General features: G+C 49.1%; 3 protein-coding genes across 6 annotated transcripts; 2 read left to right on the top strand and 1 right to left on the bottom strand.

The window, feature by feature from the left end:
• Positions 1-731: 731 nt before the first annotated feature.
• LOC146258136 (aldo-keto reductase family 1 member D1-like) lies at positions 732-3887 on the bottom strand. The gene is made up of 9 exons (XM_084672301.1): positions 3722-3887; positions 3342-3509; positions 3133-3249; positions 2926-3003; positions 2491-2613; positions 2239-2348; positions 1343-1508; positions 1012-1094; positions 732-874 (listed from the first exon to the last, which is right to left on the bottom strand). Exons 1-9 carry the CDS (start codon positions 3812-3814, stop codon positions 832-834), a joined length of 981 nt encoding a protein of 326 aa, XP_084528427.1. The 5' UTR covers positions 3815-3887; the 3' UTR covers positions 732-831.
• A 2294-nt stretch (positions 3888-6181) lies between these two features.
• LOC146258137 (transcription intermediary factor 1-alpha-like) lies at positions 6182-14895 on the top strand. Of its 2 annotated transcripts, none has more exons than XM_084672298.1 (18): positions 6182-6544; positions 6979-7094; positions 7485-7632; positions 7743-7875; positions 7963-8079; positions 8198-8312; positions 8471-8617; positions 8751-8865; positions 9219-9616; positions 10829-10966; positions 11103-11208; positions 11303-11360; positions 11709-11838; positions 12238-12692; positions 12826-12955; positions 13060-13128; positions 13401-13556; positions 13672-14895. In XM_084672298.1, exons 1-18 carry the CDS (start codon positions 6259-6261, stop codon positions 13918-13920), a joined length of 3066 nt encoding a protein of 1021 aa, XP_084528424.1. In that variant the 5' UTR covers positions 6182-6258; the 3' UTR covers positions 13921-14895. The 2 variants fall into 2 exon arrangements, with proteins under 2 accessions (XP_084528424.1, XP_084528425.1); XM_084672299.1 differs by having other exon boundaries at positions 11306-11360.
• Positions 14896-16949: 2054 nt separating this feature from the next.
• fbln1 (fibulin 1) lies at positions 16950-44844 on the top strand. Of its 3 annotated transcripts, none has more exons than XM_084672686.1 (17): positions 16971-17322; positions 21380-21497; positions 23467-23599; positions 25266-25410; positions 26091-26156; positions 26742-26834; positions 26924-27061; positions 27272-27409; positions 27667-27810; positions 27925-28050; positions 28608-28733; positions 28841-28960; positions 29561-29692; positions 30126-30249; positions 34951-35093; positions 36221-36361; positions 44121-44844. In XM_084672686.1, exons 1-17 carry the CDS (start codon positions 17268-17270, stop codon positions 44258-44260), a joined length of 2082 nt encoding a protein of 693 aa, XP_084528812.1. In that variant the 5' UTR covers positions 16971-17267; the 3' UTR covers positions 44261-44844. The 3 variants fall into 3 exon arrangements, with proteins under 3 accessions (XP_084528813.1, XP_084528812.1, XP_084528811.1); XM_084672685.1 differs by having other exon boundaries at positions 16974-17322; positions 34948-35093; XM_084672687.1 differs by lacking the exons at positions 34951-35093; positions 36221-36361; positions 44121-44844 and adding an exon at positions 30775-31751 and having other exon boundaries at positions 16950-17322.
• The last annotated feature ends 25268 nt before the right edge of the window (positions 44845-70112 follow it).

Here is a 70112-nt window from a genome sequence, read left to right on the forward strand (position 1 = left end):
GTCCCTGTACTTACTGTAAGTCGCTCTGGATAAGAGCGTCTGCTAAATGACTAAATGTAAAATGTAAATGTGACTCAAATTATCTGAGGGAGTCTGGGAGTCGCATAATTGTGGCGCGACTAGTTACCACAGGCACCTCAGTTTCCTTGCAAAGTTTCTCTCAGTGATTTTTTTCCCCCAAACGTTGTTTTACATTCAATCATGATTCACATTCCAAAATGTCTTGATGCAGCTTGCCAACCGGCCTCTTGCATTGAGAGCAGTTGATGTTGAAACATTTCTGTTACAACAATTGCTGTTTGGTTGTTTCTGTGACAGTTTAGTTTAACCTGTCGAGTTGCACTGTACTGGGTGCTTACCTTTCTCACTCTGCACACACACTGAACTCCTTGACGGAGCTAAAATGAGGAAATGATTGGTCATGTTTTGAAAGGATCTTTTATGCTTTCACAGCAATGTAATAGCCTCCTCTGGAAGTGGTGGTATCTAATTGGATCAGGCGTGTATCTGCACAGAGACCACTTAAGCTTAGACTGTTTCCCACTACAGGATAAAGAGCATGTGTGATGTTACTTTCGATCACAGCCCCCGAACATGAGTCAAGCCTGATCAATGTCTATTCAGTATGGTACAGAGCCCCCTGGTGGAGATTTTATGCCACTGTCACATTGTTTGCAAAAAGGGATCCAAAAGGTCTATGTAAACAAAGGATTTCACGCTCGGTGACACTATTGAAATTTGAAGAAACAAGAGCAACCATTTTATTGGAATGTTTGGTCTGTGAATCTAGAAACTGTAAATACGTTTTTATTTTGTGAGTATTTTAAAATGTCAGTAGTCGTCATGGAATGGATACTCGGGGTGATTACTCCACCTGTGGACAGGAAAACATCGAACCAATCAAAAGAAAGAAACAATGTACATTATGACGTTTCATATGATGCATCATATCACATGATATTAACATCAACAGTATCTGATATGAACAGAGCTGCAGAACGCAGGACTCACATAAGCAACTCCACGAAGCGAATGTTCTTGTTCAGCCCTTCTATGGCCGTCATCTCCTCCTCAGTCAGAGAAAAGTCAAATATCTGCAAAGAAGTTCAAGGACGGTTAAGATCAACTGAACGCTGAAGTACAAAACGTTTCAGAGTGAAACATTACTAGTGTGTCACACTTGAACCATGCCCGCTATCTACGTCTGTACAGCAGGCATGCATGTGTTTCTAATGACCGTATGTTTCGTGATTCACTGTGATGTGTTTTTAAGCATCCTGTGAAGCCACAGGCATATTTGACACATTTGTGGACAAGAAAGATTGAAGCCATTCAAAGCAACCTGGAAGTTGCTGGTGATCCTGTGTTGGCTGAAGCTCTTTGGGATGACCACCACTCCTCTCTGGACGTTGAAGCGCAGAGCCACCTGGGCGCTGCTCTTGGCATACTTCCTCCCGATGGAGACCAGTAGCTCGTCCTCCAGGAGAGGAGGGCATTTCAAGTTCACCCTGGGTCGCAGACGAGACACTTATTACTGAAAGCTCTGTCAAGGGGCGCCCCCGGTAGCTAACCGGATTAGAGTGTGTGTGTACGGTGTGGGCGGAGGCCCCACTGCAGGGCCTGGGTCTGAATCTGGCCTGGGCCCCTTGCTGCCTGTCTTCCCCTCTCTCCCCCCGCTCTTTCAATCACACTTCACTTAATTCTGTCCAGTAAAGCATGAATAATGCCAAATATATCTATTTATATATATATATATGTATATATATATACATAGATATATAGATATATATATATATACATATATATATATACAGATATAGATATAGATATATAGATATATATATATGGCCCCCCCTGTGGCCCCCCTGAGCTGTCTTTTTTATTTTTTACACGTTTTTCTTCTTCTATTAGTCATCATGAACCGAGGAGGGGACATTTCAGCCTTTTTTGCCCCAGTAAATACAAAAGTGAGAGAAACATATCAAGTTACTGAGAGAGCTGAGGAGCTGGAAGAGGGAGAGCCAGAGCCGTTTGTATGACTTAAAATGTAAAGCAAAATTAAAGTATTTAATGTTTACATATCATTTGTGCCCGTTTTTTTTATGTGCCCCTCTGATTAAACACTGGTTTAATCAGTGACATTTGTCTAGAACCGCCACTGCTGCATGTGGACATGCTGCCAGACACGCAAAGTTAGTCAGAAAGAAAATGCAAATTGTGAGTTTTTCTAGTCCTTACCAGGAAGCATCCCGGGAGGTTCCTATTGGGCTGTAGCCCACAATCACGATGTCATTCTGACGGCAAAACTCTAGTAACTTTGGCTGTGTGAAATACGGATGACATTCAACCTGTAAAGAAAAACATACATAAATGGGCATACAACACACTGGTTAGGAGAAGAGGTTAACGACAAGTCTGCACTGCCATTGGAAGTGGACGCATGTACAGTTTCTCAGGAACAGAGACAAAGGTCATTAAGAGGGACGGTACCTGATTGGACACAGGCTTGTGCTTGAGGCCCGGTTTGTTGAGAAGCAGCTCCAGTTGTCTGCGGTTGAAGTTAGACACTCCCAGAGATTTGCAGAGCCCCGCGTCTTTGCAAGCTTCTAAAGCCTAGTTAGAGATCAGACATCTTTAACATGTACGTTCCTTCAGAGACAGATCTGATTTACTAAGGTGAGATAGACCTAAACTCCTTAGACAGAAACATAAAACAAACTCTTGGCGTTTCAGAGGACTTTGAACACAAAGTTGATTACTGCTATCACAAAGGTTGCACTGGTACCTACATCTGTGCAGGGAGGGTCTTATCTTGGTAATGTGTACACACACACACACACACACACTAACACAAGCAGCTCTGACTCAGTTGTAAACGCACAGCTGCTCTTTGCTCTCGAACACTAAAGAGGAAACCAAACTCACCTCCCATGTTGCACAGAGGTCTGTCTCATGGTAAATGTATTTCCCATCCTCATCTTTGGGATAGAACTCATCGCCAGGCTAAAGAAAACACATTTCACAAACGATGGACAATTCTGTTTTGTGGTTGCATTGGGTTCATCATGCTGGCTACAACTTGTGTTTGAAAGTGTTGCCATTATAACAAATGTAAAGTGATCTGAAGCTAACCTTAAAGGCAGTTGGAAGCTCAATGATGTAAAGATCCACATAGTCTAGTTGTAAGGTCTTCAGGGTCCTCTCAAGCGCAGGCCTCACCAGCTCCCGGCAATGAAAAGTGTTCCAAAGCTGAGTGAAAGTTAACATTAAAGAAGTTCAATTATTTTCAACGACAGGTTGAAGTGAACATCATGAAACAGCAAACGCGGACTGGGCTTCACCTTTCCGCAATAAAAAATGTCTTCTCTTTTGACGGTTCCATCTGCGATTTTCTCTCGTATGGCTTGACCTACTTCGTGCTCGTTAAAGTACACCAGAGCGCCGTCAAAATGTCTGTATCCTACATCAATGGCATGTTTTACGCACTCCAGTGCAGTCCCTTTGGGTGTCTGTCGGGAAACAAGGCCAGGCCACACAGATGAGCCTCACTGAACATAATACAAATACAGCTGTAGGAACATTGTGTTCGATGTTCCATGTCCAATGAATCAATACATGTATATTCAGTTACAGCAATTTTTCTCAAAACACTTATGCTCAAGCCCGTTGCCGAATAACGTGATTGAATCCCGGGCAGGGAACTACAGCTGTGGAGTCTTACCGTCCTAGGATCTCCGTATGTTCCCAATCCCAACAGGGGAATTAGGTTCCCATCGCTCAGGGGAACGCGGTGGTTCTCTGCCGTCAGATCCATGCTTGTGTGGATCTGTTTACCGTGGTTACACAGATTACTAAAGTACAGAGGTTAATCTGGAGCTGCTTTATCACAGGTTTGCATGGTAATGGCTGTAGGCGATTTTACCGCGGGTGCAGGGGGTTCGTTTGCATTTACACCCCCTACTGTTGGGATGAACCATTGGGATAAAAAAAACGATGAGGTGTGCTTAGAAAATTTTTGAGTGATGTCAGAGTTGTATGTTCTATCATGGTTTTTTGTACTCTAATGATTAATTTAAAATTCTAAGATCTAGTATTAATTTTGTTTGTAAGCAAAAAACTACCCTTTGCACCCCCAGTTTTAAAACCTAGAATCACCAATGGTAATGGCTGATGTATTGGGTAACCTTTGATCTTAAACATCATGCCTTTTCTGTGTTTCAGTGTCACTCAAGCAATATCATGGATGAGTTAACGATTTAATGTTTTTGAGTGTGCACAACCTATGTTCTCTCTAGTTTATATTTATTATTATTGTTTTCCCACCCTAACTAGTCCCTCCATGTTTGCAGTACAGATGGCACCCTGTGTCAAAATGTGCGTTTTGTTCCCGAAAGCTGGAAGGCTGGAAGGTTCCGTTGCACAGTGTAGGCATAATTAGATTAAGTGCAGAATTTATAGGTTCAAAGGCATGCACTTTTAATGCCTGGTAGGGTAGGCTACTCACACAGGTCGAACACAACAGCCTTCTGATCCAGAATATCAGCTATCCTGAAAACGGACCAAAGGCTCACATGCCTATCGCCTTCAAAAGGCAAGTACTAAAACCTCTATGTATGATCATCAAAGTAAATGTTCTCACAGGTTAGCAGAGGGTGCATTTCAGGGCAGGGCTGTATTGTGTCTTGCCAAGAATTGCACCCCCTGTTAACTCTGACTAGGAAAGTGCCACATGCATGAACCTTACTCTGGTTCCTCACACTAGTCCTCTCAATATACAGTGAAAATCATTTGATGCTGGGATATACAGAACAGACATTTCAGGGCAGTGCTGTATTGTGTCTTACCAAGAAATGAAGCAAAACCAAAAAATCTTTGCACTCGATCAAATTCCAGAACCCTGTCTCTTGACGTTTTGTAGATCTGTGTGTTTTGTCACCCAGTATTTAAAAAATCTTGTTCTGGTTTAAAGCTATTTTGCTCCTGTTTCTGTAAAATTGCTAAACTAGTGAAATGACGTCCTGATATACTGAAATGCCTTCCAAATATACTGAAACGACTTTCGGATACTGAAATGCCTTATGGATACTGACATGCCTTATGGATACTGACATGCCTTATGGATACTGACATGCCTTTATGGATATCGTGTAAACGATTTTACACTCTTACGTTCTCAAAGCTTCTTACTCATCCTTATAGGATTTGAGCATTTCACAGGGGTGTTGTAACAGTTGTGGTCACATAAAGCAGCTATGGGGTTATCAGAGGTGTCAAGTAACAAAGTACAAATACTTCGTTACCTTACTTAAGTAGAAATTTGAGGTATCTATACTTTACTGAAGTAATTATTTTTCAGACGACTTTCTACTTCTACTCCTTACATTTTCACGCAATTATCTGTACTTTCTACTTCTTACATTTTAAAAATAGCCTTTTTACTCCAATTTCAGTTCGGCTTGTTTTCATTCCGGCTTGTCCTTAAAAACACACACAGAGAAAAATTATCCAGAAAAATGGTGCCATCCGGATAGAGTGACTTTGATTGTGGTTGGATGAGAAGTATAGTATCTAGTATAGATACTATACTAGATACTATAGTATCTAGTATCTATACTTCTACTTGAGTAATAAATGTGAATACTTTTGACACCTCTGGGGGTTTTGCAGCATGTCATGTGGTATGTTTACAGACCACTTCAGCTCTGACAACTATCTTGCTATCATCATCATACTGTATGAATGTTTAAATAATTATGTACGCTGTGTATTTCACCCATTTCATAAAATAATAATGATTTAATTTCAAGCGGGCTTCATAGAATGGATCATTTCCTCCTATCACAGCGCTTACTGTGGGTGACCCCACCCATCTCGGATACTGCAGCTTGCGCGGAGCAGACTGGGAAATATCCCAATGTGGACATTCTGCATCCATTCACGCGCGCCTACAACCGCTCAGCTGTAGCATCATTGTAACTAACGCATGCACGGACGCAGCGAAACATATATGTATTATTGTCATAATAGCCTTTGCAACTCTGTAATCAACAGTAGACTGTAGAATAGAAAGCAGAGCGCACAAATGAATGTATGAAGATAGCGCGACAAGGGTTTTTTAGAGCGCGATGCTGACAGCTCGAGGCACCTGGAGAAAATCATCTAGGTGAAGTCTACTGTGTAAACGATGGTTAAGTAACGTTAATACCTACTGCGATATTATAGCTGGATTATTTGCCTCTTGATGTCATAAAGAAAGCGATGGAGGAAAGTACGGAGATACCAGACTTGGATGATGCGGCGGTGATCTTTGTAGAAAACGAGGCTAAATGTCTGTCCGTCCGGGGGGAGGCACTGAAGATGCATCCGCGCACCTCGAACGTATTGGACACCTGTCCCGTTTGTCATTCTCATTTTCACAGTAGAGAACCGAAGCTGCTGCCTTGTCTACACTCCTTCTGTATGACATGTTTGCCCTCGCCCTCAAGAAATCTGGCCATGCCCGACCCAACGGCGAACTCCCAGTTTGACAGAGCAACGAAACCACGTGAGTTGCTCTTGTTTACAAACATTTGACAAATGGGCGTTATGAAGATTGCATTTCGAGTGTAAAAACACTCTCTCTCCTTCTCCCAGATATATCCGTTTTTTTTATTTATTATAACCTTTATTTAACCAGGAGAGACCCATTGAGATTAAGAATCTATTTTTCAGTGGAGACCTGGCCAAGATAGCCAGCAGCTTAATACAAAAATAGTTACACAAATACAAAATCAGACAAAATATAGGAGTTAGTGTGGTAGCAAGGTACATTAAAACATTTACATTTTAAGGAATCTGTCTCTAGCTCTTTCATTTTTAATTTAAAAGCATTAAGCGAGATTATTCCTTTAGTTTCAAGACATCCGTTACTTATAAACGTTGTTATAAATGAAAAAAAGAAGTATGTAGGCTAACCTTATTTCTTCTTCCTGATTGTAGTCAACGTAATTCGATGTCCAGTATGCAGGCAGGAGTGTATGGAGGTGGACGTCATGGAGAACTACTTTGTCAAGGACTCTGGGGAGATTCCTAGCACTGTTCAGAGGACTGTCCAGGTTGGTGATGCATGCAGCAGTAATGAGGTTGACTGAAAACATTGAGGATAGGATAGGCAGGGAGAACCGTAGTTTCTGACATATGACCTTGTTCCTGACCTTAGTATACATATTGTCATACATTGTTGTATTTCGATAGAAAAACTGTAGATACTGAAAAATGCGACGCTTTTATCCATTGATATGTACTGGGGGGATTTGAACTTGTGAGGATGCACACACCCACCTATGGAGTGAGTAGTTTGTGGGTTTCCATTGATCAGATGTATCTGTATAGCCCTTTTTCCAAGCAATGTCACAGAGGGCTTCACACACGCCCGTAGAACTGCACCTAAACCAACCTAAAGCCTCTTGGATCTGTCCTGTGCTACCTGGGCTCTCTGTCCACAGATCTGCATGAGCTGTGAGGACAACTCTGTGGCCTCAGCCTTCTGTGTGGACTGTGTGGAGTTCCTGTGTTTCACCTGTGTGGAGGCGCACCAGAGAGTCAAGTTCACCAAGGACCATACCATCCGGCAGAAGGAGGAAGTGGCTGAAGGTACTGCTTTCTGTCTCGCTACGGCAACAGCAAACAGCAATGATCTGGGTTGACAAGGGGAGTTATGAGCTGTTTTGTTTTGCGTTGTTTCGCGTGCGTTCGTGTTCCAGAAGCCCGTGGCGTGTCCAATCAGAGGCCAGCTTTCTGCGACGTCCACAAACAGGAGCCCCTGAAGTTGTTCTGTGAGACGTGCGACCTGTTGACCTGCCGGGACTGTCAGCTGCTCAAGCACAAGGACCACAAGTACGGTCAGCCTGCCTGCGTGTGTACATCTCCCAGACGCCGGCGCACAATCTGTGTTTAGAAACCATGTGGTCTGTCTCCTCACAGTTATCAGTTTCTCGAAGACGCCTACAAGAATCTCAAACGACACATGGAGACCGTGACGAACCAGCTCCAGGAGAAGAAGAAGGTTGTGGATGAGATGTCCAGTTCAATAGACAAGGGGTACGGTACCGTTTGAGCGGCCGCACGGTACAAAAACGGTTTGATTCTTTTCTTATGTTATGAAGGATGTCATTGGGTATGCTTCCAATGTGTGTTTCTTTGCATAACTGTGTTTCAGACTCTCTCAAGTGGATGAAAACCGCACGCTGGTTCACAATGAAATCAAGAAGGCCATCTGCAGTTTGATATTAGAAATCAACAGAAAGGGAAAGATTCTGGTGAATCAGCTGGAGGTGTGAGCCTTCTTGAAAGTTCCTTGTGTGAATGTTGAGAGCTGCAATAGAACCCACGTGAACCTGTTATTATTTGGAGTTATAAAAACATGATGTTTTCAGTGGTTAGGTTGAGTGACACATTTATGAGAAATCTGTCATTTCCTTGTTTCCCTAAGGCGCTGACGAAGGACAGTGAGACCGTTCTGAAGAAACAGAAGGAGGACATTGGCTACTTGTCCAGGCACCTTGATCATGTGATTAATTTCACCCAATGGGCAACAGCCAGAAACAGTAGCACTGCCCTCCTGCATTGTAAACGCTTGGTATGATGTGCTTACAGCCAATCACTAGCCAGTTTTATAATGGTATGGGGGAGGAAATGCAGAACACATGTCTTGTGCCTCTCTAACCCAATGTCTTCCATGGGAATTATTAATAACATCCCTTCTGTTGCAGATTCTGTTTCAGATTGGGAACCTGCTGCGGGCTAAATGCAATACCTCGTTTGCACCGCAGAGCACTTTGCGCTTCCAGTGTCGCTCTGGGTTCTGGGCCTCCAATGTCGACCTGGGTAAGACTAGGAGACAGTGAGGGATATTTAAATGATTGAGGAATTGTAGTGGTCGTGCAAGTGAATAATAACATTGATTGTTTTGGTGGAGTTAAGTATTGGTGGTTTAGTGCTTTTCAACAGGTACCATTTTTATGTTTTAGTACTGTTTTCTTTTTTGGGGGGTGGGTGGGTGGGTGGGGGGGGGTAGATATAACCAAGGTGTAAGGAACTGTGGTAGTGGTAGAATATTTTGGTATATTGTGGTCTAAAGGGTGCAGAGGTTCGTAAATTAAAGATGGCGTTTGTGAGGAGCAGCTTTCCCACCCTGCTTGTTATGCAGAAACAAGCTCTCTGTGTTCCTGTCCCCTCAGGCTCCTTAGTGGTGGAGAACCTCCCCAGCCCCTCTCTGGGGGGAGGCTACCAGGGCCTCCATCAGCAGCTCCCCCTTCCCAGACAGGGCCCTCAAGGCTCCCCCTCTGGCCCTCCCCCAGGGCCTCCACAGACCCACCCAGCCCCCCACAGCACCTTGGCCCAGCTCCAGCTGCAAGTGGAGAAGCTGGCCCAGCAGCCGCACTGGCAGCCTCCTCCCCCACCCTGGTCCTGGTACCAGAGTCTGGGGCTCCAGAAGCCCGCTCAAGGACCCCTCCATGTGGGCTCCCCATCCCAGACTGGCCTCCCGGTGCCCCAACCAGGCCGGAGGTTCATGCCTCCACCTTCCAACCACCTCAGCCCCACAGGCAGTCTGCCCAGCCCTGGGTTTGCGCCCCAGGTGAGAGTGCCTGTGAGTGTGTGCGTCTGTGGTCGAGTTTGATTGACAGAGAATCCTAACAGGCCAAGACAGTGGACGTTGTTGTCCTAAATCGAGCGGACAGCCTTCACATTTCAGGCAGTGTACACCTAGACATGTCAAGATAGGTTTGAATCATCACTTGGCACGTGAATCAAATTCATGGACGGGGAAAAGGCTCAAATCTACATTAGCAGCAGCTAACGTGATAAAGACCAGACTCGCGTCCCCTCGGAGGGGTGATAGATATGTCTGGTCCCCAGGGTTATTTAGTCTAGCTTCCTGCTTGTTAGAGTAGGAGGATCAGGAGGACAGTGCTTTTGGCCTTCAGGTTGGTCGCAGCAGTTGCATCATGCTGATATGAACAAGCTGTTGGGGTTGCGTCAGCAGTAGTGGGATCGTTAAGTACCACTGGTTGCAAGCCTTCGAGTGGACTTGGGGCGTTTTCACAGTTTTAACTGCGCAGTCGGGAGAGAAAAGCTGTACTGAAAGCACTTCCTGTTTTCTCAAAGGACTTCAATGTGCTTGAGATACATCACTCTTTGTGCTCTGTCACACACAAAGCAGAAATGGTACATGTTCTTCTTTTTGTGTTTAAAGAATCCAAAAGAGGTTGTCCTCTCCTGGGAACTGTAAGCCACTGCTTGCACCTGTAAGGCTGGCGGCAGACCAAACAAAGAGGCTGTTTTGCAACTAAGTACTTAAAGCATAGCAGTCTGGAACACTGAAGCACAGTGTTTATTATGAGGGTGTTCTGCTCTTTGTTATGGAAGCACAAGGCCCCGGCCCAGACCAGACCAATGACAGGGCTTTGGGGAAGCAGGATGCCATGCTGTTAGATCTCTCCGTCAACACAGACTCACAGGAGATGACCTGACATCGTCCGTCTGCCTGTCCGTCTGCCTGTCCGTCTGCCTGTCTGTCTGCCTGTTTGCCTGCCTGCCTGCCTACCTGCCTGTCTGTCTGCCTGTCTGTCTGTCTACCTGTCTGTCTGTCTGCCTGCCTGCCTGCCTGCCTGCCTGCCTGCCTGCCTGCCTGCCTGCCTGCCTGCCTGCCTGTCTGTCTGTCTGTCTGTCTGTCTGTCTGTCTGTCTGTCTGCCTGTCTGCCTGTCTGCCTGTCTGCCTGTCTGCCTGTCTGTCCTCAGACCCCTGTCATTCTTAGCCCTGTGTGGGTGTGTTTACCCCGGCTCCTAGGCGGTCCTGCCCCTGAGAGGAATGGCTGGCAGCTCTGGTTTCCAACCCCCGGATCCCTTCCAGCTAGCCCCTCTCCATTCCCACAGCGCCCCCCTCCTCAGCAACAGCAGCTTCAGCTCCCCTCACTCTCATCTACAGGTACTCTCATCACTTCCTGGAAATCTATTCAATCTTTCTGACACGCAACTGTCAGTGGCTCTCGTTGAAACAAATTCATTCATTTGCCATTGTTTCATGTTTTTTGTTGTTGTGTTATTCTGTCTGTAATGTCTAGACAGAGTCTCTGTATCTAAGCCAGAGGAGCGATGGTGTTGGTCCTGTACAGATACGAAGACCCAGCTTCTCCCAAACCTTACCACCCTTCCTACCACACAGGAACGGTTTGTACTCACATCGCTGATATCAGTTTGACAAACCGTGCTTGCACATTTCTTGTTGTTGTTGAAGAATGGCGGTTTGCTGTTTCTCTCCCAGCAGAGGGACCGCAGAGTTCCCAGGGGCTGCCAGCTGTGTCCCGGGAGGAAAAACCAGGGTGAGGTGACACACTTTCTCTCTTTCTCTCCCAATCAGGCAATCGCAATCCAGGCTGTCGGTCGATCGCAGTGTGCTCATTGATCGTGAGAAGATTAAATATAAAAATGACAAAATTAAGACACAAAAATCTGTTCCTGTAATCCCTTTTTATTTTAACGTTCAACAGCCTTTTATCCACAGCAATGTCTGAGATGTCTGATTTACAGAAGTCCCCATCTAGAGACTGTGCCCGTGTATTGTGGACAGAAGTAGCGAGTCGAGATGTGAGGCTGGTAGCTAGCGCTAGCTACGTAACGTTGTAAGAGATGTAACCTCTCCCCTCTCTTCCCTCTCTGGCGGTCTGAAGGATTGTGTCCTGGAGGCAGGCAGAGACGCAGGCCAGCGCAGCTCAGACCTCAGCTGCCAAGAGGAGAAGAAGATTGTCCCCTGGACCCGTCATCGTCATTAAAGACGAGCCAGAGGAGGACATGAGCTACGTAAGGCCTTGAAGTTCACACTGCCCAAACAAACAACAACAAACTACACCAGCAGCCACCAGTTTTTGGGTTGTGTCGGTTTGGTGTGATGTGCCTGTTGGTGTTTGTCGGGGCAGTGTGAAAATGTCAGTTATCTCTCCAAATGTTCTAAACCCACCAGCCAACAGGAGAATGTTTGGTGTTTGTTGGACATTGTTGGTGAACCGTGTAAACTTTTAAGAGGAGAGACTGGAAAATAAGAATCATCCAAATGCTTAAAAATGTGCAGTAGGCTAGAAGTTCTTCACGATGGTGACATCTTTGTCAAGATTTGCAAAAACTCACTGATAAATACCTCAGATCTGCGAGTTTTCGAGAGGGGTTCCGTGTATGAAATGTGTTTGTGCTGGTGTCTTTCAGATGCAGGCCTACCAGAAAGCCAACCTCCCAGACAGCACAGGGGTCCAGGCCCCTCCTCTCCACACTGGAGAACACATCCAGACTCACCCTAACCCTCCTCTCCACGCTGGAGAACACATCCAGACTCACCCTAACCCTCCTCTCCACGCTGGAGAACACATCCAGACTCACCCTAACCCTCCTCTCCACGCTGGAGAACACATCCAGACTCACCCTAACCCTCCTCTGGACAATCAGGCTAAGACCCCTCCACAACCTCCAGAGATCGGAGGGGGCCCTGCCCAGCCCGAAGGCCCCCAGCAGACAGCCGTGGCCCCAGCCGTGGCACCAGAGAAGGACCCTAACAGAGACCGCTGTGCTGTGTGCCAGACTGAAGGCAAGCTTCGGAGTTGTGACAAATGTCCCAAAGTCTTCCACCTCACTTGTCACATCCCAACCCTTCCCAGATCTCCCAGGTTTGTATATGTATACATACTGTACATTTGCGGAGTACGAACCATTCAATAACTGAATTATTTTTTGCTTTACTTCCTGTTTGTTGTTATTTCCTGTCCGCGGCTCATTGGTTCTGTGGTGTTGTCCTTCTAGTGCGGAGTGGCTTTGCACCTTCTGCAGAGAACCGTCACTACTGGAGAGGGAGGATGGCCGCGTCAGACAACCAGAGCCCGTGAAGGAGGAACCCCTCTCTGAGCCCAGACTGTCCCCGGTGAACAGGAGGGTTGGTTATTCCACCAGTTCACTCTCTTCTCTTCTTCTCAAGGCTGGTGTCGTCGTTTCTGTGAAGCATCTGAAAGCAAACTGTGTCTTTCTCTCCCTCCTCAGAAGTGCGAGCGTCTGCTGCTGTGTCTGTACTGTAGCGAGCTGAGCGCAGGCTTCCAGGAGACTCCCCTGGTGAGTGGAGAGACTGGGAGGAACCAACACAGATGTGTATTGGCTGCACGAGGCCTCGCTCTGACCAATCACACACAGTCATACTGTTGGAGTACAGTCCAGTTTACTCACTAGTAACCTACCTTGTAAAGAACCTTCAGTATGTCTACAGATCTCCAAAGACGGATGACTTAGTAGGCCCTGTTTCTTAAATATCCCATCGATTTCTTAAAAAAACGATGATGTTTATTACTCATTATCAACCATTATGATTGTTCTGTTGTTGTTGCTAGGTAATGCCAGAAGACACAGGGGCCGTGAAGGCACATATGAATCTGGCTACGGTGAAGAACAAGTTAGAAAGCCCCTCGAACCCAGACTACCACAGCCCTGCCCAGTTTGTATCAGACATCAGACTCATCTTCAGAAACCCTGCGGCCCATCAAGAGGTAGGAAGCCCTGCAGACCACAGGACACACCTCCACGTTACCTTCACTCGACGCATCACTCGACGCTCACCCTCATAATAACCTATAAACGGTGTTGTTTCCGTCTGCGTGACAGCCTGGCTCTGAGGCGGCCACAGCTGCCAGAAAATTGGAGCGGCTGTTTGAGGAGCAGCTGAAGGTCGTCTTCCCCGACCGAACCTTCCAGGAAGTGAAGACTGAGGTCACAGGTCCCGTGACCCCTCCGGTCTCTCCTCCGTCGACGCCCGGCCTCACCCCGGCCTCTGAGCCCCTCAGCAGGTGCTCTGAGCCCCGGGGCGCGGCCTCTCCAATCAGCACCCCGAGAGAGGAGAGGGAAGCCGCATAAAAGGCGCAATTCATCTCGACGAATCTTATCTTTCGTCACTCCCTGATGTACTGTCACCTTTCACGTCAGTCAAGTCCTGACCCAAAAGCGGTCCATCTCTTGAGAGGGACAGAGTAATTGTACTTAGCCGCAGTTTTCTAATTTGGGGGGGGGGGGGGTATGAAGGAACTATTTTGCACAATAAATGTGAAACAGGGTATCAAACCGTTGACTCTCCTGCATAACAACGCATTGTTAGGGATGATGCAGTTTACAGTAATTGTGTTGTAATACTGTGACTACCCTGACAATTACACGGAGATCGAGAAAAAGGAATTCTCTCCCACTGGTTTGGTGTTGCGCCATCCTGCCTGGCAGAATCTGGTTCTTGTAAAGACTTTGTGAATCTTACATGGAACTGAAGACTGTGACAGGGTCAAGCCCTCTTAGACCAGCAAACTAAAAACATGTTGTAGGAATCAAACCAGCCTGATAAAGCCTAAGACGATGTTTTTATTGTGAAACTGCATGCATTACATCATGAAGATGTTAGTTCTGTGGTCTAGTTGCTCACTGTTCTTGGACTGTTCTTGGTTACCTTATTTTTGTTGTGAAAGTGCCATAACGTACATGATTTATGTATTTATTTGAAAGTTTTCATACTATGTTTATGTTGCACATGCACTTTATTATTATTTTTAGATCCCTTATGTTGTAAAAACATATCACCTTAATGGAACATCTTTTTATTGTTTGCCAGTACGTGTGACTTTAAAATAGAACTTTTGTGAGTCAAACTGCTGTTGGCTGTAACCTTAAATATGATGATCAACATTTGATTGGATGCGGTTCATTCATCTATGATAGTATGGTTAGTATGTTTCTACAGACAATACATCTGTTGGCGTGGGTCATTTATTAATCTACTTTTTTAATAACGACTAATACCTTGAAAACCAAAACATTTGGTCAAATATAATGTGCGTACAAGTTAACTTGCAGTTGTTCACATGTTGGAATTAAATAATAATGAAAAATATAAACCCTAATCTAAAATGTCCTGTTTGTTCTCACATAACTGGTCCTGAATGACTTTGTTAACAGAGTTCAATGAACCAGCCCATGGCGAAAATCTGGTATCAACTTTGGGGGGGACAATTTTATAAAATGTTCTCATGAGCAATACCTGAGCGAGACACCAAAATGACTGCCGTAACACAGCACATTAAAAAAGATATAAAAAAATATTGAAATAACAAATTTAAGTTAACAGTGATTTATTGTGGGGGACAAATCATATTTTTCCCAGAATGGGGGGGGGGGTTGTGTGTCCCCCAGGATTTCCGCCTATGGAACCAGCCCCCCCCCCCTTAGTGTGTTCAGGACATGTTGTACAGTAACAGTAAATGATGTCCTTGAGCCATTAAGCACAGGCCTCATACTGCCTGTGTTCGGGTCCCACTGTCGGGTCACAACAACATGACTTCCAACAGCATGTTCTGCCCTCCAGAAGATTAGCACCATTCAACGTTGACCTCTGAGGCTCTGATGTCCTTCTCTGAGCCAGGAGCCAGTCCTGGCTGCTGTTTCTAGTTAAAATCCTGACGGGGGTGAGGAGGGGGGAAATGGGGAGGGGGAAAGAGGCAGTAGAATAGATAGAATGGAATAGAAGAAGATGAAAGCAGTGATTTGGGAGGTTAGGGGAAGAAGCACATTACATGTGCTCCTTGGATCCCCTCTCTGCTGTGGTGAACCACGATCCAGTCTGGGTCTAGGTCAGGGTGTGTCCTGAGCAGCCTTACATGGTCAAAAAAGCCCTCTCCCTGTGGCTCACTTGATTCCTCACCAGAAGACAGATAAGATTAATAAAACAGGACAGCTGTGAAAGTAAGGTCTGTTGTTTCTTGGCAAATTCAGTATGTTTGTTCAGAAGATGCCACATCGCGCTGTTTGTGGTGATTGCGTCACACTGAAGGTGGTGGAAGGGTTTGCGAGTGCTAAAGCCTGCACGCAGCTCAATTTTATTCCAGGTGTTTGATAGTGATTTCTGACGTTAAAATGACATATTGATCAGTCAACGTTTTTCCCAGACATTCGTTATTTGACGCTATGTCTTGGTACAGTACATTTAAGTCAATGTCCATTGGTTGAAAAAGTAGCACGGATTGTTTTTCATCTGTTTCAACCCATTACTCTCAAACCTTCTGTAAGAAAAATTAGATTGAGACTACTGCAGTTTCTCACCACCGTAAGAACGACGTACTGCATGATTGAGGCATTTGTCCTGTCTTTGTCTTATGATATATCTCTCGACAGTCTGTGAGGTGGTGGAGACATGACGGGCTGTGGTTGGATGGTCGTTTACCGCTGCCTCTGTCGCTATGCCCAGAGCCAGAGGACTGATTGAATTTGCAGAGAGCCTTAATGGCTGGTATGAAAGTTTTATTACGTCCAGCAATTATTTTTTTCGTCCTTGCCAGGTATTGGCACATACGAAAGGTAATAATGCCCTCCAACAAATTGAGAAACCTGAGGAGTGTCTAAAGGCTATATAAGCATCTGTTTATGGCAACCTTTGATGAGATCAATCAATCATTTTCCTGGGGGGTAATTTTATCAACCTCAAACACTGCATGGTGAACAATTACACAAGTCTGTCTTCTGAAACGGCTCGTAAATTTAATGCGGACTTTGCATTGCATGTTTGGAATTTCTTTTAACCGACTAATCATGAAGACTGAATGGATTGCCGTCTGAACATAGCCACAACAGATTTTTGATAACCACAAAACTGCTCCAGATGTTCTTTAATACTGGGAGATCGTGTTGTCATAGACAGAGCAGTCTGACTGAAGATGATTAACATAGCAAACAACCTGAATCAATAGCTGTGGTTCACATGCAGTACACTTTCAAAGCCAAAGTTTTAGTGTAGCCTATATTACAATTCATTTGAGAATAGTTTATCTATCCGTCATTTAAAGTAGGTGGTGCTTGTAACTTAAATATTTTGAGAGAATGATAAAGTGAGAAAACCAATGGATGTGATCTCTGACAACATTTCAATCTACTTAATAAATTGTTTGCCGACGTTTGCGCGGACACCGTGACTGCAAGTCGTTACTATGGCCCCTGCCCGCCCCCCTCAGTCATAATTAGACGGTCGTTCCAAGACAGTCACGCTGCTACTCATTCAACCCTGCATCACACTCAAACCTTTCCAGCGGTGCGCTCCAAATCTTTCTACCTTTCGTCTGGAAATCTGCGTCTCTGTGAGAAACTGCGGGCTGGTGTTGATTCACACATCGCGTAGAATCTTATACGTCTGCTGAACAGTATTTTAGTAGGGCAAGAAATCTCCTCATTCAATGGCTCCCTGCGTAGTGCTACTTTTTACTCTGTTCGGAGTTATCAGTGGGCAAGGTAAGTTACTCCTCCACATTACTCAGAGATAAACCATTCGTGATTTTCACATTCGTTTACTGAATGTGTGCAATAAGTCTTCTTGTGTACTGAAAGTATTATAGAAACGGTTGGTGACCATGTGCTATTCTTATGTGTTTCATGTGCGTGTGTGTGCTTGTGTGCGTGTGTGTGGAGGGGGCAGTATTTGAGTATGTATGCTATGACTATAACGATTGTTACATTGTTAATTAAATATAACAGCCAAAACATGCATGCTATCGAATGGTAGGCACATTTACTGTAACATGAATCAGGATTACACAAGCAGTACAAACATTAGCATAACAGAGACTGCAAGGCTGGGTCCAGCTGATCAGTTAACTCTCTGATGGTGTGTGCTCGGAGCCAGGGCCCCTGCTGTGTATTGACCCCCGAACTGATCAGGTAAAAGGACAGGGGGCTGATTTACACCCAAGTTCCTGTTTAAGGGTCACTGAGGGGTGGGACTGTCCGGAGCCCAGGCCCAGGGCCACACATGGGGCCCCTTTCACAGTCAGCAGGAGGCCCCCGCTTACGCCTGCCAGCCTATCAGGCGCAAGGTCAGGGGTCGGCGTGGGCTGTCCCTCAATTAGGGACGGGGTGGACTCGGTGGAGACGTTCTCACCAGATCCGGTGACCAGCACAAGCCTCGTGGTTTCCAAATGGCCTGTTTTCCATATGATAGAGACGCACACCTGTCCAGATAAGGCAGCCTGCACACCCACAGATGTATGGATAGAATGTTAATGCGCCCTTTTAGACCGCCACCCCCCAGCTCCCTCGGTCATGAATCATGTCGGGAACAATGAGTCTTGCATGAGGAAAGGAACTCTGCGTCTCTGTGATTGACCGGGAGACAGAAGATTCCAGAAAGCTCCTTAGATAAACTATCCAGGCCGAGTGAGTGAGTCTGCCTGAGCGTCTGGAGGGGTGGGCTCGCTCTCTGCCTGAGCTTCTGGGGGGCGTGGACTTCCCTGGACTCATTAAGTCCTGTTTACATGAGAAGTCTAGACGGGGGCCAGCCATGCGCCCTGCTCTGCCCCAACTGAACCATCCCCTGGCCCTCTTCACCAGCTCTGGGTTCCAACCAGGACTTTAGCCCACTTGCAGACAGACAATGCATCAAATAGGTAGACAGGCAGCAGGCAGACAACGATGGCTGCTTCGAAAGGGCTGGTTTGCCTCGTTTGATAGAATAACAGGAGTTAGATTTAAGACTCTCTCTGTTCTTTCAATTAGTTTGCTGAAGGGGTAGACTGTGGTGACTGAGAAATGGCTTTGCCATGCTGTGTGAGTTAGGATTAGTTATCAGGAAAGAGACCAGAAGAGAAAAGATGACAGAATTCACGAGAGAGAGAGAGAGAAAAAAAGACGCTCTCACATGACCACCTTTTCCTGTCGGTTGAAAAACGTTCATTTTGTGTCTCCTCCTCTGTGCTTGGAGAGAAACTTCTGGAGCTTTGTGTCTCCTGGGATCTGGCAGGGTAGTCATTTGGGGCCTGCCTCTCTTTCAATAGCACTGCTGTGGCTTCCAAGGTGGTTTGGCAAGGAGATATCAACTCATCGTAATGCTCGGGAGCACCAGACTAGTCAAAACAGGAGCAGTTGAAGAGAAGCAACGAGCTGCGTTACCACAGGAGATGTTTCGACCAGTCCCTGTTTCTCTAGACTACAGCTTTTACTCTTTGAACAACTCTTTTATTAGCTTCACAAGAACATCCTGGTGTTTGTTTCAGTCTTCAAACAGACACCGTAAGGAGAGAGCGAGAGAGGTGAAGAGAGAGAAAGCTTCTCTGAGAGGCCTGCTGTAATAGCCGGTTACAAGCTTGTTAAGAAGCCGCCTTGTTTCACCTCGTTGCTAGGAGGTTTATGAGGGAACTAAGATGCGCCTGGTGCTTCCAGCCATTTTGCTAGCCCACCCCCAGCCTGCTAGGACACCCCCAGCCTGCTAGGACACCCCCAACCTGCTAGCCCACCCCCAGCCTGCTAGCACACCTCCAACCTGCTAGCACACCCCCAGCCTGCTAGCCCACCCCCAGCCTGCTAGCACACCCCCAGCCCCAGCCTGCTAGCCCACCCCCAGCCTGCTAGCCCACCCCCAGCCTGCTAGCACACCCCCAGCCTGCTAGCACACCTCCAGCCTGCTAGCACACCCCCAGCCTGCTAGCACACCCCCAGCCTGTTAGCACAACCCCACCCCCAGCCTGCTAGCACACCCCCAGCCTGCTAGTTCATCCCCAACCTGCTAGCACACCCCCAGCCTGCTAGCCCACCCCCACCCCCAGCCTGCTAGCACACCCCCAGCCCCAGCCTGCTAGCACACCCCCAGCCCCAGCCTGCTAGCACACCCCCAGCCCCAGCCTGCTAGCACACCCCCACCCCTAGCCTGCTAGCACACCCCCAGCCCCAGCCTGCTAGCACACCCCCAGCCTGCTACCACACCCCCAGCCTGCTAGCACACCTCCAGCCTGCTAGCACACCCCCAGCCTGCTAGCACACCCCCAGCCTGCTAGCCCACCCCCAGCCCCAGCCTGTTAGCACACCCCCAGCCCCAGGCTTTGTGACGTGGCTAATGTTGGCGTCTGGAGAATCTGATCTGTTGTTTAATAACATTAGTCCAGCTCTAGGAGGGACACATGTCCAGGGAGGGACCACCCAGATGAATGCATCTGAGATACATGAACATTTATTTATTGAATTCGCCTTTCCATCAGAAGACCTTTCATTACCTAGCCAGTCGCCTAGCCCCGGAAAGGTCATACGAGAATCCAGTCTCGCTGGGATCACCAGATTAATATCTCACTTATCAATGGATTATCACATATTTCTCTTGAATAAAAATCATATTTCACACTACCTATCAGAAAAGGATTGTATATCACGTTCTATTCAGTTATACCTTTGGCGGCCTCCTTTTTGCAATGTTTTATTTCAGACATAAAGTAATCTCTGAGAGCATTAAGCTCAACTATAAATTGAGGCCGACACGTCCAGGTTCTTGTCCTCCCTCCACCCATCACAGATATGTCTGGGCTTGTGTTTATTTCCATAGACATGAGTTGGTTTCACAATGTTCTGTTGTTTTCAAAAACTAACAGACAACAGATTAAATTACACCGATTTAGCAAAATATTAGTTCATACCAAGACTGTGTCCTTCTCTTCTACCAGTTTGGCTGATAGATCTTTGTTTGGGCCTAGGGCAAGCTAGCCCATGCAGCCAACCTGCCAGACGCAATTTAATGTTTGGCAGATCCCATCAACCACAAAGAAAGTTGTGTATTTGATGTGATTGAGACGGCTGATTGTTTACAGAGCCAGGGCATTCCTCGCTAGCTAATCCACGTAAAAAACGAACTGAGCACCACAGTCTTGGTGGAATGCCCTTCGGAAAGACTCTCTCGTTTCAGCACAACACAACCATCAGTCAATATGACTGGCCAAACGTTTACGATTATTAAAAAATGTGCCAAACTCGGTTGAATTTGTCTTCCTAGTATTTGCTTCATGTTAATCTAGCATAGATGACATGCTAAATCTGGTTGTCTGAGTGGGACTTCCAAGTGGAGCACATAAATATGTGTTGAAAGTCTTACTTGTCACTTTCACTCTTTCTGTCCAGTCACTTGGATTGCAAACTTGCTTGTGTGCTTTTGTGTGTCTATATGTAGTCAGAGAGACAGTAACGGCTGTTTCCCACAGAGAAACTGGGGGGCATTTTCACACTTAACGCGCACATACACACAGACCCACAGACCCACAGACCCACACACACACACACACACACACACAGACACACACACACAGACACACACACACACACACACACAGACCCACACACACAGACACACACACACAGACCCACAGACCCACACACACACACACACACACACACACAGACCCACACACACAGACCCACACACACACACACACACACACACACACACACACACACACACACACACACACACAGACACACACACACACAGACACACACACACAGACACACACAGCTCATCAGTGATTTTATTCCACAGCAGCGACAGGTGGAGAGCAGATCTCTATGGAGGACTGCTGCAAAGATGGTCGAAATCGTGGCATCGACAATGAGGACTGCACAGCCCTGCCTCTCATCTCAGAGTCCACTACCTGCAGGTAAGGGTGACAGGGAGATAGTAATCAGAGAGACTGGAAGGACTATGCCTTCATCATTACATTTACATCTAGTCATTTAGCAGACGCTCTTATCCAGAGCGACTTACAGTAAGTACAGGGACATTCTCCCCGAGGCAAGTAGGGTGAAGTGCCTTGCCCAAGTACACAACGTCATGTGCACCGGCCAGGAATCAAACTGGCCACCTTCTAATTACTCAGCCATCTGACCCCCCTCATACCTGTGGAGAAGATTACAGTGCAGATCATTAGCAGACTAGCAGCAGACTACATTTCACCTCCACAGTGGCATGGTGGTTCTCTTAGGAGCAGACGACAGCTCTCACTGTCTGACACCAGACTTCCCGCCCTTACACTCACCCGGTTGGGTCTCTGCGCCGCCTTCATGTGTGATGCTCACCTCAGAACTGGTCCCCCAAGGGCAAGTCTGTCGAGCTACTTCGGAGGGATGTACAGATTACGACAGGGTGAAGGACGACTTCATAAATCCCCCTGTCTAGCTGACGTGAGAGAGTCAGGATGCCACTCCACCCCCAGAGAGGCTGCAGGCCCTGGGGGGACAGTGAAAGGTGGGCAGCCTCTGGTCTCTGCTCCGACGGTGACAGGATCCATTTCTCAATCAGCGCCCGCCGAGGGCAGATGTGTTTACTTTGGCGTTGTGGTCCAGAATATGTTCTTATTATGGTGGTGAGGTTCCAACGATGAGGTTGGGTGACCAGGGGGTAAGAGGAGGTGGGGGGGGGGGGGGGGGTGCAAGAAAATGGGGGTATTTTCGAATTCAGGAAATACCTAGGACGTGAAACTATATGCAGACAGAGGACTGGAGTGGGGAATAACAGGAAAGCAGAGGGATTATTTCAGACACTGGGAAAGAGGGAGGGGAAAAAGAAAAGAATGAAGGAGCAGAAACCTCCTAGACTGTGACTGCCCTGAGAAGGTTCAGGAGAGGAGATGAACGCTTCTGAGTCGCAGTGGAGATGTCAGTTTAGTTTTTGTGTGTGGGTTTTTTTTTTGATGAAAAGAGAGTTCCGGTAAGAGGTCGATGCAGAGGCTTGTTGGAAGCGGGAAGAGCACGGCAGTGGCATCTGCTCGTACCATCTCGTCAAACGAACGCGTCCGCAGACGAGAGACGTGCGCAGTCACTGCTCTGCTCTGATTGGACGCCGTGAGAGCACAGCCAGTGGAAACTATCAGTGGAGCCATGTGTGTTTAGAGAGTATCTACTGATGCCTTGATTAAACACACTCCTACTGTATCCTAGGACCTGATCTTAGTCTTCTACTCATAGACTCATGCTGCACCCGCTTGGTGCTACTGTTCGGGAGATTCCTAGGTAGATGGGCTCTGATTGGCCAAACTGGCCAGGTGGTCAGAGGAAGGGATCTGTCACCCGCCCAGGGCAGCACCCCCAAGTCAGGGAGGGATGGAAGGTGTGGTTCTTGGATCTGGGATCCCTTACGATAACAACCACCTACACTACCGGGAACGACCCACCCAAAGGATGAGAAGACATTCTATGTTTAGTTTTTTGTTTTAGATTGACGTCAGAACCCAAGAACAGCCAAAGTGTGGAAAGAAACACAAAATCCATTTGATTTGGATCCGTATCTATGGTAACGAGACGGAGCAGGCAGAACCCCATATGACCCCCCCAGGTCATATGGGGTTCTCTCTCTCCTCTCTCAGCCCTCTGCGCAGTTGTGCCCGGCTGGGGAGACTCTCTCTCCTCTCTCAGCCCTCTGCGCAGTTGTGCCCGGCTGGGGAGACTCTCTCTCCTCTCTCAGCCCTCTGCGCAGTTGTGCCAGGCTGGGGAGACCCCCACCAGGCATGCCCCGGGCCCATTTTAATGGTTAGCAGTTCAACACAGTGTTTCCACTCCAGCAAGGAGATCTGGGACGCCGTTCAGAATAAGCTGGTCTTCCCTGTGTGTCGTGTTCTTGCTCCCTGACAGGATAGTGCAGGAGCAGTGCTGTGCAGCCGTTCTGGAAGATACCATCTGCACCAACGGCATCAACATGGCCAAGGACCAAGGAGCCTGCGAGGCTCTGTACTCTGGGTCTACCTGTGAGACCAAGACTGCTAAGGTGTGTGTGGATAAGGGCTGTGTGTGGAGGGATGGGGGTTGTGTGTGGGGGTGGGGAGGGGAGGGTTGTGTACGTGTGTGTGTGTGTGTGTGTGGATAAGGGTTGTGTGTCTCTACCTGTGTTTTCACAACACAAGTGCACATGGGCATCGCAATGTTGGAGTCAGGAGAAGTGGTAGGAGGAGCCAGAGAAACAAACCAGTCATTGTTCGCTCCAAAGACTCTTTCTTTCCAAGATCAAGGCCCATCACTCATCTGCAGGGGAGAGATGGATCAAGTGTGTGTGTGTGTGTGTGTGTGTGTGTGACTGTCTGTGTGTACACTCAGCAAGCAGGCTGAGACTTGTCACTCTGGAGAGGAATGGAGTTCTGGTTGTTTTCAGGTAGATTATAAATTCACCTCAGATACTGTCTTGTCAAGGCTGTCTGCCAAGTTCCTTAAAGCCCTCTCTCTCCCAGCCCTCTCTCTCCCAGCCCTCTCTCTCCCAGCCCTCTCTCTCCCCAGCCCTTCTTTCTCCCAGCCCTCTCTCTCCCCAGCCCTCTCTCTCCCCAGCCCTCTCTCTCCCAGCCCTCTTTCTCCCAGCCCTCTCTCTCCCAGCCCTCTCTCTCCCCAGCCCTCTCTCTCCCCAGCCCTCTCTCTCCCCAGCCCTCTCTCTCCCAGCCCTCTCTCTCCCAGCCCTCTCTCTCCCCAGCCCTCTCTCTCCCAGCCCTCTCTCTCCCCAGCCCTCTCTCTCCCCAGCCCTCTCTCTCCCAGCCCTCTCTCTCCCAGCCCTCTCTCTCCCAGCCCTCTCTCTCCCCAGCCCTCTCTCTCCCAGCCCTCTCTCTCCCAGCCCTCTCTCTCCCAGCCCTCTCTCTCCCAGCCCTCTCTCTCCCCAGCCCTCTCTCTCCCAGCCCTCTCTCTCCCAGCCCTCTCTCTCCCAGCCCTCTCTCTCCCGGGCTAAGACACGCCCCTCGCTTTAGGGGGCTCTGTTTTCACAACAGTCCTCAAGCCCATTTGTCACTCTTAGATAAATTTGTCAGATGGTTTTAAGGGAGAACGATGAATCCTTGTCAGTCTGTCTCTTTGCTAGACCCACTCTATGAGGGACTCATCCAGTTAAAGGCAGGATCAACACTGTGTATGGTGCTCACTCTAGCTTTGGATCAGCTTAGTTTGAATCAGAAAGGATTGAACAGATGTAGCCTTCTGGACTGGTCTGAGCCACCTTCTCACCCTGCTTTAATAAAACCTTATGACATCCTGAATGACTTACTGGCAGACTGCTCACACACACACACACACACACACACTCCCATACACACACACACACACACACACACACTCCCATACACACACACACCCTCTTATCCTCCCCATCTCTTTTCCTGCCCCAGACTTCACCACAAAACAAAGATGATTGACAGGATATCACCCAGCTGGAAGGAAATGGTGTCATTTTTTTGTCTGTCTACATCAGTCTGACTTTCTGACTTTCTATGATCTTCTATCTGTATCCATGACAACCTGTGTGTGTGTGTGTGTGTGTCTCTGTGTGTGTGTCTCTGTGTCTCTCTCTCTCTCTCTGTGTCTCTGTGTGTGTGTGTGTCTCTCTGTGTGTGTCTCTCTGTGTGTGTCTCTCTGTGTGTGTGTCTCTGTGTGTGTGTCTCTGTGTGTGTGTGTGTGTGTAGATGTGCTGTGACTGCTGCCTGCTGGGCCGTGCAGCCCAGGAGCAGGGTGTACCCTGTGACCACAGCCTGTCTCTGGGCTACCAGTGTGGCCTGGTGTCCAGGGCTTGCTGCACGGACGGAGCGCCACACACCAAGCCCACCCACGGTACGAGGGGACAGGGGGAGGCAGGAAGGGGACAGGGGGGGAGGCAGGAGGGGGACAGGGGGAGGCAGGAGGGGGACAGGGGGAGGCAGGAGGGGGACGGGGAGAGGCAGGAGGGGGACAGGGGGAGAGGCAGGAGGGGGACAGGGGGAGGCAGGAGGGGGACAGGGGGGGAGGCAGGAGGGGGACAGGGGGGAGGCAGGAGGGGGACAGGGGGGGAGGCAGGAGGGGGACAGGGGGAGACAGGAGGGGGACAGGGGGAGCTAGGAGGGGGACAGGGGGAGGCAGGAGGGGGACAGGGGGGGGACGGGGGGGCAGTTGGTTTGGTAGACAAAACAATTTGAGGCATACATAAAACAATGTTTAAAGGAAAAGAAGATGCCATTGAAAATACCATACACAACACTAAAATACACAATAAAACAACCCTAGCAGGAAGAAGCAGAGAGGAAATTAGAGAAAAAAATTGCAGCATAGTAGCAACAATTAACATCAAGTTGTGAGTCAAGATCATTCTGGCTGTTTGTTGTTCATCTCACAAGCTGAAGAAGTGATTGAAAGATGAACGTGTTTCCCATCCTGGTTCAGAGCAGTGCTGCCACCTGGTGGCTGTTTGTACTCATTGTCACGTCCTGTAGTTTCACTGTTTGGGACTGAAGGGGTTTATTCTCGTGTCATTGTAGCTTCTGACAAGGACAATGAGACAAGCTCCAATGGAGATGAGACATTGCTGAGCAACCAGTGTAAAGGTAACTATAGAGAAGTGTGCTTGCAGCTGCCCCAGCTTGGGTAACTACATCACCTCCAAACCTACTGTTTCAACTGTTATCAAATGTCCAAATATTTGGTAAGAGTTTTCACTGCCGGACCAAACATTGATTCAATTGTACATTATACACTTGTACAATAATTGATAAAATATGCAATTTGTATCCTAGCTGTTAGTTATCATTGTCTCATCTAACCCCTCTCTCTCTCTTCCCCTCCTCCCCTCCTCCCCCCTCCCATCTCCCCTCCCCCCTCCTCTCTCCCCTCTTCCCCCCTCCCCTCCTCCGCACTCTCTCTCTCTCCTCCCCTCCTCCCCCCCCTCTCCCCTCCTCCTTCCTCCCTCCTCCCCTCTCCCCCCTCCTCTCTCCCCCCTCCTCTCTCCCCTCCTCCTCTCTCCCCTCCTCCCCTCCTCCTCCCCTTCTCCTCTCTCTCCTCCTTCCTCTCTCCTCCCCTCCTCCTTCCCCTCCTCCTTCCCTCCTCCTCTCTCCCCTCCTCTCTCCCCTCCTCCTCCCCTTCTCCTCTCTCTCCTCCTTCCTCTCCCCTCCCCTCCTCCTCCCCTCCTCCAGAATCAGGGAGGTGTAATCAGCAGTGTGTGGGTAATGGTATCTGCACCTGTTTCAAAGGCTACAAACTCAAACCTGATGAGAAGACGTGTGAAGGCGAGTGCCACAGCCACAGTGTTTGAGCAGTAAAGGGACATTGCAACACATTTGTTGAACCCGGTCTCTCCTGTTACTGTCCTCCCTAGACATCAACGAGTGTCTGCTGGGGTCGAATAACTGCCGCGGGGGCGAGCGCTGCATCAACACGCAGGGCTCCTTCCGCTGCCAGCGAGAGGTCAGCTGTGGAACAGGATATGAGCTCACGGACAACAACAGTTGCAAAGGTCAGAGCCCTCTGAAGGTGCGGCGGGAAACTGACAGAGCCACACTGTGTGCGGTTAGCATTAGCAACTTGCCCCTCTGAATGGGAGCTGTGTGATTTGTGTGTCTCGTGGACTGTTCGGCTCACGCATCTTCAAGCCAACAATCAGATCAGACGCTGGGTGAGATTCATCCAGTATTTTAAAAAGTGTGTTTCTTTTGGTGCTGTGCAGATATTGATGAGTGTGAGACAGGGACCCACAACTGCGTTCCCCAGTTTGAGTGCCAGAACACGCAGGGCTCGTTCCGCTGCAAGCCCCGCGTCCAGTGTGGACTGGGCTACATCCAGGACGCCCTCGGCAGCTGCATCGGTGGGCACTAGGACCTGGGATCCACATTCTGGAGGGACACCCGTCTCCCACTCACAAGCTCAACGACACACAACTTCTTTTCGCCGTTAAAGTGTTACTAACCTTCTCAGCACAGAAGTAGTCTGTTTGTGTCGTGTCAAATGCATGTTATATTGGTGTTTATGGTTTATCATTCATTTAAACTGGGCCTTTAACCTAAACACAAGTTCTTTAAGACAGGCATTGAGAAGGCCTGACCTCTGACCTCTGACCCCCAGACATCAATGAGTGCCTGAGCCAGACCGGTCCGTGTCTCTCTGGGCAGACGTGTATCAACACAGTGGGCTCCTACACCTGCCAGCGCAACTCTGTCAACTGTGGCCGGGGCTACCATCTTAACGAGGAGGGCAACCGCTGTGTTGGTACGAAACACACACACACACACACAGACACACACACACAAACACACACACACACACACACACACACAGACATATTTCTGTCACCTCCACGCCTCTCCTCTCCTCCTCTCCTAGATATCGATGAGTGTCAGGGTGCGGACGGGGCCTGTTCAGGCCACGGCTGCATCAACCTGGTGGGCTCGTTCCGCTGTGAATGCAAGGCAGGCTACATCTTCAACAGCATCAGCCGCATCTGTGAAGGTAACCGCTCTGCACCATACAGGAGACCCCTCCACCATACAGGAGACCCCTCCACCATACAGGAGAACCCTCCACCATACAGGAGAACCCTCTGCAATACAGGAGAACCCTCCACCATACAGGAGAACCCTCCACCATACAGGAGACCCCTCCACCATACAGGGGAACCCTCCACCATACAGGAGACCCCTCCACCATACAGGAGAACCCTCCACCATACAGGAGCCCCCTCCACCATACAGGAGACCCCTCCACCATACAGGAGACCCCTCCACCATACAGGAGAACCCTCCACCATACAGGAGACCCCTCCACAATACAGGAGAACCCTCCACAATACAGGAGAACCCTCCACAATACAGGAGAACCCTCCACCAGCTGGGATGTTTTGATGGCTTCCTTTTAGGGCCTGTCTTTGAAAACCCCTTCCTGCCCCTGCGATCAGGCCTCAGCCGAAGTGATGCTGGCTCTTCATCAGCGAGCCCTTCGCTGGTGGCGTTTGACTGGTTTGCTAAAACGATTGATCTTGTTCCTTCGTACTCCTGTGTGCGTTTCAGATATCAACGAGTGCAGGCACTACCCTGGACGCCTCTGTGCCCACAAATGTGAGAACGTCCTGGGGTCCTACAAGTGCAGCTGCACCACAGGCTTCAAACTGGCCGGCGACGGCAGGAACTGTGACGGTAACCACTTCCTTTCGCTGTTTGCTGTCGCGCTCTCCAACGTCATCGTCATACCCGTGTCATATCCTGTCTGAGGTGGCGCTGACGGCTCTCTCGCCCGTGTGCAGATGTGAACGAGTGTGAGAGCAGCCCTTGCAGTCAGGAGTGTGCCAACGTGTACGGCACCTACCAGTGTTACTGTCGCCGCGGCTACCAGCTCAGCGACACCGACGGCGTCACCTGTGAAGGTGAGCCACCGTTCGTCCGCCGAGCAAAGGGAGAACACGAGAACCTTACAGCTTCAGGGTCAAACACCTCATCCGCCTTTCACCTTTTTTTGTTTTTTTTTTGCACAAAATATTATATATAAAATAAGAAAAATAAAACAATGGGTAAAACAGGTGCAGGAGGAGGGAAGACGCGTGGAAAGCTTATACGAGGCCCTCCTCCTCTAAACTAAACAACATTTATAATAATTAATAAGTACTAAAGCAAACTAATACATAGAAAATGAATGATACAATAGGGATAATCAAGTAATTAAGTAAATCAAATGGTTTGGATTAACAATAAATAATAAAGTAAAATATTAAATAGAAATAATAATAACGCAATAAAGATACACAGACAACTAATGTTTTAAGTCAACAATAAATAATAAAGTAAAACATAGTAAATGAATAAGATGCGATAATCAATAATTAATGGTGTGAATTAAAATAAAGTAAGAACAACAAAAGTTGCAGCTACAACGGTCTTGGATTTTTGAACAGATATATGTTCAGAGCATATTTGAAAGTCAGAAAAGAGTAAGTACAAATTCTTGAACCTTTGACCCCCCTCCCCAGATATCGACGAGTGTGCGCTGCCCACCGGAGGTCACATCTGCTCCTATCGCTGCCACAACACTGCCGGAAGCTTCCACTGCACCTGCCCTGCCACCGGCTACACCCTGGCCCCCAACGGCCGCAATTGCCAGGGTAAGGTTTTTCCAAGATATCTTTTGGGGCATTTTTCATGCTTTATGAGATTTTAGGTGTGATGTGTCGGTCATGTGCTTCTGCCTGGTGTTGGTCACGTGCTTCTGCCTGGTGTTGATCACGTGCTTCTGCCTGGTGTTGGTCATGTGCTTCTGCCTGGTGTTGGTAATGTGCTTCTGCCTGGTGTTGGTCACGTGCTTCTGCCTGGTGTTGGTCATGTGCTTCTGCCTGGTGTTGGTCACGTGCTTCTGCCTGGTGTTGATCACGTGCTTCTGCCTGGTGTTGGTCATGTGCTTCTGCCTGGTGTTGGTCATGTGCTTCTGCCTGGTGTTGGTCATGTGCTTCTGCCTGGTGTCGGTCACGTGCTTCTGCCTGGTGTTGGTCATGTGCTTCTGCCTGGTGTTGGTCATGTGCTTCTGGTTTCTCTCCCCAGACGTGGATGAGTGTGTGACAGGAACACACACCTGCTCTGAGACGGAGAGCTGCTTCAACGTTCAGGGAGGCTCCCGCTGCCTGGCCTTCGAGTGTCCGCCCAAGTACCGCCGCTCCGGGGAGACGTGAGTACAGGGGGGGGGCACACACACAGTCACACACACACACAGACACCACAGCTGCAGTAGTGTGTGGAGAGGAAAGAGGTCCTTTTGGAGTCGGACCTCCACATCCGCTAGCGACAGTAGAGCAGGAGCCAGACGACAGCGGTCCAAATCTTCCCCTCTGAACCACGCGCTGCATGAACAGTGTTGCTCCAGATCTAGCATGTTCCCCTCACACAGAGACGCCTACAGACCCTCACACGTTCCAGAAGCTGTACAGGAATGCGCCGTTGCTCCCAGTGCAGTTCTTGCATGACCCTGCAGGGGGCAGTAAGACACACGTATGCCTGGACGTAGAGCACTGATTCAGACGACCCACTTTGATGTGACTGAAATTCTTTCCACTCGCATGCCCGGCACGACCAACCCATTTTTTTTTTGTTTGTCTTGTCTTGTCCTCTGCTCTCTATCTGTCCCTCTGTCTTTCTTCGCCCCTCTCAACCCCCCACCCCTCCACCCCTCCACCCCTCCACCCCTCCTTTGCAGTCGATGCGAGCGCTTGCTTTGCGATCAGACTAGCAGCGAGTGCCTGGCCATGCCTCTGAGAATAACCTACTACCCCCTCACCTTCCCCACCAACATCCCCGTGTTCACCCACGTCTTCCGCATGGGCCCCTCCAGCGTCGCCCCCGGCGACGAGGTCGACATCGCCATGGTGGGGGGAAACGAGGGCGGCTACTTCGTGACCGAGAGGGTGCCCTCTGGTGGCGTGATGTCGGTAGCGCGGGTCATCGCCCAGCCACAGGACTTTGAGCTGACCCTGGAGCTGAAGCTGCGGCGACAGGAGGCGGTCAGCAGCTACCTGGCTAAGGTCCAGGTGTTTGTGACCCAGGAGCAGCCCAGGGTCCCTTACAACGCTCTGGAGGAGTGAGCGAGAGCAGGGATGACCGCAGTGCGCTCGAAAACAGTAGCCGTGGTATTTAATCGGAGACACGTTTGGGCTTTAGGCACGAGCACAAGCTTTTAGGACTTTTTTTTTTCAGTCTTTTGTGGTTGGAGATTTTTTCTTCTGAGAGATGGTGGTTTGAGAGTCACCCAGCAAGCTGCAGGTGAAATGGAATGTGTTTGTTTTGAGAAGTGTCTCGTGGCACCTCTAGGTGGCGCTCTGGGTCAGGCTAAGACATGAGGAAGTGTCCTAAGACTACGTATAATCGACTGGAATTGGATAATCACTGCATAGTGTAAAGTCTATAATCATACAGTGTCCTATGGTTTATGTGTTAAATGAATTGTTTTCTAATAAAACTCAGATGGGAGTAACAGGATCCATCTGGAAAGTTCTATAAAGGCAGTTTGTGGCTTAAACTAAGGATAGAACCAAACTTGAACTATATTAACCCATTATGTCGGACAGGGTAGAATGACAGCATGACTAGTTTGATAAATAACCAACTATTATCCTCTGGCCTGCTCTGTCTGTCGACAGCTCTGTCACTAGTTTACATAAACAAGATGATCTCAAACTGGACTCTCTACATTTTTTAGTCAACAGTTGGTTCTTCTCTAACAGACTACCCTCGATCCTTCAGGAGATCATGTGACAGGAACAGATTCCACATCCTGCAGACCTGCTGATGTGAACCCAAGCTGACGAGGAATCTTGACGGGAGTTAGAGAGTTACAGCCGATGAGATGTGTGTGTGCGTGGGTGTGAGTGTGGGGGGGGGTATGTGGGTGTGTGTGTGTGTAGGTGTGTGTGTGGGTGTGTGTGTGGGTGTGTGGGTGTGTGTGGGGGGGGGGGGTGTATGTGGGTGTGTGTGTAGGTGTGTGTGTGGGTGTGTGTGTAGGTGTGTGTGTGGGTTGGGTGTATAGGGGGGCTGGGACTTGCAGCCAGGATACTGTAGCAATGTTGTAGCAATAGTGTGCAATGTTAGCTCAGTGCCTGAGCCATGAAGCTTTTCAAATCTGTCAATTCAAATGTCCCTGGTTCCTCCTGTAGCTGTCGGTGGAGTAAAGATGCACTTCTGCTCAAGGGGGGGGGAAGGAGGAGGGGGGAGGAGGGGGGGGGGAGGAAGGAGGAAGGAGGAGGGGGGAGGGGGGGGGGGGAGGGGGGGTTGTCGTTAAAGTAAAAAAAAACATGGCGGCTCACTAGAGTTTTTTCCCTCTGTTTTGACAGTGAGTTATGGGGTTCTGGGTTCTGGCTGGTGGTCTGAGCGTTTAGGGGCGGTTGCAGCATCAGGGTGTGCAGGGTGACTGAATCCCGGCTCTGTTTGTGTTGGGGAGTTATCAATGTGCCGACTATAAATAATAATGACCAAAAAAAGGAAAGGGCCCCTCTTGACCAGAGGACTGCGATCCAGCGGTCTGTTTGTCTTTGTGGGCTGGAGTGCTGGGAGGTGTCCCTGGGTCTCCACGGGCCTCCAGAGCTGAAGAGCAAGGAGGAGATCAAACAATGGAAGATCCCTCTGTCACACACACACATATACACAGGCACACACACACACATGCAGGCATGCTAACACGTGCACAACCCCCCCCCCCCACCACCACCACACACACACACACATACAGGCATGCGCTCAAACATGCACACACACATACAGGCATGCCCACATGTGCACACACACACACACCCTCCACACACACACATGCATACAGGCATGGCCACATGTGTACACACACACACACCCTCCACACACACACATGCATACAGGCATGGCCACATGTGCACACACACACACACCCTCCACACACACACATGCATACAGGCATGGCCACATGTGCACACACACACACACCCTCCACACACACACATGCATACACGCACGCTGTAATTAGCCCTCCACTTGCTTCCTTGCTTTGAAGTGCCCCTTCTACTCCAGGGGGCGGTTCACCCTGGGTCATTATCTTCTCGTAAATTCACCCCGCGGCGCGCCATCGCTCTTGCCCACTCCCCCATGGCCCACTGTCCGCGCTGCACAGCCCGACTGAGAGAACATTTTGTGGCTTTGGCCTGAACCAAAGCAAAACTTGGACCCACCTGCTAATTGCTAATTACAAGCCCCTACCCGGCCGTGGCTTGCCTTCCTGTCAGGGTCTTCTCCCCTCCTGCGCCCCCTGAAAGAAGCGCGGTAACCCAAGCTGTTCTTGGGGTTGAGCTCTAGCCTATAGGTCCCTTGAGGAGAGGCTGAGATGCATGGGTTGTGAGTCACCGTGTGGCTATAGGGCAGTGGTGTGCATAAACTGTACCTACACATGGTAACCAGTCTGTTTTTGTTACCTAAAATAGCCACGTTTCAACTCGTGTCCATTTGAAGCTTGTCCCTAAAGCGTGTAACTGGAACAACTGCATCAGAAGTGGAGTCATATCGAGGTGGACTGTTCCTCCATCTGACTTTTAGACTTCTAATGATAGCTGCAGCAAGTCTGAATTGATGTTAAATATACTGCTTAAAAATAACTTTGGAAACAGAAACAGAAGTTACTATTAGTTACAACCCAACTACGTGGTACCTATAGTGACCATTTGAAAGGGAAGTTGTTCATTAAGTTATTAGTTAACAGATGAGCGAAGTAGGTTTTGTAAACTGCTGTTGTTTCTGAGTATGTGCAGTAGAGTTTCAGAGGATGCACTGTAGCAAAAGGCAGCCAATCATTGATTAGCTCTACCAAAACAAGATCAATAATAACACCCGCTGACCCTGTCATCTGGGGGATCTCGGTGTGTAATGACCTGAACATGTCAGGTGTGTGGGTGGCATCCGTCCTCCCTGGCCCCCCTCCTGGCCCCCCTCCTGGCCCCCCTCCTGGCCCCCCTCCTGGAGCTGCCACTGATTTGACTGTGAAATAAACAAAGTCCTAAGTTATTGTATGAGAGCAGCTCAGGCAGGAGGGCTCTGGGAGTTGTCTTGTCTTGTTCCTCACAATTTAGGAGTCTTTTAGAAAAAAACCTCGCCTCATAAATTCTCCTGAAGAGATTATCCAATACAGAATTGGGGAGAAGGGGGTGCTCGACGAATCCAAATATTTTCTCCAACAGGTCGTGGATCATTTTCTCTAGGCTTGGTGGACTGATTCCCCCCCTCACACACACACAAACACACACACTAGTCAGTGCATCAGAAAACCATCAATGGCTAAAGCAGCAACCTGACTGCTGTAGGACTGTTGCAGTTGGATTAATCTTCCTCTGCCACGTGCAAATCAAATCAAACAACAAACAAAATGTATTTGTTTAGCCCTTTTTTACAAGCAATGTCACAGAGGGCTTCACATACGCCCATAGAACTGCCCCTCAACCAACCTAAACCCTCAAGCACATGCAGCCTGCTTGTTTGTGATGCCAGGAGTACAATACCCAGCATACCTGCTGTGTTTGTGTCGTGGCCACGGGACAGCTCCTCCAGACTGTGATGGGCTGCTCCCATGTTGGCCTGGTGCGACCCTAATAGGCACAAGGCGGTTGGTTCCTGCTCTTTTTATCCTGAAAGGTCAAAGGCCGTGTGTCCCCCTCCTTTTTCTTTCTGTCTCATTTTCTCTCTTTCCTTCTATCTCTGTCTCTCTCGTTGTCTCCTTTCTTTCTATTTCCTTCAATCTGTCTTTCTGTCCCCTTCTCCCCTTCTATCTCGCTCCCCTTCTCTCTCTCTCTCTCTCTCCCTCCCTCCCTCTCTCTCTCTCTCTCTCTCTCTCCCTCTCTCCCTCTCTCTCTCTCTCTCTCAGCAGGGCGAGGGTGGAGCGTTCCGACACCGTCCGCTGTGTGAAGTCCTGCCCGGCCAACGACATCAGCTGCGTGCTGGACCCGGTGCAGTCTGTTTCCCACACTGTCATCTCCATGCCGACCTTCAGGGAGTTCACCAAGCCGGAAGGTTAGAGGAGGGGCGTTCTGACGTGTCACTGGGATGCTTCACGTGTCGTGATGGAACTCTTGCTGTGACATGATGTAACGCATGGAGCTGTGATAGGATGGATGTCAAATGTCCTGATGGAAAGTGAGCAAAGCCACAGGGGGTCGGTGTTCTGAGTAAGAAGTTATGTTACGTAATTTGCCTCGGTCACACGGTCATAAACTGTCCTATAGAATAGACAATACAGAATGATCTTCCTGTACATGCATTATAATACACCTTTTCCCCCTCGAAACTCAAAAAGGTTAAACATTATTAACAGATATTTCACTACAACCCCATCAAACATTGGCGAGCCCTAAAAACCAATGAATGCCATATTGGCTGGATATGAGGAACCACAGTAATCACACCCAGACAGCCAGCGACAACTGCCTGTCTGCCTGTCTGCCTGTCTGCCTGTCTGCCTGCCTGCCTGCCTGCCTGCCTGCCTGCCTGCCTGACTGTCTGTCTGTCTGTCTGCCTGTCTGCCTGACTGTCTGTCTGTCTGTCTGTCTGTCTGCCTGTCTGCCTGTCTGTCTGTCTGTCTGTCTGTCTGTCTGTCTGACTGTCTGCCTGCCTGTCTGCCTGACTGTCTGTCTGCCTGTTTGCCTGTCTGTGTGTCTGTGTGTCTGTCTGCCTGTTTGCCTGTCTGTGTGTCTGTCTTCCTGTCTGTGTGTCTGTCTGCCTGCCTGCCTGCCTGCCTGTCTGCCTGCCTGTCTGCCTGTCTGCCTGTCTGCCTGTCTGCCTGTCTGCCTGTCTGTCTGCCTGTGGTGCACACTCCAGACACACTCATCCTCCTCTTCGTGGGAGGTAGGGAGCTTGTCGTCTCTTCTAAGCCCCTCGTTGGGGTGTAAAGGACTCGCAAGCTTTGAACTGAACAGCGATATGTAGACGCCTCAAGCCCACTGGGATTCGACCTGCAAACAATCAATCCAGACTTTCATTTTTACTATCATCCTCTACGGAAAACCAAAAAATAAAACTGTTGGCGCAAGTCTCACAGCGCCATCCAGTCATTGTTATGGCGGAAGGAAGGCTCCGAGAGGCCTTCTCCTGTCTCTAACTATATAAATAGTCTTACTTAACTGAAATCTTCTTCCTGACAGAGATTGTGTTCCTGAGAACCATGTCGCCTGCCCACGGCTCCTCTCAGCTGGGCAGCAGCGACATCGTCTTCGACATCCTGGAGGGCAACATCCAGAACTCCTTCGACATCCTCAAGCGCTTTGAGCACGGCATGATCGTGGGTGAGTAGGGACCTGTCGCTCGTCTCCAAGAAGGGTGACTTGGGCGAAAGCCGTCGAGGCAGATAACTATCCTAGGGTTCACCGCGCCCTCCCCCAGCCGCCCTGACTGGAAATGACATTTGCTCAGAGACATAAAGGCAGTTTTCTGACCTAATTCTGTATTACGAAAGGAGAGGGGAGGGAGGGATTGTTCAACCCAACCAAACACACATGTGTGTGAGGGCTCGGTTGAGGAGAAAAGAGAAGTCGCATGAAAGGCATGAAATCCTCTGTGAGGATGCTCACGTTTGACATGACCTGCGCTGCTATTTGCAGTCTGGTGGCGTTTAGGAGCAGTGGAGCAAGGAACAGCCTTGTCTGTTGTTTGGTCCTCTGAGACAAATGAAGGTTTGTTCTTGTGTTGAAGAACATTTAGCATCTGCTGTTTCCCTTTCTTGAGTCATTGCTTCCATGACAGGCCACGTTGATAATTCTTTAGTTTTCTGTTCAACAACAACAAGCCCCCCCCCCCACCCCCTTTACTGTTCAATGTGGGTAGCATTCTCACACAGAGATAGTGCATGTCATTACTTTTCAAGCTCAATACAACCAGTATCTCCCTCATGATTAATGATCAAAGAAAGTTTATGGAAGAGAACATATCCATGGGGTGTGGTCCATGGTAGCCCAGCCCTGTCTTTAGCCTGGTGTTGACCCAGGGCTGCTGACAGCCTGTCAGGGAGCTGCATCGATGTCCAGGCCCAGAAGGGTGGGGGTGTGCTGGGCCTGAAGAGGTCATGTGGCTGGGCCTGGTCCTGTGCTGCTCTGGGCCTGTGCTGGGAGACAAGCAGGGTGGCAGCGGGAGCCGGTGCTGATGGATGGAGGGATGGTTGTCCTGAGCACATCTGTCTCTGTAGAACAGATGGGCAGGGGGAGGGAGGGACAGAGGAAGGGAGCGGGCGAGGGAGGGAGAGAGAGGGAGGACTAGAGGAGTGAACAGGGGGAGAAAGTGAGCCCAAATGTCATCAACTCCCAGGCTGCGGCTACACACAAGTGTTCATCGTTACGCACAAGGAAACGCAGCCCAGCGAGCAGATGCAAGTCTGCTGAAAAGACACGGCGCAGTGACACAAAGTTAAAACGATGTCAATTCAACCGAACTGCACATGTCGTTGTTGTTGACGATACAGAGACTAGAAAGCAACAAAGAACAGTGAAAGACACAGCTTTCCTCTGAGACGGAGCGAGATTGGTCTGAGGGAGAGAGGGGATCTGTTCAGAAGTCATCTAGAGCCCTGCGCTTCATGTGGTTAAACGCATTGTTCCATTTCCCCAGCAGGACTCCAGGCCTCAGCCGGCATCCGAGCGCTTTACCAGGGAGCCACATGAAAGGCCTCGCTGCCCTGCTCACTGGGAGACAATTCTCTCCCAAACTCACTGGATGCTGATTGGATGAGCTATGGTCAGTGGCTCGCCTGCTTCTAGCTTGGTGTCTGCCATGAGCGCATTAACCAATCCAAGTTCACAACAACACGGGTCTTTGTCGGCTGCTGGCTAACTGGAGGCTGTGGATGTATCAGTTCTGAAAGCTAATATCTTTGGCCGCTACTAGTCTCTTTAATGGCCTTGGCATATTGAGGTGCTTACCACAACTTTGAGAGATCAAACCTAATAGTTTGTCTTTTCCACTCGTTGATTCTATTTCAGCCTTGTTTCTCTCCCTCTAAACCGCTCCATCTCTCTCTCTCTCTCTCTCTCTCTCTCTCTCTCTCTCTCTCTCTCTCTCTCTCTCTCTCTCTCTCTCTCTCTCTCTCTCTCTCTTTCTCTCTCTCCCTATCACACAGTCATACACACACTGTGTCTTACGCTATACCTCACCACCACACATGAGAAGAGCCACCCACGGCTTGGCCATCTATCTCTGTCTTAAAGGAGGATTTTCCTAGTTCTGACAGCTGACAGCGTGCTGCATCTGTCCAAACACAACATGCCTTCACCGCCTGGAGAGCGCGATTGCAACCAATCAAACCCTCCGAATCCGGTGACTACGATCATACCGTTACCTACGACCACACAGAATCTGTCTCCCGCCACTCCAGGTACAGGCTTCGTGGACGGTCGACCGCAGCGCGGTGTCGTCACAACAAAGACAACAGCTCTGACATTTGTGACGTGCGTTCGGAAAAGCAAACAGCAGAGGAATGCGATCCTCGCACCATCGCTGGCATCCACTTCTGATGAGCACAGGTTGTTTGAAGAGGGATGAAAACGGGATGATTGATTCTGGCAGTCGGATGGTGGACAAATGAGTTCTTTGAAAACAATGGTTCTGTGGTTCTCACTGGGAGCAGGTGAGGGCTGTTTCAGCGGGGGGCTTCCCCACACCAGGCACTCTGCAGATCGGGCACTGCAGCAGGCCCCAGCCAGAGCTGGTAGATTCCCCTGATCCATTTTCTTCCCTCACAAGGCTGCGTGTGGGGACCAATATTGTCTTTGACCAGCGCCCAGTGAAGGCATGGTGTGCGTGGAGTGACATCATTTCAGGCTCCTTTGAAAAGACTGAGAAATAGCAGGGACTCGTGCTGGCTGGAGATGCAGCGGATGCAGTGACAGTGAAGGATGAGGCTGGAAACCATGGAAACCATCCCTCTCACCGCCGTGAATGAGTGGAAGGGAGCCAACCGCCAGCCCAAACGTCCTCACAAGCTGTGGGTGAACTGAGGTATCATGGATTATGCATTAACTGTAAGGTCCACGGCCAACATCCAGACGCCGCAGACAAATTCCGACCATTTTAAGAAGCAGGTATAAATACGCTCCTGTGGTCAGCACTCTCTCTCTCATGCTGAATGCCTTTTTACGATGTCATTGGCATGGGGGTGACAGGTGGGTAGTCACACTGACAGGAGCAATGAACACTCTGTCTTCGGTGTGGTACTGGATGGTCTCTATGGTTGTCTCCGGAGCCTTCCACAAGAGCAAGAGGAATGTAGGCCTGGTGTGTTAGATGTTAGCAGGGCGCTAAAGAGACACTGTGGGGATTATGGCTGGGGGCAGCTTGAAAGAGTTAGAGTTAGCATGGTTTGGAAATTTGAGGTAGTTTTAGCGTAGTAAAAAGCAGCCTAGCCCAGCAGCCTAGCCCAGCAGCCTAGCCCAGCAGCCTAACGTGTCTCTAGAGGCTGTAATTCATGACATGACTTCAGCAGGCCCACCCGAACGTGCCAAACCCATGACAAATCCCTGCCTGTCACTGAGGAGATTAGCATGGCTAATCAAAACAATGTCTTCTCCACCCGACCACTCCACAACTCCACAGCCAAACACACAACGCCTTCCCAGGTTGGTCTACAAGATGGTAGATAGTGTCACACACACATAAACAGAGTGAATTCCATCCTATTTTGCTGAGGAATGGTCCTCACTTGCCAGATGTAGTTATTCATTTCTCTCCCAGCCTATGATGGTCTCTTGATTTGTGTTCACTAATTCATTGCCAGTCCTCACCTTTCTGTCGCTGTCTGCTTGCTTTATCTTGTTATTTTTTATTTATTACCTTCATCATGCCAACAACGATAACATATTCAAACTTGATTAAGAATGCCCCCCTCCCCTTTACACTTATCAAACATTCCGAAAAGCATTCCCTGCAACACGTGTGTAAGCTGCTGAAACCGACCATCAACCAAGAAAGTCCAGACAAAAATCCAACAGTGTCTTTCTTTGCTCTAATTTCATATCATTTTAATGTCAGATTCTTTAAATACATTGTTTTCTTTCCCGAGTTCTGCTTCTCGTGAAAGCTTTAGAACTAGAAGGTCATTGTAATGCGATCTGAAGGTCACGGTTATGGAGAATGTCACATGACGTGTCATCACCACTATCCTATCAGACAACCACTGGACTGGATGTTCAGGAAGAGAAGCGACCTTTCCCCCTCTGGCTGCCTTCCTGTGATGTCACCACCCACGCCAGCGACACCGTCCCAATGCCGACCCACGGCTCATCTGAGAGGGATCTGTAACTATGACTCATTGCTAATTGACCTTAAAATACCAAACCACACGTGGCTGGCCTTTCAGAGGGAGCCTCGTTCGGGGCTCCCGAATCCTCTTTGGAGTGGTCAAGAGGTTGTTTGGACAGCCTGGCCGTACCCCGGCCAATCACAGAGCAGCAGGCAGTCCTCACCAAAAACACAAGGCATCTAGCCCGTGCCTTAAGGTCCTCCGACCAAAAGTCCCATATCTTCGGCGTTTCTGTCGGAGGAACGCCACTCGTTCCACCGGGCTCCCGCCCAATGGTTTGACTGCAGCGAGCACACATCGTGCCGCTGCTAGCATGTCATTATACGAGTCTGTGGCAAGGCCAGCGCATACTTTTCATTTGTCTATGGTGTTAAACCCGCTCATTTGGGATTTAGTCATACACTTCCTTGCTGAAGTTTTAGAAACCAGAAAGCCCTGAAATTGTACTGTTTACATGTAACCCTTCAATATTGTAGGTCTTTCAGCCGTAGAGAATGACAAATGGCTTTTGGCATTTGCCTCGCTTTGTTTTGTGGCAGTGTCTCCACTACCACCATGCATTTAAGGCTATTTTCTACTTACCGGCTGTTTTATGGTGTGGCAGAATGTTCTGGAGGAACAGGGAGTTTGTTCAGCTGTGTGTTTGATGAGGCGAAGGGGTCACCTCTACTCGCTGGGGCAGATACCTCAGAGGACTGGAACGGCTCGCTCCGAGCCACAGTGTTTCCCCCTGTCACAGCTGGGTCTCCTCAGGATACCAGCGATCCTTGTGAAAGAGATCACATCAGGAAGAGATCACATCAGGAAGAGATCACATCAGGAAGAGATCACATCAGGGCGAGACATCAGGAAGAGATCAAATCAGGAAGAGATCACATCAGGAAGAGATCACATCAGGGCGAGACATCAGGAAGAGATCACATCAGGAAGAGATCACATCAGGAAGAGATCACATCAGGGCGAGACATCAGGAAGAGATCACATCAGGAAGAGATCACATCAGGGCGAGACATCAGGAAGAGACATCAGGAAGAGATCACATCAGGGCGAGACATCAGGAAGAGAGCACATCAGGAAGAGATCACATCAGGAAGAGATCATATCAGGAAGAGATCACATCAGGGTGAGACATCAGGAAGAGACATCAGGAAGTTAGGTTGTCAGCTTCTCATGTTGTGGTTGTTTACGTTGAGTCTCAGGTGCTGACGGTGTCTCGGCCGCCTGAGCTAACCTGTTCCTGCACCGCGCGCGCTCAGGGCCTTCCCCTCACCTCAGCGCCGCTCCTGCACACTCAATGAAACGAGGTAATTATGTGGTTGGTGGTTTCACCTCAGGTTCAGTGGGAGTACGCAGAGCCCAGCTGTGGCTGCACACGCTCTCCCTTCACCGAGGGAACAGCACTGCTGCAAGGGGTGCTCAAGCAAAGAGCCACGATGGGAAATACCTCCTGCAGGATCTGCATGTGCAAACGAGACTTCTCCGTTCTCCGCATTGCCAACAAATGTTCTGTTAAGCTAATTACACATGGGAGGTTTGGCCCTTAAACGTCTCACAAATCATGCCACCCCATATTTGAGCTAATAGGGGAAAAGCAATATGCTACCTGAACCATGAGGTCATTGAATTAGCTCAATTGAGACCCCGCATGTGTCCAACCACATAAGAAACATCTAGATTTTGATGAGTTCAGTGTCAAGAGTGCATGAGTTTGTGAGAAGGATCCAAACTAGGGACACTAACAGCAGTATTTTACTGTGCTCGGAATTGTTTGTGATTTATTTATGAAGTAACATCATCCATTTGACTGCTTTTCATTGTGTCCTTGCAAGACCGCGACCGCAATGCTGCCTCACTTGACCCTGATTATGGAAAGCTTTTAGGACCTCTATTGGATTTAGATTCACATTTATGATCTGAAACCATCACTCTATTTCCAATAAAACAGGCCTATTGTGGACTGAAATCCATCCCATATCCCCATCATTCCCGGCGGGCCCAACCGGACTCGTAATGATACGTTGCTCTGTGTTTTTGCACTCATCTTCCTTCTCTCCCTCGTCCAATATCGAACCCCATGAACTGTGCCACATGAAGGCGTCTGCATGCTGAACTCCATGAACGTGGTTAATTGATGTTGTTCGGGACTTTATTGTCCTTTCACAATAAGAGTCTCGTCGGAAACGTCCCACGCACTGTCTTCACCATGTCAGTGTGTCCTGCTCCTGGCAGAGCTGGGTATTGAGCCACCTCCACTTACGGGGGGGGGGGGGGGGAGTCAAACCCTAATCTTTTTTCCATGTCCTTTTGACTTTTTTCCCTGAACATTATGTCCTGCTGTCGCTAGGTTCACACAGGGGCTCCTGCTCCACGGCGACGCTGACGCTTTGGAAACAATAAAAGCCTGGTCTTACTCGCGCTCTGCCGAGAGTCACTACGCAACCAGAGTCACATAACACCAAAACAAGAGGGCAACCCTGATGCAGAGAGGGCCCCCCATTCCCCTCCTCACACGGTTATCTTCTGGAATCTTCTGTGTGGTCACAGCGATCCAGGCCGGGAAGGAGATGTGGAGGGAGGGGAGGGAGGGGCTGCAGTCTCCTATGGCTTGCTGTTCGGGAGTTTCAAGATGGATTCTTGAAGGAATGCCTCCCTGGCTGTATCGCGTGACTGGGACTGCTCCTCGTCGTCGAACACATGGGACTCATTTACCCTCGTAGGCCACAGCGACGGTGCCACAAACAAGCCCCCTTCAGAAAGGAGAGAGAAGAAAAGAGGAGGCGAGGGATGAGGAGGAGGATTGTCTGTCTCTCACAGGACGCTGCACACCCGGGATCCGGAACATTCTGCCCCGTGGGCCAGGGGACCGAACTCCTCTAACTGGTTCAAGCAGCTCAAAGAGACTCCTCATCATCTACACGTCATGACATGTCATGTCGTCTCGATGTCAGACTGACTCGAGCGCTGGTTATTTATCACTGAAGTGTGTGATTCATGTTACTTTTTGCAACTTGGAAAAGTCGACCCATCCCAAATACCTGGCTTGAACTGTACTGCTGCTACATCAAAGTGTGCGCATAAGAGAAGGGAGGGATCGGGGGGAGAGTGAGAGAGAGAGAGGGGGGGGAGAGAGAAAGAGAGAGCAGGAGGAGGGGGAGAGCGAGAGCGAGGGGGAACACACGGTTGGAGGAGTGCGGGGAGATTGTGCTGCCTGGCTGCGCTTGGGGGCCGATGTCTGTTCAAACAGAATGGAGACGAGATGTCATCAGCCCTCCTGAGAGTACAGGCCCGCTGACAGCCTGGGTAAACACTGGCGCTTTGTCGCCCTGTAATCGCATGTTCACTTGAAGAGAGCTTCCAACAAATTCCTGCAGTGTTTGGTCATTCTTGGGTTCTTGGTTGTGATGCCATGACGAAGGGAAGGATTCATCCACTCTCCTCTAGGGTGGAGGAAGAGAGGGGGGAGGGAGGGAGGGAAGGGAGGGGAGAGGTCAGTCACGTGAGGAGAACTTCGACTCATCTCTGTGCGTGAAGCCAGCTCCCCACCAGGCACTGGTTAGCAGCACTGGCCTGGACGTCTTGAGACGTTTACACAACACCCTTCTCGCTTCGTAACGACAGACGATCCAGTAGAATCCCTACCAGTCTTCCGTGTGATTTGAGAACCGAGTCTGTGAGTCAAGTGTGCTTCCGAACGACCGACCGCTTATCCACCATGCTCACACCCTGACCTGGTGTTTCTCTGTGTGTTCTTTCTCCAGGGGTGGTCCGGCAGGTGAAGCCGCTGATTGGTCCTATGGATCTGGCCTTGAAGCTGACCATGAACTACGTCAACGCGGGCGTGGTGTCCCACAGGAACATGGTCATCGTCCACGTCTTCGTGTCCGAGTTCTGGTTCTGAGCGGAGGTCTTCCTCTCCCTTCTGCAGCGGTGTTCCCTGTCTGAAGCTGTCCACTCTGTGTCAGCGCGGCTTTAACCTCCGGGATCAACTCACACAGAGAATGCCATGAAGGATGCTAAAGTGGCAAAGTTCAAGTCAATGACACACACACAGACACGCACACACAGCCTGAGCTGCACACACACACACACACATACACACACCATTTATGGAGGTTGTAAAGAAGAGAGACAAGACGCAGAAGCATGAGCCCTCAAACACAGCTGTTCTTCACCTATGCTTAATCGGATGAAAACAAACCACTAGCTGCTTGGAAACCTTGTTTATGGAAACAAAGCACTTATCTCTGAGGTAAAGTCTGCATCTGGCTACCAGAGCTACATGCGAAGACACCTTATGTACTGTGCTATCATGTTCAAGATTAAAGATCCAAGATGTAATGTGAATAGAAATTGCATGTATTAAGTTGGAGAGATAAAATAGTTGAATGTAATACTATTATCCATATACAGGTTTGTCTTTCATTGTATTCTAACTGTATGCTTTGCATATAGAGCTATTATAATAAACAGTCTTATTTTTAACAGCGTCTTCCTATTCTTCTATTAGGAGCTTCATACAGTACCAGTCAAAAGTCCAAACTTTTGACTGGTACTGTGTGTATATATATATATATATACTGTGTATATATAGGAAACAAATGTTCTTACAGTCCATGTTGAACTGCTTATTAGGCCCAAGAGACACTGGGTATCTCCTAAGACTTCCTCTGACAGCAAATGACGATGATGATGATCCACGTTTTCATAAAAATAAAATTGAGGGGGGGGGCGGGGCATTTATCATGTTTTGTTGGACGGTGTGTTCGTGAAGATTGACAGGACAGGCAGGGAGAGAGAGGAAGACATGCAGCAAAGGGCTCAATCCAAACCCAGGCCACTACGGTCAGGCCTCAGGCTCCACAGTAGACGCACCTGTCCAGTGAGCCAGCGGGTGGATCCACCGAGCATGGGCTTATCTAGCCCTATTTTGGGGGGCTGTAGCCCCTCGCAAAGTTTCATTAGCCTCCCCAAATATTTTTTTTATTAAAAAATATATAAAACTTGTTTAAAAAAAATAATATATATATATATTTTAAATATAAATGTGTTAGTTTATCTTCCTAAACCCCACTAGAGGACACTATTTAAAATGATTTTTTCAAAAATTTCTTCTGGGGGAACATGCCCCCAGACCCCCCTAGTTTTGCTGGGTCACAGGAAAATAATAGGTTTTATCTCAGGGCCTAGTCCCCCCAAAAGTGGGAACCTAGATTTGCCCCTGCCACCAAGGCAGTTTGAAGTGAAGGAAATGGGGGAAGCGACCCTCCAACAACCTCCTGCCACCGTGATGAGGGAAGGACAAGGAGGACGGTGGTAGGAAGTGAAGGGGACCTGGCCTAACCCAGCAGCCACACAGCTCATTACGCGTGTCAGTCAACCACATCTCCTCTCTCCCTCAGCCTGGGAACAGCACCCAGGGTCACTGATCACTGATGCCAGTCATGCTCCGACTGTGGAGCTGCAATCCTCACTGCGGCCGCGTCCAATCAGAGCCCCCCGGCGCTTCAAAGACAGTGAGGGGGGGAGGGTGGGGGGCGTGGCATCGGACAGGACTGCAACCTGTCAGGGGTCAAGGGTCGGATGGTGGGCACTGAGGGTGAGGGGCATTCTGGGAGGAGGACGTAGAAAGCAACAGGTCAGCCTTGCGGTTGACATGAAAAGGGGAGGGTTTGTGGTGGCGTGTGTGTATGTGTGGACAGCAGGACATGCCAGGGTCTCCAGCAGGCCCTGCAGCACCACCAAACCACACACAAGTGCTGGGGACAAATGAGCAAAGCTCTCCAGACAGACGGCTCCTCTTCGGAGCCAGGAGGGAGCTGCTCAGGCTGGAAGGCCCCGCGTGTGACTCACCCCCTGGGCAGGGGGAGTGGACCCTGTGGTGAGGGGGGAGCCGACCTGTTTGTTTGTGTTCTGGGCGGTGGCACGGTGGTGTGGGGGCTCCGAGTGAGTGGTCAGGGTGGTGGTCTGAGGGAGGCTGGGCTGGAGGGAGGCTGGGCTGGAGGGAGGCTGGTCTGGAAGGAGACTGGTCTGGAAGGAGGCTGGTCTGGAGGGAGGCTGGGCTGGAGGGAGGCTGGTCTGGAGGGAGGCTGGGCTGGAGGGAGGCTGGTCTGGAAGGAGGCTGGTCTGGAGGGAGGCTGGCCTGGAGGGAGGCTGGTCTGGAGGGAGGCTGGGCTGGAGGAAGGCTGGTCTGGAAGGAGGCTGGTCTGGAGGGAGGATGGGCTGGAGGGAGGCTGGTCTGGAGGGAGGCTGGTCTGGAGGGAGGGAGGCTGGGCTGGAGGGAAGCTGGTCTGGAAAGAGGCTGGTCTGGAAGGAGGCTGGTCTGAAAGGAGGCTGGTCTGGAAGGAGGCTGGTCTGGAAGGAGGCTGGTCTGGAAGGAGGCTGGTCTGGAGGGAGGCTGGTCTGTAGGGAGGCTGGTCTGAGACAGAGGCCAGAGGGCCCAGGGAGGCTGGTCTGGAGGGAGGCTGGTCTGGAGGGAGGCTGGTCTGAGACAGAGGCCAGAGGGCCCAGGGAAGCACGTGCTGGCTGCAGCCTGCTCCCTCTTTTTCCTGGCAATCTCCTTCGCTCTGCACCGCAACACATGTTACAGGATAGAAGTGTGTTCTTTTAATACATTTGGGGGTATTTCTATATTTTTTTTGTTGAGAAGTTACAAACCACTGTTTCTCATTACTGAAACTGATTTTTTCGGGAGGGAGGTTGCTGTGGATGGATCCTACTAGAATGCCACTGTTTCACTTCATCTCTCACCAAACCTCAGGCTTAACTTTTCATCTGTTGAATTAGCAAGATAACTGGAGAATTGCAAACATTCAGACTCAAGGAAAAGTTTGTCTTTGTGTTTTTGCTTGATGGAAATATGTATGAATGAATGAAGAGTTTACACAGGACAGGAGTCACCTAGTTTACACAGGACATGAGTCACCTAGTTTACACAGGACAGGAGTCACCTAGTTTACACAGGACATGAGTCACCTAGTTTACACAGGACATGAGTCACCTAGTTTACACAGGACATGAGTCACCTAGTTTACACAGGACAGGAGTCACCTAGTTTACACAGGACAGGAGTCACCTAGTTTACACAGGACAGGAGTCACGTAGTTTACACAGGACAGGAGTCACCTAGTTTACACAGGACATGAGTCACCTAGTTTACACAGGACATGAGTCACCTAGTTTACACAGGACAGGAGTCACCTAGTTTACACAGGACAGGAGTCACCTAGTTTACACAGGACATGAGTCACCTAAAATAGTTGTTCTGCAGTTCCCATTCTCAGCAACATGCACATCCCTTTACTGGCCGTCACATGGTGTTTCCCAGTACTCCAATAGATGGCAGACATGCACAGAATATCACTGCAGACACAAGCAGACTGCATCTCTCCCTGCAGACCCAAGCAGACTGCATCTCTCCCTGCAGACACAAGCAGACTGCATCTCTCCCTGCAGACACAAGCAGACTGCATCTCTCTGTGCTCTGCTGTGGCCAGAACCCTCTTCATCTGGGAAGGAGCTACGCAGGACAGCACAGTTACTGCAGTTACTACTGTACTGTTACTGCAGTTACTACTGTACTGCACAGATACTGCAGTTACTACTGTACTGTTACTGCAGTTACTACTGCACAGTTACTGCAGTTACTACTGCACAGTTACTGCAGTTACTACTGTACTGTTACTGCAGTTAATACTGTACTGTTACTGCAGGTACTACTGTACTGTTACTGCAGTTAATACTGTACAGTTACTGCAGTTACTACTGTACTGTTACTGCAGTAACTACTGTACTGCACAGATACTGCAGTTACTACTGTACAGTTACTGCAGTTACTACTGTACTGTTACTGCAGTTACTACTGCACAGTTACTGCAGTTACTACTGCACTGTTACTGCAGTTACTACTGTTCTGTTACTGCAGTTACTACTGTACAGTTACTGCAGTTACTACTGTACTGTTACTGCAGTTACTACTGTACTGCACAGATACTGCAGTTACTACTGTACAGTTACTGCAGTTACTACTGTACAGTTACTGCAGTTAGTACTGTACTGTTACTGCAGTTACTACTGTACTGCACAGATACTGCAGTTACTACTGTACAGTTACTGCAGTTACTACTGTACTGTTACTGCAGTTAATACCGCACAGTTACTGCAGTTACTACTGTACTGTTACTGCAGTAACTACTGTACTGCACAGATACTGCAGTTACTACTGCACAGTTACTGCAGTTACTACTGTACAGTTACTGCAGTTACTACTGCACTGTTACGGCAGTTACTACTGCACAGTTACTGCAGTTACTCCTGTACTGTTACTGCAGTTACTACTGTACTGCACAGATACTGCAGTTACTACTGTACTGCACAGATACTGCAGTTACTACTGTACTGTTACTGCAGTTACTACTGCACAGTTAGTGCAGTTACTCCTGTACTGTTACTGCAGTTAATACTGCACAGTTACTGCAGTTACTACTGTACTGTTACTGCAGTTACTACTGTACTGTTACTGCAGTTACTGCAGTTACTAGTGTACTGTTACTGCAGTTACTACTGTACTGCACAGATACTGCAGTTACTACTGTACAGTTACTGCAGTTACTACTTTACAGTTACTGCAGTTACTACTGTACTGTTACGGCAGTTACTACTGCACAGTTACTGCAGTTACTACTGTACTGTTACTGCAGTTACTACTGTACTGCACAGATACTGCAGTTACTACTGTACTGTTACTGCAGTTACTACTGCACAGTTAGTGCAGTTACTACTGTACTGTTACTGCAGTTAATACTGCACAGTTACTGCAGTTACTACTGTACTGTTACTGCAGTTACTACTGCACAGTTACTGCAGTTACTAGTGTACTGTTACTGCAGTTACTACTGTACTGCACAGATACTGCAGTTACTACTGTACTGTTACTGCAGTTACTACTGCACAGTTACTGCAGTTACTACTGTACTGTTACTGCAGTTACTACTGCACAGTTACTGCAATTACTACTGTACTGTTACTGCAGTTACTACTTTACTGTTACTGCAGTTACTACTGTACTGTTACTACAGTTACTACTGTACAGTTACTGCAGTTAATACTGCGCAGTTACTGCAGTTACTACTGTTCTGCACAGTTACTGCAGTAACTACAGTATATATACTACAGTTACTACTGTACAGTACAGTTAATACAGTACATTGACAGTGAAAGTGACCAGACAGAGGTCAGAGGTCATTGCCTGTCGCTGGCTTCCTGGAAGCCTCTTTCTCTGGAGATCAGCGAGAGTTAGTCCACCAATCACAAAGGGGCTCCACCTTGACCCAAAGAAAACTCCAAAACACACAAGTGTGACCCTCCATAACTTACTGCCTGACTGTTGCCACGGTGTGTCAACGGACCAATCACACAAGGGAACACAGTGCAGCGCTGCCCTTCATGAAAATTCAACGCACAGTCTCTCTGATGTCGCTGCTTCTGAAGTAAACATCAAACTGACTCGTTGGTTTTTCGGACGACGTCTGCAATGTCCGACCAGATGCATGCTGGGAGTCAGAGTTCTTGTTTGCTGGAAATAGATAGTGACCTCAGGTTGTAAAGTCCCCCTTTTCATGTTGGATGAGCGAGATGGTTTTAACATGACAGACTCGTATTGATTCCACTTTTATGGCCCGGGGGGTTAGCTAACCCGGGGTGACATTTAGAAGAAATGTGTTCTTCATCAGAGTAAAAGCACATTGTTTATTGAAGAGAATTACCATGTGCCAAATGACATACTGGTTGCTAGGTTTGTAAATAGCCGATAATGGGAAATGCCACTTCAAAAGATAAAAGGCATGTCTGTTGAAAATTAGAACAATTCCTACAAAAGTATTTTTTCAACGTAGCACAAGGTCTTAAAATGTAAACGTTTTTTGAAGGAAAGAGGACAATGGCCCGGAGCAGAAAGAGTCAGGCCTCGTGCCAAGTCGGTTCACACAATACCATTCAAACACAATCCAGTTCCCTCAAAGAGGGCTGTTACTCTACATTTTTAGACAGCCTACATCTCCAACCTTTAAATATGGATCCTACGACACACTACGGTTGAGGAAAGGTTTGGTGTGGAGCGTGTCTCACCCCCAGACTGGGCTGAGTAATGATGAAGCAACTCCATCAACTCAGCTCTGTGGAGAACAGCTTGGATGACTACACCTCTCTGGTGAGTATCTCACAGCATGCGGACCATCAGAAGGCCGTGCACTCGAAATATCCGCACTTTCAAACTGCCGTCCTCCTTCAAAGCCTGTGAGGTCATCAGCTCTCGCGAGGTTTGTCCCAGGCATGCCCGCGCGTAGCCCGACGCCGTCTTCAGCCCCACCAGTCCTCCTCTCAGGCTCTGCTGACATCACCGCCCTCTCGACCCCGACGTTTGGCGTTCCCTCGCAGGGAAAACAGCCCTGCAGCTCTCTGTGTTGTTTTGTCTGTGTCTGTGTACACACACCCTACTGTCCTCCCCCGGAGGGGCCAGCCCGCCGCGTCACACGTCCTCACGCCTCGCCGCTCCCGCCTCGCCGCTCCCCCGCACCGGCCCGGGGGGCTCACCCCCCACCCCTGGGAGGGCGCGCACGGTCTTGTTTTGGCACGGCGGTTAGGAGGAGACCACGACACGCCGTGTGTTTAGAGACCTCGTGGTTTTGAACTCGTCTCGCACCTGCCCAGAGAACCTGACACATGCAATCAGCACTTCACAGTGACTGAAATCACGCCCACTAATTCCTGACTGGATCATTGAGGAGGCTGGAGAGAGAGCTCGTTTACACTCAGGGAAAGGATGTGTCAGCCTAACTCTTGTTTAGGTAAGATCCACGCCCAGTGATCATGCTGTGATCTTGTCGTGGGGAGTCAGGTGGCTGAGCGGTTAGGGAATCAGGCTAGTAATCAAAAGGTTGCTGGTTCGATTCCTGGCTGTGCCAAATGACATTGTGTCCTTGGGCAAGGCACTTCACCCTACTTGCCTCGGGGGGAATGCCCCTGTACTTACTGTAAGTCGCTCTGGATAAGAGCGTCTGCTAAATGTAAATGTCATGTCATGGGAAATATCACAGTCTTTATCGTCTTATTTCTTGGTGATGTGTAAGGATGTCACGTTCCAAGATGGACTTTTGTGCTTTATTCCACTCTGTTTATTTGTGAGACAAACTTTCCTAAGATAAAAACATTTATGGATGAAGATACATCGATCCATGACAGCATAATAAAGAATAATCAAGACAGCAAAACAAATGATTTGATCATCTGTGTGCTATTGTTCCAGACCGCTGTCTTGGTATACGCTCTGTTTATAACACGTGGGATTGAAGAATGATCCCACAGTTCAGAGGCATCAACAGACAAACCTCTTGGGGGGAGGATTTATAAGGGTGTAAAAAAGAAAACGATATTACTTAGCATCGATCTGTGTCGCAATGTGTTCTCCCGGTCATTTAATCCTGTAAGCATAGTTCCATCTTTGACTGATTAACATTGTTGTGTCTCTGGATCGTTCAGAGTGTCTTGATTTTGCCGCAGGCAGACAAACGTCGTATCTGATACTAATGAACCCCGGGGTCTTTGAAGTGCGCAAACAGGCTGTGGAATTTCTGTGTGGTAAAAAAAACACACAAAAAAACGATAGCTTGTCCTGCTATTGCTGTTATTAATGCCTCGCATTCGCTTTTCAAAAGCCTGCCTGTCTCCTTTTGTTAATAAGAGGGCTTGGGGGATCCATCAATGGGGATTTCTGTTGTGGGACAAAAGCTCGGGAAGTTAATGTTTAACCCTCCACTGCCGGAGCGTGGCTGCTGCAGCCTTCTCTCTGTCAGTGCCGCTCTCAGGGCTACAGGACCGTGACCTCTGACCTCCTGGTGGCGCGAAGGTCTTTGGAGCTGCCGCACGCCCCGCTATACACACACACACTCCCTGTCGTACACACACACACTTTTAGACAAGCACTCACAAAGACACACACACACAAACACACGTACATACATTAAATACACACACACACACCCTCCTTTAAACAGCAGAACAGAGTGTCAACTTCTGTGTTCAAGTGTTTCCCTGGTCCTAGCAGGCTCTCAGCTGTGCCTCCCATGCAGACTTAGTCAGTGCCTGACGTCTCCCCATGTGACCAGACCCAGGAAATGGGGCCATTCATTCTGTTGCCGTGTTGAAGTGGGGAGGACAACATGAATCAAATGGATCATTCCTTCTTTTCAACTCTCCTTTCAGGCACCGTAAACAAGCAGTCCAGGGGCCAGGGAGAGGCTGTTTGGCTGATTCTGTCATCGGATTCATTCAACTACATGCGAACAAGATTGGGTGATTCTCTCATTCCCATAACGGATTGGTGAACTGAACGAACCTGAAGAACTGGCAGAAACAATTCTGGACTGCTTCCAACTTTCTTTCAGTTCCTTCAATTCGCCAATATCATGAGCTCGGGCAGAGACTCAAACAAACAAATCTTTTTGGGGGAGGATTCAGTTCATTTCACTTTAAAGATTCGTTCAAAAATAAGTTCCTGACAGAAGGAAGGGGGCGAGACACCAGTCAGTCCTCAGGGATCCCCTCATCTCTCTGTCCCAGGGAAGGGGAAAGCTCCACCGATCCACCCCTCCAAACGTTTACCAGCAGCCTGGCAGGCTGGAAACCCCTTGCTCTGTTTCCCCTGCTACAGTAAACTATTAAACAGGAGATCCCGTTACCACGGCGAGGCCCGGGACGGAAAAGAGGCTTGGATTGACCCAAACTCCAAACCAAGCAGATCCCTCCTGTGTTGTCAGTGGAGGCTGTTTCCATGCCGATCATGATGTCTCACCCACCAGATTACCCAGAGCGACAGACAATACCAAGACAGGAGACACTGTGTCGCGACGATGTCACTTCCTGTCGTTTATTTCACACAAGGCGAAATCAGGTTCCCACCCGCCCCTGTGTTACCTATGCCGTGTCGCCAACGCAAGGTTGCTCTCTCAGTGACCTCATGTTGGAAGCCCTGAGAGTAACCGCTGACTGGATGTCTGGTCCTCAGACAGCAGGAGACAAAACACAACAGCCATGATGAACTGAGTAAACAGCATCTCCCTCAAAACCTCAAGACAACTTGTTCCTGCGTACCACTCTGTCTGAACCGCTGAGGCAACAATGGGGATTTCTGTTTGAGTGGGTTGTGGGTTCCAATCCCTGAGCCCGCCTGAGAGACAGAGCGACAGAGATGGAGGGTCGCGGTCGGACTCGGAGCCTTTGTTTTCCACCAGTCCCCATTTACTGGGATCCAGCCTGAGCTGGCCTCCATCTGCCTTCTCAATTAAAAGACATGTTTGTGCTCAACATTTGTTTGTGCTCACAGATGATTTTTGTAATAAAACTCAGACTTTTTGGTATTTCTCAGATTCCTAGGTGATGACGCGGTCCGCAGGGTTTTCGTCTTGCGGCTACGTCCTGTGGAAAATGCTGTCTGACTAAACTCCTGGAGAGAGAGAGAGAGAGAGAGAGAGAGAGAGAGAGAGAGAGAGAGAGAGAGAAGAAAGAGAGGGGTAGAGAGAGAGAGACATAAGGGGAGAGACAGGGGGAGAGAGGGGGAGAAAGAGAGAGGGGGAGGAGAGAGAGAGGAGAGAGAGGAGAGAGATTATGAGAGAGGGAGAGAGAAAGCGAGAGCATGAATGTGTATTTCTGTGGGACGAAATGAAGAATAGAACAAGTCTGGTGGATGTTCTCTTGGTCACAATGAATAGCAGACTTGCTGCGTGTCAGCGGAGGCAGAAGGCCTGTCTACCCAGAGACCATGGAGTCACTGACACTGAGACAGGTACAGGACCTATAAAAAGACCTTGTGTGTGTGAGGTCAGACGTCCTTCTGTATATTCCTCAAAGTGTGATTACTGAACGTGGGAGTGTGTTATTATGTGTGCAGATTGTGGATGTGGCTGCTTCTTTCCATTGGCTAACTCTACCCTGTCCTGTGGGCACCTGACTGGACCCACACACCACCTCACCAGGACCATCCATCCAGCCCCCCCAGGCCGGAGCACCACATGTGGGGAGATGGTGGAGCTTGGACTGGGCACTGGTCACTGGTCACTATCTGGACACAAATATATATAGCTCACTGTTCAGTAAGAGCAGCTGATGCAAGGCCGAGATTTCAACTGTTAATACTGTTCATCCACACAGCCAAAGTCTGTAAGGCACACAAACAGCCTGCTGAATAATTGCATTTGTGGAGGAAGTTTCACCACGTTTCACCCAGCTTTATGTCTTACTCTCAATCCACCCACGGTCACACGGCTTTGGAACTGGGGAAGTGGTAGCGGCGTCTGAGTGTGTGTCACAACATCATCAGCACACATGTTCACGTTCTGTTCACTCCATCTGCACAGGGATCCCTTTCCCCAAAGTAACTCGATTCAAGCGAACCCATCATTTCACAAAGTGCTTATTGCCAATCACGACCGTCCAAATGGATGTACCAGCTGATGGTTTTAACACACAGTGGAACAGGGGCTTTATTTTCAAATGGACTGTGTGTGGTACTGGTAATTGTAGGAGGGAGTGAGAAATCCCGACGCATTGTGGATTTTGTGAGCGGGATGCTTTTGGTTGGCCGGTGCTAAGCGACCACGGCGGTTTCCATGGCTTCGGTCTCAAGGACGTGCCACGAGACTGCAGGGCAGTGAGACTAAGCTGCATCTCAACACCGGAGAGATCCAGTCAGTCAGGAACGTTCCTTTCTCAGGAACCCTGGGAGCAGAGAGGGCTCTCTGTCCAGTCCCGGCCCCCTCTGTAGGAGCAGAGAGGGGTCTCGCTGGGTAATGGCTCCAGCATGTCACCCCAAAGATAGCTTTGTCAGGCTAGACACAGATGGGAGACCTCCCTCTCACTGGCATCGTGCTCCGTCTCTCCTTCCCAGTCTGCTGGGAATCACCAAGCTGATGTAGAGACACCAGATTCTTTTGTTTTGGGGGAAATGTATCGATCGATTCCCGCCTACAGAATTAAAAAGATTAAGGCTGTTGTCTCAGGGGTATCCTGCACTGGTATTTTATGTGTCATGGAATAAGAAGAAATGTTTTGGGCTGTGAACTTAGCAAGACAAACTTGGTCGGCTCAGCCATTTCCCAACAGTTCATCATCGTTTTTTTTCATTCATATGATTGTAAGACATGCAAGTAGTAATAGATGTCTGTATATAATCTCGAAGCAATTCCGTTATGCTAAATAATACAAATATATTATATTGGAATTGGCTCAGAATACCCGGGGCTAGTACAAAAAGACCCAGAGCTTAAGTTCCGGAAGCCCAGGGCTAACGACACCACTGACCTCACCCCAAAACACATACACTTCTGGTGAGGTCTCTGTGCTTGGAAATCCAGCCTGGCCTTCAACTGTCATTCCGGAATGCCGTAAACCCTTCCCACCCCGGATCTACACTTCCATAAACACAGGTGTCTTCTGGGGTTAGGGCTGTGTTATTCAAACTGCATCACACAATCATCATAATAGAGGTCGGGTGGCTGCTGGTGAGAAGTTCCAGAGGTAAACATCATGAGACTTGGTCCATTGACAGGAATCTCTCTCTCCGCAACTGCTGCGAAACATGGTGCACCTAATTGTACAGTTGTCTCCTGCCAGATCTAAACAGGGTTGGAGACCACACAGTAGAACTGTGACCATCAGCAGGAAACTCACGGGTACCCAGGAAGAAGACTTCTTTGCTGATTGTTTTACTTTCGGAGGGATCCGTCCCATTTCATGGAGGAATCCATCTTCCGCCGTTTGTTTCTGTGCGGGCGTGCTTGGGCTGTCTGTGTATACTAATAAGAGGATGTCCTGCCATGCACCTTGAAGCATGTAGTATGCACCCTCGCGGCTGCAGGGTTGGCCTTCTCTTGAACGGACTCCAAAACCATCCACAGAAGCAGGACATTTGTCCCGGAGTGGACAAAGAGAGTCTCCCTGATCAGGGCCGTGATTTTTGGTGGAGCGCTGACTGTCAACCGTGAGAACATGATGAAACAGTTGACCAGGAGATTCACCTCAGCAAGACTAGGATGCCAGACAGCTTCCGAGTTCAAGTTAGAGAGGTTATGGTTGCTTCAAGATACAATAGCTCAGTGCCTTGGAAGGGCGATGGGGAAGGGAAGATTTACGAGGTGATAAGTGCAGTGTTAGTCTGGAGGCTGTGGGCCGCACACTGTTCTCCCCCAAGTCTCTCAACAAACGAGGGAAAACAAGTGGTGTCTTCTTGAACGTGTGGCTTCAGCCCTATCGCTGGCCAGCCCAAGTTTAGATCCCCCCTTTCTTGCTAATGACACAGTCAAATTAGCTGCGGTCAGGGTTTTTCTTTGAATACACAGCTAGATTCCCCACCTCTCCCCACCTCACCTCGCCTCTCTCTCACTCTCCCTGGTCTGCACTGAGAAAACCACAGGACTGGGTCAGGGCTCTCTCAGTGCCAAGCCAGACCCATAATTCTACTTTTGTTTCAGATGTTGCCTCAAATATAAAGACACAGGCAGGCCACGGTAAGGATGGGGAATGATAGAGGAAGAGAGAGACAGAAAGACAGAGAGAGACAGAAAGAGAGAGAGAGAGAAAGAAACTGAGAATGAGAGATACAGGGAGAGAGGAGAGACAGAGAGTGAGAGAGAAACAGAGAGGAGAGATAAAGTGAGAGACAGGGAGAGAGGAGAGGGACAGAGAGTGAAAGGGAGAGAGAGACAGAGAGAGAGAGAGAGAGAGAGAGAGAGAGAGAGAGAGAGAGAGAGAGAAACAGAGATAAGAGACCAAACCTCACATACTGCAGAGAGGTGAGGGGGTGATGTGTTTTTAGCAGACCAGCGAGGAAGCCTTCCCTTCTCAGTGTGTGTGTGAACAGGAAGAACTGTGTGATGGCCACTGAGCCAGACCACATGCCATTACTGACCATTACACCCAACGGCCATCCCCTATTTTGGACCAGTGCTCTTGTCGTATTACTGTCGGCTACTTTGGTGTACGCAGCATTCAGAGTTACTTGAATTTGAGTTATGCTCAACTGTCATTGTGTTTTATGTTTTTCAAGAGCCCTCTGTTGCAAGCAACTGACTTTGAAACAGCCTGGAAAAATACAACCGAAATATTTGTCTTTTATGACTTCATGAATTGAGTCGTCTCTGACAATCAGAGCTTTTACAAGATTTTTCTAACTTTCCATAATATCATTTATGATGGATGAAAATGGTTATTTTCATTCTTTAGCAGTAGTTAACTATTACTGCTTTGTACTCACTTGCCATGAATTGTAAAAAATGTTTTGGAAAACACACAAACCTTTTCCTTAGAGAAGTCAAGACCAACTTTGAGAGGATGATCGTTCAATATTTTTTTCGAAGCATCATTTCTTTACACTATAACTTTGTATTTATATCCTAACATAATTTCCTAACTGTAACTTTCCTATCATTCCTAACTGTATTACAAGAAACAGAACAATATTCTAATCATTTAATCTTCTTCACACATGCCATGTCAGTGGTAACATTGAACAGGTTCAGGTTGCAGCCACGCTATTCCCTTCTTAGCAATCAATGTTGCTCCTCTGTTCCACAGCTGTTGCCCTGAATCAGCACCATCTTCCTCAACCCCTGCAGTGTTCAGCCATCATGTTAAAGAAAACTAAAATCCAGATCATGATGAAACTGGTCTTTTGTAGTTGTGTGCATACTTCAGGATCTCCACTGTACTGGGGAGGGGGAGGGGGGTCGAGGTGAGCCAGACAGAAACCAAAGCCACAACTCAAGGGAAAAACAACGTTGTTGAGTTTTACTGCATTGAAGTTCCTGACCTCAGAAGATTCCCTCTCAGCTTGTGCTCTGGACACCATGTTCCTCAGAAGATTCCCTGCCTGCAGTGTTCTATGGTCGACGCTGGTTTGGCCTGACCGTTGAAGACTTTACAGTCTTTATAGACAAAGCGAATAGATTCCTCGGGCTAAGACCCACTGGGCTGTCGATGCAGGGAACACGCTCAAACAGGTATCAAGGTTGTGTTGGAAGTTCAAACTTGATGCTTTTATCTCATGCAGTGACTGCTAAACAATGTCAAATTGGGAAAAAGTTCCAAATGCTCTACTTGTTGCCCCACGCAGCAAGCATGTTCCCATTAGAGGCAGTCAGGGCTTCCTTCCTGGTGCACACACAGGTGTGTGTGGACCACAGGTGTGTGGTGTGCGGATCCTCATCTCAGAGACCCCTGCAAACATCATTGACAATGTTCAGGTTTGACCTCCTGCCGGACAAAAATGTCACTAAATCCTGTTTTTCGGTGTTCAAACAATCACAGTGTGAGTCGGAGCCCCTGACTGCTTTCACTGACTGCTCGAGACAACTACAATCTACTGAATGGAGTCTAACTTAAGGCTTCAGAGTTCTTTTTTGATGTTTCTTAAACACACTATGTGCTTCTTAACATTATTTTATAGTTTTTTGTGTGTGAGTAGATGCATGTTAGAAGAATAGGGTCAGACTGCAGCCAGTCATCAGTATGCCCACCATGCCAGTGAAGCCAGTAGACAGTGAAAAGGAGCAGAATGTGTTTTCAAGGTCGATGAAATGCAACCATGCAAATGCATTGTAACCTACGCAGAAAAAAACACACATGACTGAATATTACAAAGTAAATAACATTTCAAATTATCCGAAAGCACAATTTAACACTGAGTGCACTGTTACCCATATTGTAAATATTTGTTTAAACAAGTTTGGCACAAAATTAGCCCCCAAAAATATGGTTATGGTAGAAAACCACACAGTCGTTGCATTTTACTGTCAAAAAATGTTTTTATTTTTTAGTCGGCAGTTTACTTTTTATTCTGTAAATGGTAAACAAGGCAAGACAGGCGATTAATTCCTTCCTCCTGATTACCTCAGGACTGCTGAGGGTGGGACGGATGATATGTTGCAGACAATATAATATTTGATTCGGAATTAATTCATAGATCTTCATTCAGTGGATCAATCATTTTTTGTTCAGCAACTGGCAAAGGGTGGTGAATGTGGTAACAATCCTGCAACCCTCCCACCCTCCAACCCTCCAGTCCTCCTGTCCTCCTGTCCTCCAGTCCTCCAGTCCTCCAGTCCTCCAGTCCTCCAGCCCTCCAGTCCTCCAGCCCTCCAGTCCTCCAGTCCTCCAGTCCTCCAGTCCTCCAGTCCTCCAGCCCTCCAGTCCTCCTGTCCTCCAGCCCTCCAGTCCTCCAGCCCTCCAGTCCTCCAGTCCTCCAGTCCTCCAGTCCTCCAGTCCTCCAGTCCTCCAGTCCGCCAGTCCTCCAGTCCGCCAGTCCTCCAGCCCTCCAGTCCTCCTGTCCTCCAGTCCTCCAGTCCTCCAGTCCTCCAGTCCGCCAGTCCTCCAGTCCGCCAGTCCTCCAGCCCTCCAGTCCTCCAGTCCTCCAGCCCTCCAGTCCTCCTGTCCTCCAGCCCTCCAGTCCTCCTGTCCTCCAGCCCTCCAGTCCTCCAGCCCTCCAGTCCTCCAGTCCTCCAGTCCTCCAGTCCTCCAGTCCTCCAGCCCTCCAGTCCTCCAGTCCTCCAGCCCTCCAGTCCTCCAGTCCTCCAGTCCTCCAGTCCTCCAGTCCTCCAGCCCTCCAGTCCTCCAGTCCTCCAGCCCTCCAGTCCTCCACAGCTCTCACCTCAGACTCCAGAGGAGCCCGGCCAAGGAATGTATAGAACCCGACCGTGGGCCAATCTGCTGATGCTGGATCTCCTCCTGTTCTACCTCAGAGCTGTGGTTGTTCTGTGCCTCTTCAACAGACTGCCCTCTGGCTGCACTCCTGTCCTCCTGACCTCACAGTCCTCTGGCCGTGTAGCACGTTACTCCTGTCCTCCTGACCTCCTGTCCTCCTGTCCTCCTGTCCTCCAGTCCTCCAGTCCTCCAGTCCTCCTGTCCTCCTGTCCTCCTGTCCTCCTGTCCTCCTGTCCTCCTGTCCTCACAGTCCTCCAGTCCTCCTGTCCTCCTGTCCTCCTGTCCTCCTGTCCTCCAGTCCTCCTGTCCTCCTGTCCTCCTGTCCTCCTGCCCTCCTGTCCTCCTGCCCTCCTGTCCTCCTGTCCTCCTGTCCTCCTGTCCTCCTGTCCTCCTGTCCTCCTGTCCTCACAGTCCTCCAGTCCTCCTGTCCTCCTGTCCTCCTGTCCTCCTGTCCTCCAGTCCTCCAGTCCTCCTGTCCTCCTGTCCTCCTGTCCTCCAGTCCTCCAGTCCTCCAGTCCTCCTGTCCTCCTGTCCTCCAGTCCTCCAGTCCTCCTGTCCTCCTGTCCTCACAGTCCTCCAGTCCTCCTGTCCTCCTGTCCTCCTGTCCTCCTGACCTCCTGTCCTCCTGTCCTCCTGTCCTCCTGTCCTCCTGTCCTCCTGTCCTCCTGTCCTCCTGTCCTCCTGTCCTCCTGTCCTCACAGTCCTCTGGCCGTGGAGCACGTTGAGTTTACAAGCAGCCATGCACTGTCCTGTCTGGAGCCCTGCGCATTGTGTTTCTGCAAAGGTGAAAACTTCAACAAGGCATCCATCTTGCCACTGTACCTGGAGGGATCCCTGGGTAAAGAGACCCACATCCTGGGAGCGAGCCTCAGGATGTGGCTGCTTTTGTGGAACAGAAGTGTGTGCGCGCGTGTGTGTGTGTGTGTGACTGACTGACACGGTGTGTATGTGTGTGTGTGTGTGGTCCTGTTAGTGGAGTAGAAAATGATTTTTATTTTAGGCTTAAGTTCAATATTTGCTTTTCTTTCAGGTTGCCAATTACATTTTTAGAAGAGAAAGCGGCAGAACCTGTCAGGACAGCGGTGGGTATCGTGTGAAAATAAAAACTAGAAACGGATGAGAGTGTGTGGCACTGTGTGGTGACACCGAACAAACCGACCACACTTCAGAACGAGGTGGGGCGAGGGCTTCTAATGGAACAAGCATGAATTAAATATCAACACCGTGGAGTGTTTCCCTTTACACTGTAGTGTGGGCAAAAGAGAAAGGGACTTTCCACTGACTACAAGAACCCCTGAAGATTACCGTCAACATTTCTTGCTTTGTTTCATTGCTTTTTAATCATTCTATCAGATTAATTCATTCTATTTCATTCATCCCTTGGGAACTCAAATACATCCTCTTTTCAACGTCACCTCAGACAAACACATACGCAGACAAAACAAATGAGTAAATGTTGTCTGGGATCCAAACCCTAACAGCCCCCAACTCTGTCTGGTAAACCTGCCCAACGTTTTGGTATTGTGGGCAGTGCGCTGTTGGGCTGGGCTTCATTATCACACAAAGCTTCCCCTCCAGTCCTCCACGCTTGTCATGAAAACCCCCTCGGGGATGGATGATCAGTGGAGGTAATCACACCACGCTGTGTGGTTCTCCTTCTCCTGTTGTGTGGACCTGTGGCCTCATGCGAAGGAGGAAATGAAAGAATGTGTGGTTTTCTCAATGTGGCAACAGAGGTTCCAAAGTATGAGGTTGAGATTAGTTAGTAAACACTGCAATTTGGCCGCAACTGGAAGTTATTTTTGTTTAAGGCTGCAGAATCGTTTTGGCGCCGAGTCACAAGTTGAGGAATTTCCTCAACGTACAGCTCGACGCTAAGACAATAGCTTGTTAAGGTCCAGTGGAGTCATTCAAAATTGAAGGTTTTGATTCCTGCATGAAACAGATAGTGTAAAGGGAGAGAGAGGTGTGTCTGGGAATTGTCATATACCGTGCAAAACCAAAGTGGACAGTGTGTTAACACAGAGGCCCACAGAAAAGAGAATAGATTTTCTACTGCTCCACCACACTTACGAAAACAAACATGACAGCCCAATGCCTCTGACTGGACACTGTCTCCTTGTTTAACTGTCCATTGTCTGTTTCCATGCCAGTGAACACCTACTTTATTATGTTGCGTCTTCCCCAAAATAATAATGTTTACATTATTTAATGTTTCTCAATGGAAAATGAGAGTCTAAACCTAACATGGAAACCTAAAGTGAAGGTTTCCATGTTGAGGTGGAGATACCTGTAGTTTTGCTGTGAGGAGGATCTCAGGGGAACAACAACTTCAGCATATAGATCTGTGAACCTGACATGCCCATTAGAACAACAGAAGTGTCTGGCAAAATATCAACCAGCTTCTTCTCAGCACTCTCAGCAGCACGTCTCTCTCTCTCTCTCTCTCTCTCTCTCTCTCTCTCTCTCTCTCTCTCTCTCTCTCTCTCTCTCTCTCTCTCTCTCTCTCTCTCTCTCTCTCCATATCTCTATGTCTCTCTCTCTCTTACCGTGAGAGAGAAAGGGGTCCGTGTGGCTGGGTTTGTTTTCAACAACATCAGTAACATACTCCTCATACCTCAGTGTCTCTCATCATGAGCCCCCTCACCCCCCCCCCCCCCCCACCTGAAGGCCTTGCATCCCCCTCTCCAGGCAGTTCTGCTGAAAGCTGCCATAAATCATCTGCGTTTGTGTCTCTCTTGTCTTCCACGTTGGGCTAATGTGTTTTTTTTTCTTCTTCCTCCATCTTGGTTTGAGAGGTGACAGAGGGTCTGGGAGAGAGACAGCAGAGAGAGTAGCAGGAGATCCTCCACAGTTATTCTCACTGACTGTCATCGCTCTGATGCTCCATTTACCCAGGGTGAACGGGAGGGAGAGAGCTGAACCGAAACCAGGTCTGCACAGGCAGGACCTGCCTCGAGCTGAAAAGTCTGGAGAGAGGGACAGAGAGAGAAAGAGAGAGGCAGTGAGAGAGAGGGAGTGAGAGAGAGATTGAGTCAGAGAGAGAGGGAGAAAGAGGGAGGGAGGGAGACAGAGAGAGACAGACAGAAAGAGAGAGAGAGAGAGAGAGAGAGAGAGAGAGAGAGAGAGAGAGAGAGAGAGAGAGAGAGAGAGAGAGGGAGAGAGAGAGAGAGAGAGAGAGAGAGAGAGAGAGAGAGAGAGAGAGAGAGAGAGATTGGGTCAGAGAGAGAGGGAGAGAGAGAGACAGAGACAGAGAGGGAGAGAGACATAGAGAGACAGAAAGAAAGAGAGAGAGAGAGAGACAGAGAGGGAGAGAGACAGAGAGAGACAGAAAGAAAGAGAGAGAGAGAGAGAGAGAGAGACAGAACAATACAGAACAAAACTCCCTAACCAAGTTCTTCAGAAGAAATGGTGAACCTTTTGTTGATTTTTGTTCCTATCCACAACTCTTGACCATAGCATTTAAATCAAACACCAGTGACTTTGGTTGTGGTAAACTGTGTCCACAGGAAAGAAAAGAACGATGTTTATTCAATGGGGAGAATTTCATATTTTTACCAAATTAACTATGTATAGGGAACAAAACTTAGCAGGGTATGTAAATATCAGTGACTGTCTAATGAAACCTTGAGGGACAACAGTGTCCAAAGTATATATTTTCCATGAAGGAGACACTTTGGGAGTCTGGCCCTAAGTCCGTCTCTGGCAGCTTTTGGTGGCCAGATTCAGTAGTGACCATTGGAATGTTCTGCTTTCAATTGTTTAGAGTGTCAGTCTGACACCCTGTTTCTCAGTGTGTCATCTCTCCCTCCCACACACACACACACACACACACACACACACACACACACACACACACACACACACACACACACACACACACACACACACACACACACACACACACACACAGCCCAGTCTCTCCCCAGTCCAGTAGCTTGCAGCTCTCTCTGAGTTCCTAAATCCACCTCCTGCATTCTGGGCGGGTGGGAGCCAACTTCCTGAAAACATGCATCCAACTAATCTGCGGATTTACCAGTGTATTCGATAAAGGCCGATGTTCCTGGCCAAAGTTTCTCTGACCTCTTGTTAAAAACTTCTCATCTCGCCCCACCCACCCCCCCTCTCTCTCTTGTTCTTTTCATGAATGGGCTGAGCGAGGATTACCGGAGGTGCCGTGTGTCTAATTAAACTCTTCTCTCTCTCATCCCCCCCATCCCTTCATCCCTCAACACACACACACGCGCGCTCACACACACACATGCGTGAAACACACGTGCACATTTATAAAACACACAAGCGCACATTAAATACACATTCATTCATGAACACGTAAATACACTCACTCCCACCCCCACACACAGACACACATACAAACACACACACTCACACAAGGGGTCTTGATAAGTTTCATGATACAGTTTTATAAAGGGAAAAGGGAACTGCAGTGTCAGACAAATGGTCAAAGGTCAATCCTCAAAAGGTCAAAGGTCAATCCTCAAAAGGTCATAGAAGAGGCTAATAAGGTGTTGTGTCAGAAGTAAAAATGTATAATCTCCCTGAGACTGGAAAGGATCTATCTCTTCTTTGGCTGACTTCACACGCCCCCCCTCCTCCCCCCTCCTCCCCCTCCTCTCCCCCCCCCTCTCCTCCCCCCCTCATCCCCCCCACCTCCTCCCCCTCCTCCTGCCCCTCCTCCTCCTTCCAGGAGTCTGTTTCTTTGTTGTTGAGACCCGGGTCAAGGAGGCTCCATTTTTCAAAGCACCAGTTTGCTGGGGATTATTCCTCCACAACATTTCCTGAATCCACCCCCCCCCCCCCCAGCACCCTGGGATTCTCCTCATCTTTCACCAGGCAGCTGCCAACCCATCTGAATGGATAACAAGTTGATTCCCAAGAAACAATTAAAATTCCAGCCTTTGGCTCGATCTCCGCAGGGCATCTTGATGTGAACACACCTCTCCTGGCTTGGGCTGGCGTGAGCCTCTTTTGACGAGGGTATTACTTTAATGGAAAAAGAGTTGACTATTCATTACATGCATGCAGCTATCACTAAGACACAAAGAGGAGATCATGAACAGGACAAAAAGATGGCAGGCGTCCAGAACAGCCTGCTGGTGGTGAACCCCTTCCAGTCCTCTGCTGCCAAACCAGGCAGCCCCGGACGACAGAGCAGTCACCGATCTCTAGACGCTCGACTGGGGCTCCTTGAAAAGACGACACGTTTGTTTACACCGTTCAATAATCTTTGCAGTTTGGTTTGTTTTTGTGAAAATGGGAGAAAAATGTCCTTAAAAATTGCAAGTCTGTGTTTCGGCTGTGATGAGATTCTGGCAGGCTTCGTGGGCCTTTCCAGAAATAGTCGCAGAAAAGACAATTCATCCAGACACAGCCAGACTGAGGCTGAACTGGCAGAACGTATTTGGAGATCTCACGGCCGTGTTTCCTGTTTACTGCATTCTCCACGTCGCCTCACTGTACGCGTCAGAGCCAGATGTACGTTTACATGAGAGAAAAGTTAACACAGCATGTGATTAGTGACCCTGACAGAGAACAGACACCTTTGTTACATGTGAGGAATCAAGGGAAATTTTTTATACATTTCATTTTACAGCAATCAAGCGGGATGGATGTTTGGATTGCCCAAAATTGACACCGGGTTTGAAATCCTCTCGTGAAATGAGCTGTTGGAATGTGCTGAACCCTTTGTGGGCTTGTTTTAAAGCTGGGGGTACTTTGTAGTTGCCCAGATTGCACTCGTTTGTCTGCGAGGTGGAGGTGGACAGTAATGGCGGCGCCCTGCCTGTGATCTGTTCTGTCACTTCCCCAGAGGTGCCCAGGGGGAAGAATGCACGCCGTCAAAACTGACGCCTAACACAGGGGCCTAGGTTTGAATCCAGCCAGGGCCTCTGAATATCCCCCCCCCCCTCTCTCTCTCTCTCTCTCTCTCTCTCTCTCTCTCTCTCTCTCTCAAAGTACTGTCTGAAACTGTCCAAACTGAAAAAAACGAGGTGAAAAAATGATCAACTACAGAAAGGATGTAAAGAAAAGAGCCTAACCCTAACCACCGAGGCGAGCTCATACAGACATGTGGCTCTGATGGCTCTGGGGTGATGTATTGGGGACAAACATGCGTTTCCACAAACGCAAATACAGGGAAAGCCCACATTGGTCTTTTCCACTCGTTGTTACCACACTGTTGTTGCTTTCCTGTCAATATGAATTACGGTAGGAAATAGAATCCCGCTTGCCCTCTTCTGATTGGCTGTCCTCCTCTCTGCCAGAAGACCTCTTCTGATTGGCTGTCCTCCTCTCTGCCAGAAGACCTCTTCTGATTGGCTGTCCTCCTCTCTGCCAGAAGACCTCTTCTGATTGGCTGTCCTCCTCCTCGCTGCATGTATACTCAGGACCTGAGTGTAATTGATATATTTTTCTCCTGAATTCGACTGCAGATCCTCTGCAGTTTCCTTCAACAAAGCAGCGGAGTCCTTCATACAACATCCCCATGGGCTCACTGTCTCGTCAACACCCAGCTTGTTAGGCACAGTAACCATTAATAATGTATATTTTACTTACTCTTGGTGAAGCTGTGGGTATTTAAGGCGATGGGTATTTGCCAAGTTCAGATCCATTTGACATTGAAACGTGGTCTGGACGTCTCTCAGCGGTGATGCCCTCTTAGACTCTACTCACAAACGTATTTACATTGAGCTGTCTGGTTCTGGGCTCCACGCAGCCGGGACACAATGGGGCGAGCTCCAGCAGGAGTCCCTGTGTGGTTCTGTCAGCGTCTCAGACCCCAGGCTCCATGGCCTCCTGTGGTTTGGGTGTCCCCCTGAGGTGTCGGACGTGTCTGGCTGTTGCGCCCCTGCGGCCCCGCCCTGCGGCCCCACCCCGCCCTGCGGCCCCACCCCGCCCTGCGGCCCCACCCCGCCCTGCGGCCCTGCCCTGCGGGCCTGCCCTGTGGCCCCACCCTGCCCTGCGGCCCTGCCCTGTGGCCCTCCTCTGTTTGGGCTAGCTCTCGGAGCTCACATTAGCAGCTATCTCCTCTGGGCTCTGGTTTTTCCAGGAAAAAGGCTTCGTGTTCGTCGAATACTTCCTCGTGTTCCGATGTGTGCTGGCACACGCCCGGCACTTTCCAGATCGCCTGGGCTGAGCCAGGAGTCGTCGTCGACTTTGCAGACATCTCCAGCTCCAGGGGCTGTTTAAAGCCTCCTGTTTTATTGGTGGAGCCACTGGAGTCTTCAATGACAAGGCGTGATCCTACAGCAACACATGCTTTCTTTTCTGGAATTCAAAAGAACTATTTCCTTTCACTACAGCGTATACTGTAGGCTAAAAGCCTCTCAGAGGAATGATCATTTTCGTCCACGAAATTATGACGTACAGGTGTTGTACAGATCACAGGGGTCAACATACAGAGTAGGTGATTTGTGGGTTTGTGTCAGTTTTGGTGCACCATATGGCTTTTTGGTTGTGTTAAATCTTGGTCGTTTGCTTCCTGTCAGATGCAAAATCTCAGCTGAGAGTGTCAACGTTGTTTTGTTTATGTTTTAAAACATCTTGTTTTACATGTGTTTTCAATTGAACATTCACCAATGTTAAATGCTGAAAAACAACAAAATCCCTTTCATTCAAGAATCGACTGTACTTACCAGTTAAGGTTAGGAAGGAAAACTAAACATTTACGGTTAAGGTTAGAGTTTCAAAACAGAAACCCAACTTAGTTTCCTGACAGAGAAGACAGATCATCATGTCCAAAGATGAATGTCTCATGACTCCAACCACCCTCCCCATGTTGACTGATCTGCAGTTGTTAACGTCTCTGTGTACAGGATGTCGTGTCCAACTGCGTTCCCAGGAAACTTGGTTTGTGTATCGCTGTGGGTCGTAATTGGGCCTGTGTGTCTTTAATTGCATCTGTCTCGTCTCCTTTCACAAGTCGCTATAGATGTGTGTACAAGTCCGATGACAATGAGTCGATCCGACGCCAAGCTTGGAGACGAAGCGACCTGTGTAGCTCTGCCAGGCTGCAGTCCGTGTCTTCTCTGGAGGTTTCAACACACTACTCAAACATGATCAATCCTTATAAATCTGTCACATAACAGAGATGGATCTCTCCCTCCCTGCTTGATCTTCTTTCCCGGGCGTTCGGTCACAGCTCTGCCCTCGTTCCTCACACAGGGCTGTGACAGGGTGGACTGTGACAGGGTGGGCTGTGACAGGGTGGGCTGTGACAGGGTGGGCTGTGACAGGGTGGGCTGTGACAGGGTGGGCTGTGACAGGGTGGGCTGTGACAGGGTGGGCTGTGACAGGGTGGGCTGTGACAGGGTGGGCTGTGACAGGGTGGACTGTGACAGGGTGGACTGTGACAGGGTGGACTGTGACAGGGTGGGCTGTGACAGGGTCATTAGAACAGCTCAACAGGTGCTCTTCTGTTGCCTGTATGATGTAAACAGGTGAGGACCTGAGACAGTGAGTGTGTGTATGCCTTCTGTGCACGTCCGCCCTTTTTAGGCTGCATGCTTACATTTTTTTCCAACTGCTCTTCTTCTGTGATATGTACATCTTGGTGTTGCCGGCCGCACATCAGTGCAGTGTAGCTGTGTAAGACATGCTGTCTTTCATGATTCCTCTCATTGGTATTTTTTTCATATTTGGACTGGAAAAGTTATGTTCCCAGAAGTTTAAATAAGGACAAAACAGAAAATATCCCAATCTCACCCTTCGTTTCTCTTTCTCTGCCTCTCTCTGCTCTCAGGAAACAGTCTCACAGGAGCTGCTCTCAGGAAACAGTCTAACAGGAGCTGCTCTCAGGAAACAGTCTCACAGGAGCTGCTCTTCACACAGTCTGAGCTGAGAGGCACCAGTTGGCTGGTAAAGCTAACGCTAACGCTAGCGCTGAGCATTCCCTGCTTCCTCGTTCTCACGAGAGCGTGGTTGGTTTATATGCGGGAGCGCAGGGCACAGTGCCAGGGGGTTCTTTTCAACGGGGGATGAGCCGCTAATCTGAGCTAGCGTCCCTCCAGCAGGGGCTTCCTGGCTAGTTGAGGATGTTGTCATCATCGGTTACTGTTGAACTCTGTTCATGGGAGGTCACACAAAACGGTTGTCAAGCTGCCAGGGGAGAGGGCTGGGGGGGGGGGGGGGGGGGATGAGGCAAGGTTTCTGTCAGTGTTTTGTTCGTTTGTTCACCTGAACTTGTTTACGTGTTGTTGAAGGTGTAATTGCTGACACAAGGCTGAATGAGCCTGGATGAGCGTTAATTCTTTATTTGATATTGTGGTTGCTCATTCAACAGTATTGTATTTTCATGGCTGTCTGTCTGTCTACCTGTCTGCCTGTCTGTCTGTCTGTCTACCTGTCTGCCTGTATGTAGCCTGTCTGTTTGCCTGCCTGTCTGCCTGTCTGTAGCCTGTCTGATTGCCTGCCTGTCTACCTGTCTGCCTGTCTGTCTGTCTGCCTGTCTGCCTGCCTGTCTGTCTGTCTGCCTGTCTGTCTGTCTGTCTGCCTGTCTACCTGTCTGTCTGCCTGTCTACCTGTCTGTCTGTCTGTCTGCCTGTCTGCCTGTCTGCCTCACTGCCTGTCTGCCTGTCTGCCTGTCTGCCTGTCTGCCTGTCTACCTGTCTGCCTGTCTGCCTGCCTGTCTGCCTGTCTGCCTGCCTGCCTCACTGCCTGTGCATTGCTCCCCCACGGCCGACGCTCCTGCCAGCCCCCTCCCAGACTCAACCAGCCGAGTCAGACCCCCTCCCAGACTCAACCAGCTGAGTCAGACCCCCCTCCCAGACTCAACCAGCCGAGTCAGACCCCCTCTCGTCTCTCCGGAGCTGAAAGAAAACCCTGCGACCGTTTTTCATCTGCCCAGACAGACGTTAGCTGTGTTCAAGACGCCGCACGGCTCCTTTCAGCAGGCCAGTGGGGACGCTGAGCGACGCAGATGTGTGAGGCTTGTGTGTGTGCTTCTGGGTCTCCCCTCGTGACTGTGAGAGCTGGGCTAGCGAGCATGC

Source organism: Hypomesus nipponensis, chromosome 14, assembly GCF_054491055.1.
Source record: "Hypomesus nipponensis isolate SF chromosome 14, ASM5449105v1, whole genome shotgun sequence".
Lineage (NCBI taxonomy): Eukaryota > Metazoa > Chordata > Actinopteri > Osmeriformes > Osmeridae > Hypomesus > Hypomesus nipponensis.

Bases quoted from the DNA above. Each gene is read 5' to 3' on its own strand.
- LOC146258136 (XM_084672301.1), bottom strand. From the start codon at position 3,814: ATGGATCTGACGGCAGAGAACCACCGCGTTCCCCTGAGCGATGGGAAC. The intron at 3,250-3,341 runs GTGAAGCCCAGT...ACTTTCACTCAG, and splicing joins ACATTTTTTATTGCGGAAAG to CTTTGGAACACTTTTCATTG. The intron at 1,095-1,342 runs GTTGCTTTGAAT...ACTTCTTTGCAG, and splicing joins GGATCACCAGCAACTTCCAG to ATATTTGACTTTTCTCTGAC.
- LOC146258137 (XM_084672298.1), top strand. From the start codon at position 6,259: ATGGAGGAAAGTACGGAGATACCAGACTTGGATGATGCGGCGGTGATC. The intron at 6,545-6,978 runs GTGAGTTGCTCT...TCCTGATTGTAG, and splicing joins TGACAGAGCAACGAAACCAC to TCAACGTAATTCGATGTCCA. The intron at 8,313-8,470 runs GTGTGAGCCTTC...TGTTTCCCTAAG, and splicing joins TTCTGGTGAATCAGCTGGAG to GCGCTGACGAAGGACAGTGA.
- fbln1 (XM_084672685.1), top strand. From the start codon at position 17,268: ATGGCTCCCTGCGTAGTGCTACTTTTTACTCTGTTCGGAGTTATCAGT. The intron at 17,323-21,379 runs GTAAGTTACTCC...TTTATTCCACAG, and splicing joins CGGAGTTATCAGTGGGCAAG to CAGCGACAGGTGGAGAGCAG. The intron at 35,094-36,220 runs GTTAGAGGAGGG...TCTTCCTGACAG, and splicing joins GGAGTTCACCAAGCCGGAAG to AGATTGTGTTCCTGAGAACC.